Here is a 72,089-nt window from a genome sequence, read left to right as displayed (position 1 = left end):
AAATTATCTATATATACCAGCCCTAAATCTAACGGCTATCAGTAATCTACTACCCCTAAATCCTATGGTTAAAATTATTCAGTACTTTCGGCCCGGGACGGCACGGGACTAGGGCCGGACCGTGTACCTTCTTAGCCCCAGTTCCTAGTTTTTGGATCGGTACCTGTACCCCCTTCCTCGGTTCGGTTCAAAATCAGGTACGGTTCCACCGGTTCCTGGACGATCCGCCGGTCCGGTTCGGTTCCCGTGCACCCTTAAAAATAACTATTTCTAGAAGTTTTGTAAAGGTCTATATAAAGGATACATAACCATTATACCTGCAGAATCGATTTATTGGGTAGGAAGGAAAATCAAAAGAACGGTGGAGACCGATACCAAGTTATGCGCGAGAGACTGTACTCGAGAATGAGAGGTAAAATACATTGTATGTGTTTTCCTCTGAAATTTAGAGATTGTTCTGATTAGTATTATTGTGTGTTCCAAGGTAACTAGCATGAAGATAACATCATGGGTTGAATTAGTGATTATAGAGAACTCTGGGAACATACCGGAAGATCCCCTTGGTAATAGCTTTTTCTCTTTGGTGCTGATTCTGATTTTTATTTATGAGTGAAAAAATGGTGTAGTATAGCTATTTATTTTAACTTATTGTTACATTCACTTAGTTTTTGTTCTACAGGGTTGTCAATGGTATTCGCCAATCTGGATGTCCATTAAGTCGTCAATTTGGATGTCCAAGAAGTTCATAAATTCGTATAAAAAGACATATATAGAGATTATGTTTTATGTGAATGAGAAGAATTAAGTATATTACCTTATAGAATACCGAGCTAGCAAAAGAAAAATCGCACATTCAGTGGGTGGCGAGGAAAATCAGAGAACCGTGACCAAGGTTCAATGTTTTCCATTTTGTTCCACCCGTTTTTTAGCTACGGTATTTTAGATCCAGTTCCAGTTTTGTTGTATCTATGGTTATTGCTCGTGCCAAGTATCAAGAAGTTTTACTAATCAAGTTGCAGAGTTCTATATGAAGGAGGATACACGACATTGTATATAGCCATTTTGTTTTTGTTTTGATTTTCCTTGCTATTTAGGGTTCTTCGTTTGATCTACTTTCATTGTTCGTTTTGAAGGTCCAAATATTGTTTTGTGACGATGTCAAATAGTGAATATTTTCAGTTGATAATTATCATCATACCTACAACGTAATTTCCAACATCATATTATTTATTTCGATGCAGACGGTTAATATTATTGTTGGTTTTGATATTTTTTTGTAATCTTTTTAGTTTCTTGGTATTGCACGATAGGTTTTGTGTTTTGCAATTTTTGTGGAAGTAATACTCTAATATTAACACAGTTTCCATCATTTTCTTTAGTTTGAGTTGTCTCTAAGTAAGCTGACGGTATACTGAAATCACCACAGACTTGCCACCACCTCCACCAATCCTTTCTGATGTAGAACTACTACGTGCGGGTGGGGAGTCTGAACCCTTTAAGGATTATGGCTAGGAATGGCATTGACTCGAAGATTGGCATTTATCCACTACCAAATCCACCTGCAATACTATCACACATTAAGCCGAATGGCATATGTAAGACTCATCCTGATAAGAAGATGAGAGATGTTTTCTTAAATTGATTCCTTTTTCACTTATTATCCTTTCGTGTAATTAATTTACTTCTCCATCTTTTTGTACCAATGCATCCATGGACGAGCTTGAGGTTGTTAATGTCGGGAGTGAAGAATCTCCGCGACCCATCTCGATCAGCTCGACTATGTGCGCGGACGAACGCGTAAAGCTGGTATACCTTCTCAAGGAATATCAAGACGTATTCACATGGAAATATGAGGAAATGCCTGGCTTGGACGAGCAGCTGGTTACTCATCATTTACACGTGATACCCTGATCCAAACTGGTCAAGCAGACCCCGAGAAAATTCCGGCACGATGTGGAAGAACAGATTAAGTTAGATATTCAAAAGCTACTAGCGGCTGGTTTCATCAAACCGATTCACCACCCTACTTGGTTGTCCAACGTAGTTCCGGTAAAAAGAAGAATGGCCAGATCAGGTGATGTTCGATTTTAGAGATTTGAACAAATCTTTCCCTAAAGATGAATTTCCGCTCCCCAACATTGACATGCTAGTAGACGCCACCAGTGGACATGGTATGTTATCTTTCATGGATGGATACATCGGCTACAACCAAATAAATATGTACGAACACGACGCGAGTAAGACGGCTTTTGAACTCCTCTTGGAAACTTTTGCTACATTGTGATGCCCTTCGGTTTGAAAAACGCTGACGCCATATACCAACGCGCCATGACCATTATTTTCACGACATGATGCACAAGCAAATCGGAGGTTATGTAGATGACATAGTGGTCAAGTCAAAAACTCGGGCAGCCCATGCAAGAATTCTGCGGCAGGTGTTTGAAAGATGTCGCGAGCACAAACTGAAGATGAATCCATTGAAGTGTGATTTTGGTGTCTCTTCGAGAAAGTTCCTAGGTTTCCAGGTGACTTCCGAGGGAATTAAAGTTGACCCAGTCAAAACACAACCATCCTCACGATGCCACCACCGCGAACCGTGAAAGAACTCTAGAGTTTCATGGGTAAAATAAAACATTCGCCGCTTCATACCAGGATTGGCTCAACTTGTTTCTCGTTTACCCACTTACTGAAGAAAGGAGCAAGCTTCGTCTGGACCACACTACAACAGGAAGCGTTCCGGAAGATTCAGCAAACATTATCTTCCCCGCCGTCATGAAATCTCCCATACAAGGAAGACCGCTACACCTCTACACTGCTTTTAGTGACACTCTGCCGTCGGAGCTCTCCTCGCCCAAGAATATGACGAAGGGATTGAACATCCCATCTACTACTTCAATCGAACTTTAAGAGATGTCGAACTCAGATATCCCAAAGCAAAAAGGCATGCTGAGCTTTGATCCACTCCATCCAGAAATTCAGGCATTACCTAATTTCCAATAAAGTGGTGCTGATATCTAAGTCCGATACTGTGAAGTTCCTCCTCTCAAAACCGTCCCTGATAGGAAGACCGTCCAAATGGCTTCTCCAAATGTCAGAGTTAGACATAACATGCGCTTCCCCGAGAACAATCAAAGGGCAAGCAGTTACGGATTTCCTAGCGGCATTCCCGGGAGAGAATACCATGACACTACACGAGGACCTCCCTGGATACTTTCCGGAAATCTCTTTCATCCAAGAAGAAACATGGTTACTATTCTTCGACGGCTCCCCTACTCCTAACAACGGTACTGGAGGATCAGGCGTGGTTCTAATATCCCAGCCGGTAAGTATTCTCGCACTCCTTCAAGCTAGACTTCCCCTGCACCAACAATTCAGCGGAATATGAAGCCTTTCTCATCGGACTGTCCTTGGATAAACGAGCTGGAGCCACACGTCTGGAAATAAGAGGGTATTATAAATTACTTGTCAACCAGGTTAACATAGTATACGCACTGAAGGAAGTAACTTTTGCCCTATACAGAGCCGAGGCACAAAAACTTCTAAACTACTTCGCCGACGCGACCATAACGCATATTAGGCACAGTGGCAACCAACACGTTGATTTCCTAGCCACGCTAGCATCAAAACTGCAATTTGAAGGTTTTGAGGAAACCTGATAGTGAAGAGACGAACCGTGGCTTCAACATGGCTTTCACCATCCGAAGAAGATGAAGCTGGCAACCGGAGAACACCAATTATCCAAGAGCTTAACAACTCGATTTTCCAGGGAAAGGTCAGTCTCAAAACCTTACAAAATTTCTTCATGCTCCGAGGGGTGCTATATCATCGAAATCCAGACGGTTCCTTGTCAAGATGTCTTGGAGAGGGAGAAGCACAACAAAACTCAACCGCGTCCATGATGAAATATGCGGGTAAACAAGTGTTAAAATTGTATCGCCGTTTGCAACGCCTTGGCTATTACTGGCCAGAAATGGAGTCTCAATCCCGATTACTTCAAAAAACATGTTCCAACATTCAAGCGCCGTCGTACCAATTAGAAGTTTTCAATATTGGTCACTGGGGACTGGCAGGAACTATACATCAGTTACCTTCGCGATGGCATACTCCCCACCAATAAGAAGGATGCAGCCAAGATAAAACAAAGGTCCGAGAGATTCGTATTCCACGAAGGAATCTTATATCGTAAAATCTTTGGAGAAATTTGTTACGATGTTTGAACGAAGCAGAATTCCCGATCATGCTGAAAGAAATGCACGAAGGCGAACATCAAGGAAAACGGAAATTATTTCTTCAGATACACGAGAAATACTACTGGCCAACCATGGAGGATGATGCAGCTGTTTTCGTCCAGAGATGCAAAAAATGCCAAATTCACGGAAACCTTATCCATGTATAGTCGACTCCCCTGCATTCGATAAGCAGGCGGTGGCCCTTTCATAGCTGGGGACTCGACATCATTGGAAAGATCAATACACCGTCCTCAAAGCATCACGAGTACATAATAACAACAACTGAATATTTCACCAAATGGGTCGAATACATACCTTTACGAGGGACGAATGGAACTACAATCGTGGCATTCATTAAGAGTACATTATCTGCCGATTTGGCGTGCCTAAACACATCATCACCGAAACGGCACTTCTTTCGCAAACAAGCAAACGGGATCTCTTGAAGAATACGGACTAAGAAGCCTTCTCTACCGTGTACTACTCCCAAGGGAACAGGCAGGCTGAAATCACCAACAAAACTCTGGTCCGAATCCTCAGTCGGACAGTGCATGATAATACTCGGACATGGCATGAGCAATTACCAATGGCACTCTGGGTGTACTAGATATCACCAAGAAGTTCCACCTGCGCCTCTCCCTACTCCCTCGTTTACGGAGCAGACGCCATCCTCCCAGCAGAAGTTAAAATCCAGTCGGCTAGGATTGCCGAAGCAAGCGGAGTCGATGGAATGAAGCTGAAGCATTGAGCGCCAGTCGCAGAATTGGACACTGTAGATTCCAGAATATCCAAGGCGGAAGAACGCATACTAGCATACATAAATAGGGTTTCCAGAGCATATAACAAAACCGTGAAGCCTCGGGTTTTTTAAGTGGGAGATTTGTACTAAAGACTGCCAAACACATTCAGCAAGACGCGTCTGCACCAAAATTCTCCGTAAAGTGGGAAGGGCCTTATAGTCACGAAAGCGTACAACAGTGGGTACTACAAGGTCATTAAAGAAGACAGAGGAAAACTGGAGGCAGTCATCAACGGAAAGTGGCTTAAGGCATACTATGCCTGACCGCCACCTCGCGCCCCGCCATATCACAAACACGGATAGCCTGGCATCTCTCCACTTTTCTTCCACGTCTTAAATATTAAGTTTCTTTTCCTTTGTTTGATTGAAGAAATCAATAAAATCTCTTATTCTTTCAAAAAAAAAACGATAAAAAAAAGAAGGGGGCAAAACATGCTTAAAACCCAGAAAGAAACAAACATCTCGCAACTACATAACTCAGAAAATCCCATCCAACAGATTGTAATCCCTCGAAAGCATCATCTTTAACCGGATTTTATACCTTTCAGTCCTACTCTTCAAGTTCCGGATTGACTCTGCCACCTTCTGTGACTCCATGGTCAGACCTTTCTCCTCTTCCAGAATAACTTTCGTAGCAGGGACCACGCCAGTAAGAATGCCGGCTCTGTCGACTTTCACAATATCAAGACGGTGCGAAACCAACTAACGTTGAACTTCAGAGATTCACAGGTAGACACCATGTTCTCCCACTTTAGAATAGTTGAGTCCGCGGCAGCACGGATAGACATACTTTCCATTTCGGACCATCGGCAAGAGACAATTCACTATAGAAACTAAAGCAGACGAACAATACTGCACCACACTCTTGGTGGCGGTATGGCCATATATCCTCCATATCTTTGTGTAAAGAGTCACGAATTATTTCTGCACCATAAAACCACCAACGTTCTGGTAGTTAGAGGAAAAAATCTCATGCGGGTTCCGAACGACAAACCTGCATTGGGATACTCATGACAAGAAATTCCTAAGTCGGGGTTCTCCAGATCTGCAGCGGTTGGTAGGAGCGGGATCGAAGGAAAAGGGGTAACCAAATAATCCTCATCAATGATGGTGACGCATGCTCCGACAGGATATCTCTACAAAAAAGAGAACTTTTGTCATTCATCGGCAAACAATGAAACACCTGTTGATCAATAAAAATATACCGGTATAATCTTCTTGACTCGAATGACCCGGACGGGGGAATTGTTGCAAGAGTCAGGCCTCACACATTTAACTGAAGAGTCTAGATGGCTCAAGGATGATTCACTTCTGATCGACATGATGAAGAGAGACGGACTCAACAAGAAGAAATCTTTGTTGTAAAACGAGGAAGACGATGCAACTTCACCGGAATAAATACTGTGGAAACCCTAAAGGAAGAAATAGAAACAGAGACTGAGTAAACGGAACGTGATTACATCACGGCCGGGAAATCAGCCTCAAACGAAATCTCTCATCAAAACCGTAATGAAATCCAAAAGAGATAGGAGGGCGTGATACTTTTGCATTTGAATGAGGAAAGGACTTCATATTTGAGCTAAGTAAGGAAAAGAGGCAATCGGGCCTGCAAAGAAAAATCACAACCATGCCAAGCCGTCCGCGCATGCCTTGCCTAGCCAGAACCGCGCCATGCCTTGGCCCCACCACGCCGAGCCGTCCGCCATGCTTTCCTCACCAGGACCGCGCCATGCCTTGGCCCCACCACGCCAAGCCGTCCACGCATGCTTTGCCTCACCAAACCGCGTCATGCCTTGCACTACCGTGCCGCGCCAACACCAACAACTCGCCAAGCCAGCGTCATGATGTTCCCTAACCCAGCCAAGTTGATACATGGCCAGACAAATCCGACGATCTTCATCTCACCACTTCATGGTCTACACCACAAATAGAATCTATGCAAGGCCGCCAAACACGAGGATCATGAACTCTCCTTACCTCTCGAAAAAGGTTAGTCAGACCTTCCTGACCATTCTTTCATGACCTGTCGTTTCGATTTTGTCCTCGCCTGTCACCATCTTATGCTTACCTCGCAACAATGCTCCTGTTCCGAGCTAAGCAGGGGACTTAATGTTGATGGTGGTTTTTAGCTTAGGGTAAAAATCATAAAACTGTACATCTGACATGACTTCACTATGACCATTAGCGCATTTATTAAATCAATCAGCATGCCTATGTAAGAATTACCGGGGTACCTTTTTTTTACATGGGTCATGTTACACACGGTAGAACCCTTAACAATGACTGGCATCATCTATGCCAAACCCTAATTCTCATGCTACCGCGCCAAGGCATGGAAACCATGCCAGCAGCACCACTGTGCCAATGGAAGACCATTCCACCCACGTCTCCGCTCCAAGGCATGCCAACCATGCCAGCCGCACCACTGTACCAATGACACCATGCCAGCCACGTCTCCGCGCCAAGGCATGCAACCAATGACAGCCGCACCACTGTGTCAATGGCATACCATTCCATCCACATCTCCGCGCCAAGGCATGCCAACCATGCCAGCCGCACCACTGTGCCAATGACATATCATGCCAGCCACGTCCCAGCGCCACGGCATGCCAACCATGCCAGCCACACCACTGTGCCAATGGCATACCATGCCATCCACATCCCCGCGCCAAGGCATACCAACCATGCCAGCCACGTCTCCGCTCCAAGGCATGCCAACCATGCCAGCCGCACCAATGTCCCAATGGCTTACCATGCCAGCCATATCTCCGCACCAAGGCATGCCAGCCGCACCACTGCGCCAATGGCATACCATGCCAGACACATCTCCGCGCCAAGGCATGCCAACCATGCCAGCCGCACCACTGCGCCAATGGCATGCCATGCCAGCCGCACCTCCGCGCCAAGGCATGCCAACCATGCCAGCCGCACCACTGCGCCAATGGCATGCCATGCCAGCCGCACCTCCGCGCCAAATCATGCCATGCCACATGTGCCAATGGCATGCCAACCACATTGTCGCGCCATACCATGCCGGCCTTTCCTATGCGTCTACCAAAACGAAGGCGTGCGATGATCAACGACCACCTTTCCATCTTAGATACAAATCTTAGCCGTCCAAGGTCGCCAAAAAACTGATGGTAACCTTTGGCCCAAAATCCTAGTTTTGGCCACGCCAAACCACGCCAAGGCATGCCATGCCACATGTGCCAATGGCATGCCAACCAACTTGCCGCGCCATACCATGCCGGCCTTCCCTATGCGGCTACCAAAACGAAGGAGTGCGATGATAACGGCCACCCTTCCATCTTAGATGCAAATCTTAGCCGTCCAAGGTCGCCAAACAACGCATGGTAACCTTTGGCCCAAAACCCTAGTTTTGGCCACGCCAAACCGCGCCAAAGCTAGCCATGCCACATGTGCCAATGGCATGCCAACCACCTTGTCGCGCCATACCATGCCGACCTTCCCTGTGCGGCTACCAAAACGAAGGCGTGCGATGATCAACGGCTACTCTTCCATATTAGATGCAAATCTTAGCCGTCCAAGGTCGTCAAACAACGCATGGTAACCTTTGGCCCAAAAGCCTAATTTTGTCCACGCCAAGGCAGGCCATGCCACATGTGCCAATGGCATGCCAACCACCTTATCGCGCCATACCATGTCGGCATTCCCTATGCGGCTACCAAAACGAAGGCGTGCGATGATCAATGTCCACCCTTCCATCTTAGATGAAAATCTTAGCCGTCCAAGGTCGCCAGACAATGCATGGTAACCTTTGGCCCAAAACCCTAGTGTTGGCCACACCAAACCGCGCCAAGGCATTCCATGCCACATATGCGAATGGCATGCCAACCACCTTGCCGCGCCATACCATGCCTGCGTTCCCTTTGCGGCTACCAAACGAAGGCATGCGTTGATCAACGACCACCCTTCCATCTTAGATGTAAATCTTACCCGTCCAAGGTTGCCAACCAACGCATGGAAACCTTTGGCCCAACGCGAAAACCCTAATTTTTGCCACGCCAAACCGCGCCAAGGCATGCCGGCCATGCCACATGTGCCAATGGCATTCCAGCCACCTTGACGCGCCATGCCATGCCAGCCTTCCCCTTCAAGGCTGCTAAAACGATGGTGTGAAACAATCAACGACCACCCTTCCATATTAGATGCAAATCTTAGCCGTCCAAGGTCGCCAACCAACGCATGGTAACTTTTGGCCCAACGCCAAAACCCTAATTTTGGCCACGCCAAACAACACCAAGGCATGCCGTCCATGCCACATGTGCCAATGGCATGCCAGCCACCTTGTCGCGTCATACCATGTCGGCCTTCCATATGCGGCTACCAAAACGAAGTCCTGCAACATTCAACGACTACTCTTTGTCTAAGATGCAGATCTTAGCCGTCCAAGGTTACCAGCTAACGCATGGCAACATTTGGCCCTAATTTGGTCGCGCCTAAACAAAACCAAAACCCTAACTTTTGACCGCGCCTAAACTAGGCCATATTTAATCCATACTGATCATGCTTTCCCGCTACTGGATACTAAACGAAGGGTTACAATAATCAACGACTACCTTTCCTCTTAAGATGCAAAATCTCGACCGTCGAAGGTCACCATCGAGTCGGCAAGTCTCCGAAGCTCAACTTACCAGACAACAACAACATGCTACAAGTTTTCCACGAAAACGCTCGAGACATCAACACATGTCACAAACTGGGGGATGCTCATTGGGTATTGGTTTGACGTTTTACAGCGTGCGGCGTACTCTACGCCCGTTATAAGATAGTATCATAAGGATGATGCGGTTAGTAGATACAGGGAGTAATGGTGAAACGCTTTATTTTATGGAACATAAATTCCAGGCGTTATCGGTTACCACCTCCTCCCATTGACTCACCCGTTTCCCATTTCTTAATGAGACCAGAGTACGTTTCACTTCGACTGGTATAAATAGGCATTACCTATTTCCACCGAACAACAAGTTCAGGTCAGGAGGATACAACACTCAGAAAATATTTGCTAGCTTTCCATCTGTTAGCTTCCCACTTTCTGATACAAGTCGTGAAACAACTACTCTTCCAGAATCAACTATTCTGGTCTCAACACTCTCTTCACTTCCCTCCCCAAAACCAACCCTTCTCCTTCACTTTGTGACCGAAGCAAGTGTGGAATGGACATTCCTTGGTTTAGGCGGGATTTGTACAGATTGATCTCTCGAATCTAAAGTACTCCCTTGCCATAAATTATTTAGGGTTTAAACTCGTTTCTCACCTACACACCCAAATTTACCAAAATCAGCAAAAATCGTTTTCACCCTCAAACACTTTCATAAGCCAAACCTCCCTGGATTTATCTTTCCAATACAACTCCTCTAAGTTATAGAGGTACTCAAGTCTAGCTTTGAGTCTGGCAGTGGTATTGGTGTCTGTGGGATTGGAGACTTGGATCTCATCTAAGTCTTTTCTAATGGTAGATATATTAGTTTGGATACCAAAAGAAGTTTTATTCCAATCCCTTAGACCTTTCTTGTTACTTAACAACTTGGATTTAAGTTTATAAGCTGGGGAACCCACTACATTGACAGACCAAGAGTTGGCAATAATGTTTCTACAGGTGGGGTCCTCAATTCACATAGACATGAAGTGGAAAGGTCTAGGCATACAAATATCCTCATAATTAAATCCTATATGCATGGGGCAATGATCAGAAGAGTCCCTAGGGAGGTTATTAACACAAAATTTGGGACAAAGATCTTCAGCAATTTGGTTTATAAAGCATCTATCTAACCTTTCAAGAATTAAATCAGGACCTTGTTGCATATTTGACCAAGTGAATCTAGGGCCAGAAAAACCAGGATCATGCATATTAAAAACAGAACAGAAATTTCTAAGATGTTCAAAATCAGAATCATTAACTTCAAGGCCCCCATTTTTTTCTTCAGTTCCTAGAAGGGTGTTAAAATCTCCTATAAATAAAACAGGATCATCTATGGGAGCATTAGGTTATAAGCACCGTTGTTCCCAAAAATCAGGTCTTAAGCTACTATTAGGTTCCCCATACACAAAGTGAATGTTACAATTTTTTGAGTGTATGATGTCAGTTGAAGTAACACAGATGCCCCTCAAGCTGGAAGAGATAACATTCAGGTGAATTTCCTTTTTCCAAGCCAAAAAAAGACCTCCACTTCTACCCACACTAGGGATATTAAAAGTAGAAGGAAAACCCATGTTTTTAAGTTTCCTAGCCGCCATATCTTTACCCATTTTAGTCTCGGAGACAAAAATGATATCAGGGTTAACATTCCTACATAGCAAACTAAGTTATTTATTTGCAGATTTTTTTTCCAAAACCTCTAATGTTCCAAGAAACTATGTTGATGTTGTTAACATGAAATTGGTTAATATAAGTATTGATGTTATCATATAAGGGGTTTGAGGGGATTGAATTTACCTGAGTGGTAGAATCGGATCCACCACTAAGAGAAACACTGGTACCATCACCAGTCTGAGAAGTAAATTGGGAAGAATCGAGACTAGAACTAGCAGCATTGAGAGGAGAATTATTGTAGACACTGTTGTTGCTTGGGGAATTATCAGCAGCTACGTTATAGCTCCCAAAAGAATTAAAAAATGGTTGGGTATTGAGAGAACATGTAGAAAGGTCAATGGATGGTAAATCCCCCAATTTGGTAATTGGAGGACACAGTCGAGCATAATCAGGTTCAGTAGAGGTTTGTTCTTCAGGGATAACTACTATGCTTGCCAAACTAGAATTAGCTTTGGTACGTTTCCTTAAATCAGCCCTGGATTAATTTTTCTTTTGAGATTTACTAGAGCATCTTTTTCAGCTGAGTTAACTGTTCCTCTAGTGATGATAGGATTGGTATTTGGGATAGCAGCAGTTTTCAACCTTCTTGATGAATTAGTAGTACGAATCGGACCACTAGGAGTTCACTCGGAACCAGAAATAGAGGCTGCCACAGTAACATTTTGAGTGGTAATTTTTTTGAGAATAATTGGCAGGACATTCTCCAGTTAGGTCAAATGTTGCTGAATAAGACCAACATCAAAGATCTTCAGAGTAGTGGATCTGTTTTCAAAAGGACCCATCTGAAAAAGTGTTTGCTAAGCTCTTCTGAATAGTATTTTCCATTATTTGATCAATAGCTTCTGCTTTTCCTTTGTTGCACACTTCGATAACATGTGATTCAATCTGTGAATCTGGTACTGTCTCTGTTTGTTGCATGATAGTATCAGTAATTGCAGCATAGGAAGCGTCTACTTGCTTGATTGTAGGAGGCATCATTAGCTTAGAAACGGCTGGGAGAACATACTTACTGCATGAAGCATCAAGTTCTTTGATCTTTTTATGCTTCAACTTCCAAGCAGGACAGTTTTTATCTTTATGATCAAGGATGCGACATGAGGTACAAAAATACCTTGGAACTATGATGTGTCTACATTCAATCAGGAATGGTTCATTTCTATCACTTGTAAAGAGAGGAATGCTTGTTGGTAAAGCTTTCTGCACCGAGATTCGAATACACACTTCGACATTCTTCTTAAGAGGATGTTTACGAAAAGGATTTTGATATTCAATTAGTTTTCCTATACCGAGAGTGAGTTTCTGTAGATCCTATCTGTGCATTCAGTAGGTATATTGCACGAAATGAACCACATGATTTATTCATCGAACAAGAGTTGATGGTTTGTAGGCCATCCTTCAGCCAGTACCACTTTTAACACCATAAGATAACCGCAGACAAACCAAGGTTTTTAAGAATTGATTCTGTTAAAATCCTCTTCAGATAAATAACGGATAAGAACTTTGTTTCGCTGACCATTAAAGGTGGTAATGGTTGGATGTTGAGCTAAAGGCCAGTTATTGCGGATGTAAAATCTGATTGAAGAGGTTGGAATCAAAGTTTCACAGTAAACATATCCCGACATGCACCATTTCCAATTGCTATCAGCTTCATCTAGAATAACTTTTTTGTCAATGAAAACTGGTTTGGCAAGTGTAGATGGTAAAGTTAATTTATCAGCCATTTGAGCAGAAAGGGTTTGAATCTCTTGGTTTAAGTTTTGAGTGTTCTCTGATGAGTTCGGGAATTCAATCATGTAAGAGGATTGGATATATATGAATATGGATTGATGGATGGTCAGTCTTACAAGTAGATAATATAAAATGCAGTTGTAGAGAAAAGAATCTCTTGTTGGTACTGTCTTGATATTGATTACATACAATATGAATGAAGGAGAGACAGGGGGGTTTATTTGTTTATGGATTTGAACCTTAAAAAAGGAATGAGAAAATTGTTGACTATGAACTAGAAATATTTTAGGGGAAATTTGGTGTAAGGTAGTTGTTGTTGTACTGCAAAACTTTCTTTGGGGAAAAGAGTTAACATATGGAATGTCTCTTTCATATCCTTGCTTTATGGGCACTATTAGATTTGAAATATTCACGTGAGTATTATGGAAAGAAATTCATGTTGTTGGTTTTTCTGAGGTAGGTTAAGCTGGTAATGCATGACGTAGTTTGAGATTGTTGGATATTTATTGGGTTTGGCCTTTCCTATACTGATGTTTGTGTGATGATGCAAACATCCAAATGGAATAATGGTAGAAAAGTGGAGGGAAAGTTTATGTTGTGGTGGGTGGTTTTGAGATGGTTGTAGAAGGTCCATTGAGTACTTTGGCATAGTAGTGGAGCTAGTAACCCATCTGTAAGACATGTCCCAGACCGCAATGGTGCCTCTCAAGTGATGCTGCATTTTTCTAGTCTGCATAAAACATAAAATTTTAATTAGACCCCAAAGAGAAACTTCAATGTTTGATGACCTGCCAAAGCCTACCTTAATAGTAGTTCCGAGAGGAGTAATGGTAATAATGGAGATTAGGTGTTGAAAATAGGTCTTGATAGGGTAATGATGGTTATTAGGGAGAAAGGGGTACGCATAGATTTGAATGGGCGTAGAGAACAAAGCGACATGACAGTTAAATAAGCACCATAAATGGCAGTTAATGAACAAAATTGGCCTTTAAAAGGGGTGTTTTGGGAGATATTAACATCGCCATTAACAAATTTACTAGAAAAGGAAAGGTTAAGAAATATTTTAGTAGAGAATGGAAAGTTCCAGCGCGTCAAATCCGGCAATTCCTGCCAACTCCGATCAATACAATCAGGCAAAATACCATGCGTTTTCTTTGGATATGGATGAATTAATGATATTAATGGATAAGATTCAGGGGGAGATAAATAGAAGGGAAAGTGAGATTGCTGATCGTCAGAGAGAAGAGGAGGAAAAGAAGAGGAGAGAAGATGAAGAGACTGAATCGATGTTTGCTGCTTGGTTACCAAAACATTATGAGAGATCAGATCGGAAAACGGAGGAGAGGTCTGAAAGTCATCAGAAGGGTCCAAAATATGGTAGTGCAACTAAGAGTGACTACGAAGCAGATTCTGCAGCAGGGTATGAGTATTATGTGGAAGAGGTAAACACCAGTGAAGAAGGATCTGATGCTGCTGAGGACAGGCTAAGGATGGAGAAGTATCTTGATTGGAAGTTGCGAAGTCGGTTTGAGTTTGAGAGGGCCAATCCAAAGATATTTGTCAGAACCATGTAGGAAGAAAAACCCAAGGTTGAAGAGGAGAAGCTTGTTTTGATACATCCCCGAACTGCTCAAGTGGAAGATTCCAGTGACTCCGACAAGAATCTTCCTGATGCCTCCAGTGACGATGAAGAAGAAGATGAAAATGATGAGGAGGAGTACTCATCTTCTGGAGATGGTGATACTTTTCCAACTTCATCAGGCAGTAGTTACAGTGAACGTTATGCGAAAGATGAGGACTGGAGCTACGATGAAGAGGATTGGTAAGGTTCTCTTCGAGAGTTTCGAAAGCAGCCAAATTTTCAGACTTTGAGAAAAGTTCGAAGATGATCAACAAGTTTTTTACAAACTGGCTTTCTCGATGCTTGCTCATGGTCTTCTGAATTTTGCTGTTAATAGTAGTACACTTGCTCTTGGTTCTTTTCTATTTTCGGTCGGATGTTACAAAATGTTGTTTAGTTTCTTGTTTTTTTATAATGTTGTTGGTGGTGTTTGTGATAATGGTGGAAGATTGTTCTTGTAAGGTGACCTCAGTAGTAACTAAAGGGGGGATTTGCAGGTGGTGATGTTGATAATGGGTGTTGATGTTTTGATCTGTAAGAAAATTAGGCAGGGTGATATTATGTCTGAAACTTTCTTTGTTGCTTTGAATACTACTTTTAATGTTTTTTCTTTGAGTATTTTTCTTGGTGTTGAATGATATTGAATAACAGTAGAGATTGATGAAGATTTGAATGAAGTAAGTTAGTAGATTTACGATTGTAAAGGAGATATTTCTGAAATTGTTTGGATGAATCATAAGAACATCAATCTGAGAAACAAGGAATTTTAGAAATTGTTAGGTGACGTCACGATGACGAGTCAGAGCTCAACCACTGTTGTTATTTCCTAACATGTGTGTATCGATGTCAATCACCTCTCTGAATATTCTGGCAAGTACTATTAGGCTGGGTGTGGTAATGTTTTTATTTTTCCAAAAGCACTTTCAAAACTTATATATGTTAATAATTTTTGAAATCGGTGTTTGGTTAAAAAAATCAAAGTGTTTTTTACCCGAAGCACTTCCCAAATTCCTCAATTTTTAAAAGCTATGGAGGAGGAGCTTTTAAAAGCTACAAAAACATAAGTTTTGGTCCCACCAAAATTTAATGTTTAATTTATCCTTTTTTTCCCTATTTTATTTTGTAAATGACAAAAATTATCCTTAAAATATATATCTAATCAATTTTTATTTCTTATATTTTATTCTTTAAATACTATTATTATATTTTATTTTCAAACTATTTTATTTAATTTGAAAAATAAAAATATTAAATATTTGTTTATCAACAATAAAAACTAATATTAAATAATAAAATATTTGTTTAATAACACAGTTGATAATAATATTAAATAATTACTTAATTTTAGTTTGATTTTTCTTTTTGAAAATTATATATATTAAAAGGTGGTTAAGTAAATTTAATATTATATATGTTTACTAGGTACCACTCCGGTCTATGGCCGGGGCTCAACCTTTTTCGATTTTTTGTTGTTGTTTGGTCGTCAGGTCAGTATTCTCCTAAAATTTTTAATTAAGCCCCGGTCGTGGCCCCTTGAGCATCCCTAGTATTTCTTTGGTTGTGTCAAATTGGTCTGTCCCCATAAGTATGTCCTAACATTCCTTTGGTTGTGTCAAATTAGCCGGGGCCCCTTAAACATACCCTAATATTTTGTTGGTCATGTCAGATTAGCCAGGCCGTGACATTCACACTATTTTATTTATTTATTTTTAAAATAGCCTTAATGTTAACTTAAATTTATTACTTCTGTTACGGTTAAGGCCACATCCAAACATGGGCGAGCTTGGTCTCTAGCCAGATAGCCGAATCCAATTTTTTGAGAAAGTTATGATACAAATCAAGTTTTTAAAGGAACACTAATTATTGGCTGCACTTTATTATGTTTATTCGACGAGTGGGGGTCGAAATAACTTATTCGATGGAGTGGAAGTGTAGTCAATGTTCTGAAAACCGGTCGGACCATCGAATCGGCAAAGTCACTGGGTCAAGGGTCAACTGGTTCAACCTGTGAATCAACCCGGGTCACTGGGTTAAATATGCATAGTTTGTTTTAAGAAAAACACTAACACTACTGGGAATGGGGACGTGAGAAAGATTAATCTGATGGCCAAAGATTTTTTACCTTGCTTACTCCGAGAACATGCCCTTCTTATGTCCATTATTTACATTTTCCACCACTAAAGGCCTAACGTTAGGTTAAAGGCATCGTCTCTTCCCCTGCTACCCCACCGCACAAACCTCTCTCTAGCTATCAGCAACTCTCTGTGCTCTTATCACTCCCACCAAAGAAAACAAGAAGCTCCCAACGAAGGTTTTGTTGAAGTAAAAACAGATGAAAGAAGCATGGGTTATTTTGTGATAAAGAAACTTAGCACTCTATTTGATTGTTAAAGATGACTTTAGATTTGATTGAAGTAGTTGATTGAAGATGTAATACTGATGTTTGGGTATCGGATGTTTTAATTTCATTTGGGGTTTTTCTGATTTTTTAGGGATTTAATAGACTATAAAAAATTTTGGTATTTTGTCGATTTTGGTTACTGAGTTGGAAATCTAAGATGTTTTGACGCTTGAATCTGCTATATGTATGTTAATTCTTTCATGCGTGTTTATTTTGATTGTTTGGTTGATGTCTCTCTGATTTTCCCGATGTAGAATTCTTAACAGAGGAACTTTTCAACCCGTGCAAAACTCGTCTGGGTCACCTGGTTCACCGATCAGATCGGACGGGTCACCCGGTTTTTATAAAAGAGAACGGGTTTTCAATAAATTATTGGGTCAGTGATGAACCAGCCCAGAAAAATGACTGGGTCACCAGTTCACCGGTCCAACCGGCCGTTCCGGTCCGGGTTTCAGAACATTGAGTGTGGTATGTCTGGTCGAATAATCTTCATGGTGGGCTATGTTGCACGGACACGGAACACAATTACGACATGATTACGGGGACACGTCAAATCTCAAAAAAACGGGTTGCGGGGACACGTTATATATATTACTCACATCATTAAACTGAAATATTACTACAATCTACACAACAAAATAATTACTCTTCTTATTAAAATATTTGATTACTAATTATATAAAATTAATTAATAATGTAATAATTACTATTATTGGATAAAGAGTATTACATCAACTAGTTGGAAGCCTAACAAGCTAAGCTCCAACAACGCGCTACTACATGAATTGAACAGGTTGTCGTGCTAACCTACCAGCGAGCCTCATGAGCAATGTAGTCAATTTCGTCCATACCGGCCGAAATATCGGCGATATTACCGGTATCGGACACTGAGCGATACGGAAATCCCGATATCGCAAAACGATTTTTGTGCCGATAATACCGTCCGATACGGTAAATACAGTACACCGATAATATCGTATTATCGGCGATATTTGTCATTTGCCGTAATTTCTGAGGGCATTTTCGGGATTATAAGAGAAGGGAAGAGATTTAATCCCTAAATCCCATCGATACGCAAAGGGTAGAGAGTTGATTTTACAAATTTCGTTGCAGGTTCTTCTTCTCTATTTTAATGGCGAGATTCAGTTGATTCTATCTTAACAAGAGGTTAGTTTTGATCATTAATCGATTATGTCAATCTATGTCAACTATTTCAAATGGATTATGTCAATCTTTGTTCATATTTTGGTGTATTTTAGGGTTTTTAAGAAGACTATTGGAATGTAATTTGGTTTTGATCATTAACAAATACTGGTAGTCTGGTACCCAAAACTGATGCTAGATTTTTGCAATTTAGGTCCAAGGGAAGATACATCTTATATGCATATCCAGCAAAGGCAAAGTCGCTGAAGAAACATCAAAACAGTTCATCTAGCAACTGGGTATTAAAATAGATAGCTCCATGTCTTTACAGATTACAACGATTTTAATTTTTGTGTACTGATTTTCACTGCTTATATATTAATCCCAAAGAAGCTACAGTTGTGTGATAATATTCTTTCTATATTGTCTTTCTTGCTTGGTTCAGGTCTATTTACATACTTATTGCACTTTTGTTTTGTTTGTTTCTGTTTTAGGGATTTGGATTTGAATTTTCTGTTTTACTTATTGCTACTGATTTCCTTAAGATTGGTTGTTGATGGAAATGTTGAGGTTTAATCTATTGTGTTGTTGATGGAAATGTTGAGGTTTAATTTGTTGTGTTGTTGATGATAGTATTAGTATGTAGTTGCATACATTATCAGTCTGTTCCTGGGATTTAATTTGTTTTATTTCTGTTGTAGGTTGTGATTATGGATTCTTCTAATGCATCAAATTCAAATACGGCAAACACTACCTGTGATTTATTGCCCTCTTCTTCGGCTACTCAAACTAAAGATCCAGCATGGGAATGGGGTGAACGCCAAGACCTAGCAAATCAAAATATAATTACTTGTTTGTTATGTAAGAAATTAATTCGTGGTGGTGGAATTACTAGGCTTAAGGAGCATCTTTTACATATTAAAGGGAATGTTTCTTCATGTCCAAATGTGTCCATTGATATTATGAACAAAGTTGGTCTGGTGAATTCTGTAAAGAGGACCAAAAAAGCTCATAAGGATAACATTGATTTAGCGTATCGGCGTGCAAACAACTCAGATGAAGCCTCTGATGCTGATACCGATGTTGAAGAACAAGAAGTTGAAATTGATGGCAATATGGGCAGTCGTGGTGGTGGTGCTGGTGCTAGTGCTGGTGTGGGTGCTAGTCAACTAGTTTCTCAGAATCAGACAAAGAGAAAGAGGATAAGCCAAAGTAATAGTAGAGGTCCAATTGATTTATATATGAAGACAGACCACAAAAAAACTCAACAGGCCACTCTTGAAAGAGACTCAGCTGTGAAAGAGAAGTTAATGAAGACTGCATGGAAATGCATTTCAGCTTGGATGACTGAGAATTCAGTATCATTTAACACTGTTCGTTGCCCAAGTTTCAAAGAAATGATATATGCAATAGGCGACTATGGGAAAGGTAAGCAGTTGTGATATGCTCAGTTGATTTTAGCTATAATACGTGCTTTAATCTGTTCTTCTTATCGTATATTCATTTGGTTTACTTTTGCTTTTTATGTTGTTTTTTGTTAGCTATGCCCCCACCATCTTACCATCAGATTCGTACGAATCTTTTCAAGGACCGGTTAGTAGAAATGAAGAAATTTGTTGATACATTTAGGGAACATTGGAAGAGGTTTGGATGTTCTATCATGTCTGATGGCTGGACCAATGTAGTCAATATCGGATACCGGTTTGTCTCGGCTGAGGACCGGTACACTGGTACAACATTGTATCGGGGAGATCTCGGTTTCAAATATCGGGGAGATATCGGTTCTAAATTTATATCTATAATTTATATTGTTTCACACAAAATTATACAACATTAAAATGCATCAATTTTAGAAAAACAAACAAGTTCATTCAAAACATAAGAGTCGTCGTATGAAGTTCAAATTGGAAAAATGGGAGAATTCACAACTTTAAAGTTCACAATCTGGAAACATAATTAAACATGGACATTACAATTTTAATCAAAATCATTCGATTCATCATAGATATCATAATCTTCCGTAGCTCCATCATCTCCACCAAGTAGTCCATAATTAGAGTCCAACATCAAGTCATCAGTATCATATCCACTATATTCAGAGTCAGTTGGATAAGTAGATTTGCGTCGGGAGATACAAGCACTTTTACCAACAACTTGCATACCTTTTTCACCAACAATATCTTGCAAATCATCCAAAATAACATTATCTCCTTGTACAACCAAGTCATCCAAATTCTCTAAAGCCAACCATTCATCATTGTCATCATGCTCATCCAGAAAAATGGGATCATGAGCTTTCGGATCATCATTATATTGACTGATTTCTTTGTATCGACGTTCCAATTTCTTGTTGTATTGAATAAAGACGCTATCATTCAATTTTTGTTGCTTTATGCGATTTCGCTTCTTTGAATGCAACTGAAAGACGAAAGGATAATAAGTAAATGAAATGAAACACATCAAACAGATTTAATCTTGATGTTCATCATTATAAATTGAACCAAATAGAAAAGCCAAATATAAATCAAGTGTGTTGGAACATAACTTAGTATTTAGCGACCCTAAATGCAGGGAAAAGGAGAAGACAGGTTTAGATTGACTCACCACCGGTCCATCAAAGGTAGCGATGGCAGCACAGAGAACAATACCATGATCATTTTGATTTTGGGTCATAGACTGATTTGGATCATTAGCACATGACATCATATGGAACAATGAAAAATGCCCTACTCTTGCTCATATAGTGGTATACAATGTTAACACATTACACATTAACTACAACTTGGTGTGTCGCGGCACCTCAGGAAACTGAATTACAGGCATACATATGGTCTAAATACCCTTACAGGAAAATGGTAATACATGAAAAATAATCAGTGCAAGTAAGACTCAACAAGATTAGAATACTTACATTCTGAAATGTGCTCCAGTTTCGCTCACACGGGGAAGCAGAACAAGTAAGACTCAATACCCTTATTGCAAATTTTTGTAGGTTTGGGGTATCGATTCCTCCATATGTAATCCACCAATCATCTGTCATAAACACGGACAAAATAATTATACAAATGCATAGGTAACACAGATGTAATCAAACCTTCAACTTACATAACAAACAAACTTACGAGGTTGATCTTTATATCTTCTTTTTTTGCAAACCGGAGTTCCCAAGATCCCGTTAGCATCACTGTAGTCTCTCAATTCAGTTGTAGCTTTCTCAAGATCTTCTTCATTGGGAATAAGCCTTTGCATTGCTGTATGAAGTCCCCTTTTGATTTCTATGTACTTAAGATCATTATCCATTAGATGAGCAGGGACTTTGTAGAATATGGAAGGATTTAAATAATATGCAGCACAATGTAGAGCATGATTGAAGTTATTCTTCCATCTTTTATCAAAGATAGCCTTAATTACAGCCCAAGTACTATCATCTTGACTGAAATTCTCCTCGAGTTTCTCCCTTGCTATCCTCATTGCTTCATAAAAACAAGGCATTGTAGGTTTGCGCTCGATATCCACTAACCTTACAACCTTAACCAAAGGCTTTAGCACTCTACAAGAATAATCAACATCTTCCCAAAATGTACTGCTTGTGACAATTTTAAGTACATTAATTCCCATAGTTTCTTTTGCAAACCTCATTTTCAACCACTTATCATTCACAACATTATTTGCAAATGGGTTTTATACTTTGCAAGACTTTCTAGTGTGTAGTACTGAGTTGCAAATCTAGTCTTTGTAGACCTATGTAATTCACCACCGATCATCTCCCTCATTAAGCTTAATACTTGAAAATGAGCATAAATATATGTAACGAGTCTCTTACCTAGAATGACGGCTGTCTTGATTCGTGGAAGCTTGCCACCAAGTTCTTCTAGCATCAACTGAACACAATGAGCACCACAAGGAGTCCAAAACATATTTGGGTATTCAAGCATTAAATCTTTCCCTGCCTTTTTAAAATTTGAACCATTATCGGTAATGAACTGAACTATATTTCTTCCCCAACATCGTTAATTACCTCCTTTACAAGCCCACGTATAAAATCAGCATCATTGGTTCTGTTTGACGCATCCACAGACTTCAAAAAAACTGTCCCTTTCGGACAATTCACCAAAAAGTTAATAAGATGTCGCTTTTTCCCATCTGTCCAGCCATCAGACATGATAGAACATCCAAACCTCTTCCAATGTTCCCTAAATGTATCAACAAATTTCTTCATTTCTACTAACCGGTCCTTGAAAAGATTCGTACGAATCTGATGGTAAGATGGTGGGGGCATAGCTAACAAAAAACAACATAAAAAGCAAAAGTAAACCAAATGAATATACGATAAGAAGAACAGATTAAAGCACGTATTATAGCTAAAATCAACTGAGCATATCACAACTGCTTACCTTTCCCATAGTCGCCTATTGCATATATCATTTCTTTGAAACTTGGGCAACGAACAGTGTTAAATGATACTGAATTCTCAGTCATCCAAGCTGAAATGCATTTCCATGCAGTCTTCATTAACTTCTCTTTCACAGCTGAGTCTCTTTCAAGAGTGGCCTGTTGAGTTTTTTTGTGGTCTGTCTTCATATATAAATCAATTGGACCTCTACTATTACTTTGGCTTATCCTCTTTCTCTTTGTCTGATTCTGAGAAACTAGTTGACTAGCACCCACACCAGCACTAGCACCAGCACCAGCACCACGACTGCCCATATTGCCATCAATTTCAACTTCTTGTTCTTCAACATCGGTATCAGCATCAGAGGCTTCATCTGAGTTGTTTGCACGCCGATACGCTAAATCAATGTTATCCTTATGAGCTTTTTTGGTCCTCTTTACAGAATTCACCAGACCAACTTTGTTCATAATATCAATGGACACATTTGGACATGAAGAAACATTCCCTTTAATATGTAAAAGATGCTCCTTAAGCCTAGTAATTCCACCACCACGAATTAATTTCTTACATAACAAACAAGTAATTATATTTTGATTTGCTAGGTCTTGGCGTTCACCCCATTCCCATGCTGGATCTTTAGTTTGAGTAGCCGAAGAAGAGGGCAATAAATCACAGGTAGTGTTTGCCGTATTTGAATTTGATGCATTAGAAGAATCCATAATCACAACCTACAACAGAAATAAAACAAATTAAATCCCAGGAACAGACTGATAATGTATGCAACTACATACTAATACTATCATCAACAACACAACAAATTAAACCTCAACATTTCCATCAACAACACAATAGATTAAACCTCAACATTTCCATCAACAACCAATCTTAAGGAAATCAGTAGCAATAAGTAAAACAGAAAATTCAAATCCAAATCCCTAAAACAGAAACAAACAAAACAAAAGTGCAATAAGTATGTAAATAGACCTGAACCAAGCAAGAAAGACAATATAGAAAGAATATTATCACACAACTGTAGCTTCTTTGGGATTAATATATAAGCAGTGAAAATCAGTACACAAAAATTAAAATCGTTGTAATCTGTAAAGACATGGAGCTATCTATTTTAATACCCAGTTGCTAGATGAACTGTTTTGATGTTTCTTCAGCGACTTTGCCTTTGCTGGATATGCATATAAGATGTATCTTCCCTTGGACCTAAATTGCAAAAATCTAGCATCAGTTTTGGGTACCAGACTACCAGTATTTGTTAATGATCAAAACCAAATTACATTCCAATAGTCTTCTTAAAAACCCTAAAATACACCAAAATATGAACAAAGATTGACATAATCCATTTGAAATAGTTGACATAGATTGACATAATCGATTAATGATCAAAACTAACCTCTTGTTAAGATAGAATCAACTGAATCTCGCCATTAAAATAGAGAAGAAGAACCTGCAACGAAATTTGTAAAATCAACTCTCTACCCTTTGCGTATCGATGGGATTTAGGGATTAAATCTCTTCCCTTCTCTTATAATCCCGAAAATGCCCTCAGAAATTACAGCAAATGACAAATATCGCCGATAATACGATATTATCGGTGTACTGTATTTACCGTATCGGACGGTATTATCGGCACAAAAATCGTTTTGCGATATCGGGATTTCCGTATCGCTCAGTGTCCGATACCGGTAATATCGCCGATATTTCGGCCGGTATGGACGAAATTGACTACATTGGGCTGGACAGATGGGAAAAAGCGACATCTTATTAACTTTTTGGTGAATTGTCCGAAAGGGACAGTTTTTTTGAAGTCTGTGGATGCGTCAAACAGAACCAATGATGCTGATTTTATACGTGGGCTTGTAAAGGAGGTAATTAACGATGTTGGGGAAGAAAATATAGTTCAGTTCATTACCGATAATGGTTCAAATTTTAAAAAGGCAGGGAAAGATTTAATGCTTGAATACCCAAATATGTTTTGGACTCCTTGTGGTGCTCATTGTGTTCAGTTGATGCTAGAAGAACTTGGTGGCAAGCTTCCACGAATCAAGACAGCCGTCATTCTAGGTAAGAGACTCGTTACTTATATTTATGCTCATTTTCAAGTATTAAGCTTAATGAGGGAGATGATCGGTGGTGAATTACATAGGTCTACAAAGACTAGATTTGCAACTCAGTACTACACACTAGAAAGTCTTGCAAAGTATAAAACCCATTTGCAAATAATGTTTGTGAATGATAAGTGGTTGAAAATGAGGTTTGCAAAAGAAACTATGGGAATTAATGTACTTAAAATTGTCACAAGCAGTACATTTTGGGAAGATGTTGATTATTCTTGTAGAGTGCTAAAGCCTTTGGTTAAGGTTGTAAGGTTAGTGGATATCGAGCGCAAACCTACAATGCCTTGTTTTTATGAAGCAATGAGGATAGCAAGGGAGAAACTCGAGGAGAATTTCAGTCAAGATGATAGTACTTGGGCTGTAATTAAGGCTATCTTTGATAAAAGATGGAAGAATAACTTCAATCATGCTCTACATTGTGCTGCATATTATTTAAATCCTTCCATATTCTACAAAGTCCCTGCTCATCTAATGGATAATTATCTTAAGTACATAGAAATCAAAAGGGGACTTCATACAGCAATGCAAAGGCTTATTCCCAATGAAGAAGATCTTGAGAAAGCTACAACTGAATTGAGAGACTACAGTGATGCTAACGGGATCTTGGGAACTCCGGTTTGCAAAAAAAGAAGATATAAAGATCAACCTCGTAAGTTTGTTTGTTATGTAAGTTGAAGGTTTGATTACATCTGTGTTACCTATGCATTTGTATAATTATTTTGTCCGTGTTTATGACAGATGATTGGTGGATTACATATGGAGGAATCGATACCCCAAACCTACAAAAATTTGCAATAAGGGTATTGAGTCTTACTTGTTCTGCTTCCCCGTGTGAGCGAAACTGGAGCACATTTCAGAATGTAAGTATTCTAATCTTGTTGAGTCTTACTTGCACTGATTATTTTTCATGTATTACCATTTTCCTGTAAGGGTATTTAGACCATATGTATGCCTGTAATTCAGTTTCCTGAGGTGCCGCGACACACCAAGTTGTAGTTAATGTGTAATGTGTTAACATTGTATACCACTATATGAGCAAGAGTAGGGCATTTTTCATTGTTCCATATGATGTCATGTGCTAATGATCCAAATCAGTCTATGACCCAAAATCAAAATGATCATGGTATTGTTCTCTGTGCTGCCATCGCTACCTTTGATGGACCGGTGGTGAGTCAATCTAAACCTGTCTTCTCCTTTTCCCTGCATTTAGGGTCGCTAAATACTAAGTTATGTTCCAACACACTTGATTTATATTTGGCTTTTCTATTTGGTTCAATTTATAATGATGAACATCAAGATTAAATCTGTTTGATGTGTTTCATTTCATTTACTTATTATCCTTTCGTCTTTCAGTTGCATTCAAAGAAGCGAAATCGCATAAAGCAACAAAAATTGAATGATAGCGTCTTTATTCAATACAACAAGAAATTGGAACGTCGATACAAAGAAATAAGTCAATATAATGATGATCCGAAAGCTCATGATCCCATTTTTCTGGATGAGCATGATGACAATGATGAATGGTTGGCTTTAGAGAATTTGGATGACTTGGTTGTACAAGGAGATAATGTTATTTTGGATGATTTGCAAGATATTGTTGGTGAAAAAGGTATGCAAGTTGTTGGTAAAAGTGCTTGTATCTCCCGACGCAAATCTACTTATCCAACTGACTCTGAATATAGTGGATATGATACTGATGACTTGATGTTGGACTCTAATTATGGACTACTTGGTGGAGATGATGGAGCTACGGAAGATTATGATATCTATGATGAATCGAATGATTTTGATTAAAATTGTAATGTCCATGTTTAATTATGTTTCCAGATTGTGAACTTTAAAGTTGTGAATTCTCCCATTTTTCCAATTTGAACTTCATACGACGACTCTTATGTTTTGAATGAACTTGTTTGTTTTTCTAAAATTGATGCATTTTAATGTTGTATAATTTTGTGTGAAACAATATAAATTATAGATATAAATTTAGAACCGATATCTCCCCGATATTTGAAACCGAGATCTCCCCGATACAATGTTGTACCAGTGTACCGGTCCTCAGCCGAGACAAACCGGTATCCGATATTGACTACATTGCTCATGAGTAACCTAGCCAAGGGAGCCTCAAGTTATATGAATTAATTAATGATGTAATAATGGTAAAGTTTTTCATGAATTATGCTTGATTTGACTAAAACAGGAATAAATTAGCGTCACACTTAGTATCCAACTTCAATATTTACGCGAAACGTGATGTGGCGTGTCCATCGACCGTCGAGAAGTGTGGTAACTATGTCGTGTCCGTTCGTGCGTCCGACACGGTTACATCGTCTTTCTTGAAGTGTCCTTGCAACATAGATGGTGGGCCATCCACCAAGATCCGTTTCCATATAATAGTCCATATGCAATTTGGTCAGACTTTTTCCATGTAACTGAGATTGATTCATTGATCCAAACATAACCCGAACAGAGACAACTGAGCCATACTGTTTACATGAAGTTGTATTAGTAAGAAGAGTGGATTAAGAAAACACAAAACCTCAAAGTTGGTAAGTAATGGATCATATTTGGTTGCATTAAAACACAAAACCTCTTACCCAATTCACTCTTCTTCCTTTGTTAGGTTCCCTTTCTTCTTTTGAACATTTAAAAAAAAATCATCAGCTTTGTTTTCTTTATTTTATTACTGATTCCATCCATTAAATCATCCACAGTAATAACTTTGTATCATGCTATAGAGAGACGAACCTTAAGAATCAGAAGCCGTTAATGGAGGGGAAGAACTATCAGAGAGAACACCATCTGTTAGTGAAACCATGAACTATCACAAGAAAAAACTATGTTTAGGTGAATGATCCCCATATATTCGTTTTTAAGGTATTTTGATATTATATAGGGAATTTAACGTAAATAGAATCAGTCTTTCCTAACAATATTTACGTCCTTTTTCTATCTTACCGGTAAAATATCTTCTTCATATTTTCATTTTCGTATCCATCCGTATATACCGTGTATAGAAATTTAAGACACTTAATACTTACCATTCCTGTTGATATTAAAAAAAACTTTACCATTCCTTTTGAATTTACTTTGGGAAGCAAAACTTAGATTCCGATGCTAATGCGAATTATTTTCATTTTAATATTATCCTACGCAAAATTTAGGGGACACAAAATGGTATTTTCAAAAAGAACTAAGGGTGCACATGGTACGGTTCGGCTCGGTTCTTGCCAAGACCGAGTATCTGTAGCTCCCTAGACTCGGTTCCAAAATTTCAAACACAATAATGAATACAACTTTATTAAAATTGAAGAAGAAAAAAAGGAAAAAAACTTATGAGGGAAACGATTTAATCACTAATTTCTTCTTCTTCTTCTTCTGGATCGAGAGTGAAATATGGAGTTCGTGGAGTTGAAGTATGGAGAAGAGAAGAAATCTTCCCTGTAAGGCTGGCTGTAACTCTAATGGAGTTCCTGTTCTTTTTCTCTTTCTCAGATAGTGAGACGGGAAAAAAAAGAGACCAAATGAGAAACCCTAGCCAAAATTATCTATATATGCCAGCCCTAGATCTAACGGCTATCAGTAATCTACTACCCCTAAATCCTATGGTTAAAATTATGCGGTACTTTCGGTCCGGGACGACACGGTACTAGGGCCGGACCGTGTACCTGCTTAGCCCCGGTTCCTAGTTTTTGGACCGGTACCTGTACCCTCTTCCTCGGTTCGGTCCAAAATTAGGTACGGTTCCACCGGTTCCGGGACGGTCCGCCGGTCTGGTTCGGTTCCTGTGCACCCTTAAAAATAACTATTTTTAGAAGTTTTGTAAAGGTCTATATAAAGGATACATAAACACTATAGCTGCAGAATCGTTTTATTGGGTAGGAAGGAAAATCCAAAAAAACGGTGGAGACCGATACCAAGTTATGCACGAGAGACTGTACTCGAGAATGAGAGGTAAGATACACTGTATGTGTTTTCCTCTGAAATTTATAGATTGTTCTGATTAGTATTATTGTGTGTTCCAAGGAAACTAGCATGAAGATAACATCATGGGTTGAATTAGTGATTATAGAGAACTCTGGGAACATACTGGAAGATCCCCTTGATAATAGCTTTTTCTCTTTGGTGCTGATTCTGATTTTTATTTATGAGTGAAAAAATGGTGTAGTATAGCTATTTATTTTAACTTATTGTTACATTCACTTAGTTTTTGTTCTACAGAGTTGTCAATGGTATTCGCCAATCTGGATGTCCAGCAAGTCGTCAATTTGGATGTCCAAGAAGTTCATAAATTCGTATAAAAAGACATATATAGAGATTATGTTTTATGTGAATGAGAAGCATTAAGTATATTGCCTTATAGAATACCGAGCTAGCAAAAGAAAATTCGCACGTTCATTGGGTGGCGAGGAAAATCAGAGAACCGTGACCAAGGTTCAGTGTTTTTCCATTTTGTGCCACCCATTTTTTAGCTACGGTATTTTAGATCCAGTTCCAGTTTTGTTGTATCTATGGTTATTGGTCGTGCCAAGTATCAAGAAGTTTTACTAATAATCAAGTTGCAGAGTTCTATATGAAGGAGGATACACGACATTGTATATAGCCATTTTGTTTTTGTTTTGATTTTACTTGCTATTTAGAGTTCTTCGTTTGATCTACTTTTATTGTTCGTTTTGAAGGTCCAAATATTGTTTTGTGACGATGTCCAATAGTGAATATTTTCAGTTGATAATTATCATCATACCTACAACGTAATTTCCAACACCAGATTTTTTATTTCGATGCAGACGGTTAATATTATTGTTGGTTTTGATATTTTTGTTGTACTATTTTTAATTTCTTGGTATTGCACGATAGGTTTTGTGTTTTGCAATTTTTATGGAAGTAATACTCTAATATTAACACAGTTTCTATCATTTTCTTTAGTTTGAGTTGTGTCTAAGTAAGCTGACGGTATACTGAAATCACCACAGACTTGCCACCACCTCCACCAATCCTTTCTGATGTAGAACTACTACGTGCGGGGTGGGGAGTCTGAACCCTTTAAGGATTATGGCTAGGAATGGCATTGACTCGAAGATTGGCATTTATCCACTACCAAATCCACCTGCAATACTATCACACTGAGCCAAATGGCATATGTAAGACTCATCCTGATAAGAATATGAGAGATGTTTTCTTAAATTAATTCTTTTTTCACGTACTATCCTTTCGTGTAATTAATTTAATTCTCCATCTTTTTGTACCAATGCATCCATGGACGAGCTTGAGGTTGTTAATGTCGGGAGTGAAGAATCTCCGCGACCCATCTCGATCAGCTCGACTATGTACGCGGACGAACGCGTAAATATGGTATACCATCTCAAGGAATATCAAGACGTATTCGCATGGACATATGAGGAAATGCGTGGCATGGACGATAAGCTGGTCACTCATCATTTACACGTGATACCCGGATCCAAACTGGTCAAGCACACCCCGAGAAAATTCCGGCACGATGTGGAAGAACAAATTAAGTTAGATATTCAAAAGCTACTAGCGGCTGGTTTCATCAAACCGATTCACCACCCTACTTGGTTGGCCAACGTAGTTCCGGTAAAAAAGAAGAATGGCCAGATCAGGTGATGTTCGATTTTAGAGATTTGAACAAATGTTTCCCTAAAGATGAATTTTCGCTCCCCAACATTGACATGCTAGTAGACGCCACTAGTGAACATGGTATGTTCTCTTTCATGGATGGATACAGCGACTACAACCAAATAAAGATGTACAAACACGACGCGAGTAAGACGGCTTTTTGAACTCCTCTTGGAAACTTTTGCTACATTGTGATGCCCTTCGGTTTGAAAAACGCTGACGCCATATACCAACGCGCCATGACCATTATTTTCACGACATGATGCACAAGCAAGTCGGAGGTTATGTAGATGACATAGTGGTCAATTCAAAAACTCGGGCAGCCCATGCAGGAATTCTGCGGCAGGTGTTTGAAAGATGTCGCGAGAACAAACTGAAGATGAATCCATTGAAGTGTGCTTTTGGTGTCTCTTCGGGCAAGTTCCTAGGTTTCCAGGTGACTTCCGAGGGAATTAAAGTTGACCCAGTCAAAACACAAGCCATCCTCACGATGCCACCACCACGAACCGTGAAAGAACTCTAGAGTTTCATAGGTAAAATAAACTACATTCGCCACTCCATACCAGGATTGGCTCAACTTGTTTCTTCGTTTACCCCCTTACTGAAGAAAGGAGCAAGCTTCGTCTGGACCACACTACAACAGGAAGCGTTCCGGAAGATTCAGCAAACATTATCTTCCCCAGCCGTCATGAAATCTCCCATACAAGGAAGACCGCTACACCTCTACACTGCTTTTAGTGACACTGCCGTCAGAGCTCTCCTCGCCCAAGAAGATGACGAAGGGATTTAACATCCCATCTACTACTTTAATCGAAATTTAAGAGATGTCGAACTCAGATATCCCAAAGCAAAAAAGGCATGCTGAGCTTTGATCCACTCCATCCAAAAATTCTGGCATTACCTACTTTCCAATAAAGTGGTGATGATATCTAAGTCTGATCCTGTGAAGTTCCTCCTCTCAAAACCGACCCTGATAGAAAGACCTTCCAAATGGCTCCTCCAAATGTCAGAGTTACATATAACATGCGCTTCCCCGAGAGCCATCAAAGGGCAAGCAGTTGCGGATTTGATGGCGGCATTCCCCGGAGAGAATACCATGACACTACACGAGGACCTCCCTGGAGACTTTCCGGAAATCTCTTTCATCCAAGAAGAAATATGGATACTATTCTTCGACGCCTCCCCTACTCCTAACAACGGTACTGGAGGATCAGGCGTGGTTCTAGTATCCCCAGCCGTGAAGTATTCTCGCACTCCTTCAAGCTAGACTTCCCCTGCACCAATAATCCAGCGGAATATGAAGCCTTTCTCATCGGGCTGTCCTTGGATAAACGAGCTGGATCCACACGTCTGGAAATAAGAGGGGATTCTAAATTACTTGTCAACCAGGTGAACAGAGTATATGCACTGAAGGAAGTAACTTTTGCCCCATACAGAGCCGAGGCACAAAAACTTCTAAACTACTTCGCCGACGTGACCATAATGCATATTGGGCGCAGCGGCAACCAACACGCTGATTGCCTAGCCACGCTAGCATCAAAACTGCAATTTGAAGGTTTTGAGAAAACCCTGACAGTGAAGAGACGAACCGTGGCTTCAACATGGCTTTCACAACCCGAAGAAGATGAAGCTGACAACTGGAGAACACCAATTATCCAAAAGCTTAACAACTCACTTTTCCAGGGAAAGGTCAGTCTCAAAATCTTACAAAATTTCTTCATGCTCTGAGGGGTGCTATATCATCGAAATCCAGACGGTTCCTTTTCAAGATGTCTTGGAGAGGGAGAAGCACAACAACAACTCAACCGCGTCCATGATGAAATCTGCGGGTAAACATTAGTGGTAAAACTCTATCGCCGTTTGCAACGCCTTGGCTATTACTGGCCAGAAATGGAGGCTCAATCCCGGTTACTTCAAAAAACATGTTCCAAATGTCAAGCGCCGCAGCACCAATTAGAAGTTTTCAATATTGGTCATGCTGGGGACTGGAAGGAACCATACATCAGTTACCTTCGCGATGGCATACTCCCCACCAATAAGAAGGATGCAGCCAAGATAAAACAAAGGTCCGAGAGATTCGTATTCCACGAAGGAATTTTATATCGTAAAAGCTTTGGAGGAAGTTTGTTACAATGTTTGAACGAAGAAGAAATCCCGATCATGCTGAAAGAAATGCACGAAGGCGAACATCAAGGAAAACGAAAATTATTTCTTCAGATACACGAGAAATACTACTGGCCAACCATGGAGGATGATACAGTTGTTTTCGTCCAGATATGCAAAAAATGCCAAATTCACGGAAACCTTAACCATGTACAGTCGACTCCCCTGCATTCGATAAGCAGTCCATAGCCCTTTCACAGCTGGGGACTCGACATCATTGGAAAGATCAATACACCGTCCTCAAAGCATCACGAGTACATAATAACAACTAAATATTTCACCAAATGGGTCTAATACATACCTTTAAGAGGGACGAATGGAACTACAATCGCGACATTCATTAAGGAGTACATTATCTGCCGATTTGGCGTTCCTAAACACATCATCACCGACAACCGCACTCCTTTCGCAAACAAGAAAGTACGGGACATCATTGGAAAGATCAATACACCGTCCTCTCCCTTCTCCCTCGTTTACGGCGCAGATGTCATCCTCCCAGCAGAAGTTAAAATCCCGTCGGCTAGGATTTCCGAAGCAAGCGGAGTTCGATGGAATGAAGCTGAAGCATTTAGCGCCAGAGTCGCAGAATTGGACACTGTAGATTCCAGAAGATCCAAGGCGGAAGAACACGCACGAGCATACATAAATAGGGTTTCCAGTGCATATAACAAAACCGTGAAGCCTCGGGTTTTTTAAGTGGGAGATTTGGTACTAAAGACTGCCAAACACATTCAGCAAGACGCGTCTGCACCAAAATTCTCCGTAAAGTGGGAAGGGACTTATATAGTCACGAAAGCGTACAACAGTGGGTACTACAAGGTCATTAAAGAAGACGGAGGAAAACTGGAGGCAGTCATCAACGGAAAGTGGCTTAAGGCATACTACGCCTGACCGCCACCTCGCGCCCCGCCATATCACAAACACGGATAGCCAGGCATCTCTCCACTTTTCTTCCACATCTCAAATATTAAGTTTCTTTTCCTTTGTTTGATTGAAGCAAATCAATAAAATTCTCTTATTCTTTCAAAAAAAAAACGATACAAAAAAAGGAAGGGGGCAAAACATGCTTAAAACCCAGAAAGAAACCAAACATCTCGCAACTACATAACTCAGAAAATCCCATCCAACATATTGTAATCCCTCGAAACCATCATCTTTAACCGGATTTGATACCTTTCAGTCATACTCTTCAAGTTCCGGATTGACTCTGCCACCTTCTCTGACTCCATGGTCAGACCTTTCTCCTCTTCCAGAATAGCTTTCGTAGAAGGGACCACGCCAGTAAGAATGCCGGCTCTGTCGACTTTCACAATATCAAGACGGTGCCACAACCAACTAACGTTGAACTTCAGAGATTCACAGGTAGACACCATGTTCTCCCACTTTTGAATAGTTGAGTTCGCGACAGCACGGATAGACATACTTTCCATTTCGGCGACCATCGGCAAGAGAAAATTCACTATAGAAACTAAAGCAGACGAACAATACTGCACCACACTCCTGGTGGCGATATGGCCATATATCCTCCATATCTTTGTGTAAAGAGCCAGGAATTCTTTCCGCACCATAAAACCACCAAAGTTCCGGTAGTTAGAGGAAAAAAACCTCATGTGGGTTCCGAACGACAAACCTGCATTGGGATACTCATGACAAGAAATTCCTAAGTCGGCGTTCTCCAGATCTGCAGCGGTTGGTAGGAGCGGGCTCGAAGGAAAAGGGTTAACCAAATAATCCTCATCAATGATGGTGACGCATGCTCCGACAGGATATCTCTACACAGAAGAGAACTTTTGTCATTCATCGGCAAACAATGAAACACCTGTTGATCAATAAAAACATACCGGTATAATCTTCTTGACTCGAATGACCCGGACGGGGGAATTGTTGCAAGAGTCAGGCCTCACGCATTTGAATGAAGAATCTAGATGGCTCGAGGATGATTCACTTCTGATCGACATGATGAAGAGAGACAGACTCAACAAGAGGAAATCTTTGTTGTAAAACGGGGAAGACGATGCAACTTCACCGGAATAAATACTGTGGAAACCCTAAAGGAAAAAAGAGAAACAATGACTGAGTAAACGGAACGTGATTACATCACGGCCGGGAAATCAGCCTCAAACGAAACCCCTCATCAAAACCGTAATGAAAGCCGAACGAGACAGGAGGGCACGATACTTTGGCATTTGAATGAGGAAATGACTTCATATTTGATCCAAGTAAGGAAAAGAGGCAATCGGGATCGCAAAGACAAATCACCACCATGCCAAGCCGTCTGCGCATGCCTTGCCTAGCCAGAACCGCGCCATGCCTTGGCCCCACCACGCCAAGCCGTCAACACATGCTTTGCCTCACCAAACCGCATCATGCCTTGCACCACCATGCCGCGCCATGACTCGCCGCGCCAACATCAAAAACTCGCCAACCCAGCGTCATGATGTTCCCTAACCCAGCCAAGGTGATGCATGGCCAGACTAAGCCGACGATCTTCATCTCACCACTTCACGGTCTACACCACAAGTAGAATCTATGCAAGGCCGCCAAACACGAGGATCATGAACTCTCCTTACCTCTCGAAAAAGGTTAGTCAGACCTTCCTGACCATCTTTTCAAGACCTGTCGTTTCGATTTTTTTCCTCGCCTGTCACCATCTTATGCTTACCTCGCAACAATGCTCCTGTTTCGAGCTAAGCAGGGGACTTAATGTTGATGGTGGTTTTTATCTTAGGGTCAAAATCGTAAAACTGTACATCTGACATAACTTCACTATGTCCATTAGCGCATTTATTGAATCAATCAGCATGCTGATGTGTTTTGTAGATAGTGGTAAAAGTGGTTCGATTCTCAGGCTTGCGAAGGATATTAATTAGACTTAAATTCAATATTAAAATAGAAAACTCACTAAAAATTATGACAAACTCAATCAAAGTTGATATAAATATTAAAAGAACACTGAGGCTAAGATTCCACTATTTTCCAAGTTCAAAGTGATTTAATCCAATATTTATATTCATGCAATTTTTTCGTTCAATTTGATTCTAAACTATTGCAACAAGTAGATTCTCAAAATAACAAGTGTAAATCCGAAACATTGAACATCAAAAACCTAGGTCCAAGCATGCTCTATCAAAAGAAATAACAATTGCTTAACAAGAATCATTCAAACAATTTTCACTCAAGGAAAAACAATCATAAAAATAATTGCGATAAATAAATAAGAATATTCCACTTTTTGTTGAAAAAATAGCTTCCTCTAACGCCTCAGAAATGGGGTTTAGCTCCTCATATTAATCACTTGCTCAAAATACATGTTTGTTGCTCAAAAGTTGATTAAAAAGAAGAGAAGGTATAAAACAACGTGTTTGTAACGGATATAATTGTTACGAACCACTGTTATGAAGTACCCTAACACAAAACTGTTGCGAACTCTGGATAATTGTTACAGAAATTGTGACAAACTGATTGAATTTGAAAGAAAAGGCCACGGATTCTGCGACTATCTCTTATTGCTGTTCTGAGTTCTTCTTCTTCCTCTCGCCTGTATCTCTGCAACTTGGTGTTTTTGTGCACTGTTATGTTCTAAACTTCCCCAAAGTGTACGTAAGTCTACTATGAGCTATCCTAACTCCTTTTATATCCCACAGGTCGATTCCACTTCAAGAAATCTTCGGCTCTTCTTATCTTCCCTCCACCTCAAGTCTCGGGATTTCTTTCCCTGCCAAGCTTCTCTATGTCTTCTGTTTTGTTGAAACTTCTTCTAAAGATAGCAGTAAATCTTGCAGAGTGCATATCCTTCCAATCTCACTACGTACCTTCCACAAATACAACCAAAAATTCTCGTAATATTAATCCTCCCATGTTTTGGCTAAAGTCCGTGTAAATTTATTTTTACTCGAGCCTCAAACACGTACGAACCCTGTTTTGAAATATCCAGCCCAAACCAATCGAAATCCATGAGAAAGCCCGAGTAAAACTCTCCTTGTTTTCGTAAAATAGAAACCCATGATATTTGCCTCCCTGTTTCGACTAACACCGAGTTAACATCCCAAGTTTCTTGATTTAAACAAACATACCATGCCTGTTTACTCCATTCAAGTACGTACCAATGAATTTCTCCGATTGAATCTATTCGGAAGTTTCCCAGAGATTGAACCCTAAAATCTCCCGTAACTGGTTTTGTTTCCCGCCAATTCTTGTTTTTCAAATGAAGAAGATGGTCTCCCCCTATCCAGAGTAGGGGTGCGATTAGCAGCTGCCTGGAAATGGGATGCCCCTTAGTAATTAGGTTACCGCTTATCCAAAGTGAGGGTCCTAATAGCAAATTTCCTCCCATGAACGCAAAAAAACACTTTTCGAGCCAATTTTGCCGCAAAATCTTATTTTTCCAAAAACACCTACAAAGACATAAAAAGCCAAAATAAATACAAAATCGAGCACTAACAATATACATAATTGAGAAAAAAATAGACACATAAATGCGTCTATCACATGCCTACGTAAGAATTACCGGGGTACCTTTCTTTTACATGGGTCATGTTACACGGCAGAACCCTTAACACTGACTTACATCATCTATGCCAACCCTAATTCTCATGCTACCGCGCCAAGGCATGCCAACCATGCCAGCCACACCACTGTGCCAATGGCAGACCATGATATCCACGTCTTTGCGCCAAGGCATGCCAACCATGCCAGCCACACCACTGTGCCAATGGCATACCATGCCAGCCACGTCTCCGCGCCAAGGCATGCCAACCATGCCCGCCGTACCACTGTGCCAATGGCATACCATGCCATCCGCGTCTCCGCGCCAAGTCATGCCAACCATGCCAGGCGCACCACTGTGCCAATGGCATACCATGACAGCCACGTCCCCGCGCCAAGGCATGCCAACCATGCCAACCACACCACTGTGCCAATGGCATACCATGCCAGCCACGTCCCCGCGCCAAGGCATGCCAATCATGCCAGCCGCACCACTGTGCCAATGGCATACCGTGCCAGCCACGTCTCCGATCCAAGGTATCCCAACCATGCCAGTCACACCACTGTGACAATGGCATACCATGCCATCCACATCTCTGCGCCAAGGAATGCCAGCCGCACCACTGTGCCAACGGCATACCATGCCAGCCACATCTCCGCGCCAAGGCATGCCAGCCGCACCTCCGCGCCAAGGCATACCAACCATGCCAGCCGCACCACTGTGCCAATGGCATTCCATGCCATTTGCACCTCCGCGCCAAAGCATGCCATGCCACATGTGCCAATGGCATGCCAACCACCTTGTCGCGCCATACCATGCCGGCCTTCCCTATGCGGCTACCAAAACGAAGGCATGCGATGATTAACGACCACCCTTCCATCTTAGATGCAAATCTTAGCCGTCCAAGGTCGCCAAACAGCGGATGGTAACCTTTGGCCCAAAATCCTAGTTTTGGCCACGCCAAACCGCGCCAAGGCATGCCATGCCACATGTGCCAATGGCATGCCAACCACCTTGCCGCGACATACCATGCCGACCTTCCCTATGCGACTACCAAAACGAAGGAGTGCGATGATTAACGGCCACCCTTCCATCTTAGATGCAGTTCTTAGCCGTCCAAGGTCGCCAAACAACGCATGGTAACCTTTGGCACAAAACCCTAGTTTTGGCCACGCCAAACCGCGCCAAGGCAGGCCATTCCACATTTGCCAATGGCATGCCAACCACTTTGCCGCGCCCTACCATGCCGGCCTTCCCTACGCGGCTAACAAAACGAAGGCGTGCGATGATCAACGGCCACCCTTCCATCTTAGATGCAAATCTTAGCCGTCCAAGGTCGTCAAACAACGCATGGTAACCTTTGGCCCAAAATCCTAGTTTTGGCCACGCCAAACCGCGCCAAGGCAGGCCATGCCACATGTGCCAATGGCATGCCAACCACCTTGTCGCGCCATACCATGCCGGGCTTCCCTATGTGGCTACCAAAACGAAGGCGTGCGATGATCGATGGCCACCCTTCCTTCTTAGATGAAAATCTTAGCCGTCTAAGGTCGCCAAACAACGCATGGTAACCTTTGGCCCAAAACCCTAGTTTTGGCCACGCCAAACCACGCCAAGGCATGCCATGCCACATATGCCAATGGCATGCCAACCACCGTCCCACGCCATACCATGCCGGCGTTCCCTATGCGGTTACCAAAACGAAGGCGTGCGATGATCAACGGCCACCCTTCCATCTTAGATGCAATTCTTAGCCGTCCAAGGTCGCCAACCAACGCATGGCAACCTTTGGCCCAACGCCAAAACCCTAATTTTGGCCACGCCAAGGCATGCCGGCCATGGCACATGTGCCAATGGCATGCCAGCCACCTTGCCGCGCCATGTGATGTGGTTTCAAAGTTGTTGTAGTAAAAAGGTTCGTTGAGACTTGTGAAGGAAGATTTTTTTAGACTTAATTTTTATAAGTAAAAAAAAATATAACAAACTCGAATAAAAAGTGTTGTGAAAATTATGGAGATACTGGGGCTAGGATTCCGCTATTTACCAATTCCAAAGTGATACTAATTATAATCATGCAATTTCACACGTTCAAATTGATTCTCAACTATTGCAAAAGTAGATTTTTAGAAACAACAAATTTTTATCCAAAGCATGAGACATCAAAACCCTAGGCTAAGCATGTTCCATCAAAAGAAAATACAATTGTTTAACAAAAACCATAAAATCTATTTTCAATCTAGGAAAATAATCATAAATAAAAATTGCACAAATTAAATAATTAAGAATTACCACTTTTTCATTTGAAAGATGGCATCCTTCGTCGCCCCAAGGATTGGGTTTAGCTCATCATTGTGGAAACACGCTCAAAAGTTGATTTCATTGCTCAAAGTGTTTACAAATGATGAATTGGAGAAAAACTATTAAAAATCGGGTGTTTGCAACGTTTTTAATTGTTGCAAAACACTGTTACATAAAACGATAAAAGCCAATTGTCGCTGTTCAGCTTCTACGACCCCCGCCTCTGTGTCGTTATCACTGTTGATAAATGACTATCTTCGTGAGTCTGTCCTTCGTGTTCTTCAGTTCTGCAGCAGCAGAAATGGTGTTCTCTGCAACTCAATTTTTCGTCTCTGTGATGCTCTGTAACTCTCCCAAACTCTCTATCCCCCTTCTATGTGATACCATAAGCCTATATATACCCACAGAGGCCTTCGAATATCACCCCATTACTCCAAATAATCCTCATAACTCCGGCAGCAAAGAAAATATTCTCGGGAATATTTTCTTCCCTTTTTCTTCTCCTGCACGCGTCTGGATACGTGTATAGAATCTTTGTTTAACTCCTTCACGTTTCTGAAGCAACCAACGCGTGCGGTACACGTCCAAACTCGCTGTAATCCCGTGACTGTCTCCCTTGTGAACACGGTTGCCCTGTTTAGCTTCAATCCGACGATGCAGCCAATTCCAATCAAAATAATCAACCATACCACGCCTGTTACGCTCCGTAAAGTCATCCCGTGCAAATTCAGCCATTGAGTCTCACTGCAGCTCCTCCAAATCCGAAGAAGAATATGTTGCAGGTGAAAAAAAATATTTCCCGCCAAAAAAAATTAATTCAAACGAGGGAGGAGGGTGCTGTGGACAAAAATGGGTGCTGTGGAAAAAAATGGGCTACATATAGCCGTTGGTGACACTTAGAAAAAATGGGGGTCCGTATAACAATTTTCCTCCGGGGTGCTCCGAGTAACTTTTCGAGTCGAATTTTCCAACAATATTTATTTCCCAAAAAATACCTACAAACACACAAAACACCATAATAAGTACGAAATCGAGTACTAATAATATGGAACATTGAGGACAAATTAGACACATAAATGCGTCTATCAAATATCCCCAAACTTATTATTTGCTAGTCCTCGAGCTAATCTAATCTAGAAAATAAAAATGACTACACTTAGCACGTGCAACAAGCCGTTAAACCGCTAGGTGGCCCTAGCGGCGGAGTGTTGTCTCCGGAGGGTTTACCAGAGGTGTACCCAAAAAACCATTACTCCAGACCCTAGCTATCTACGCAGAACCTTGGAAGGCACTAAAGAATCTCCTTGTTTGGCATACAAACATTGACTATAGGAGGAAGTACCCTGATGTGAATTTCCAATTGTTGTACACGAATTTGCACTCAGCATACTAAAATTCATATATAAGTGACAGAGCTCTACTCAGATAGTTTCTGTACATCATAACCGGAGTCAACCAATCACATGGAAAGATTAAGAAGATGGATAAAGAGATGGTTAAAAGTGAACGGTGTTTCCCATATATGTATGAAGGCCTCTGCCAAGGTGAACCTATCCTAATGGACTGAGATACCGGTCTGACTAATATCAACACATCTGGCATATACAAGGGCACCAGTGGTCGACTTTATTGAATTTATTCTGGTTGGTCTAATGGTCTGGTCTCTCTTTTTTTTTTTTTTTTTTTTTTATGTAGCTCAATCACTCTATTCCACCCTAGCAAAGGTAACAACTTGAATCGTGTGCCCCACCAAATCACTTAAAAAATAAAAACAGAAGGATTAGGATTCAACGAGATATGGCGAAACTACCATGTTTTTTTTAATTCTAACACCTGAGCTCTGTGCTTTTATGAATAGACTCTTTAGATGTTTCCATCTAATCAGATTGGTTCCTCAACTCCTACAACCAAGATGTTCCCATCCACTTAGATTGGTTAGTGCCAACCTTAATAAGCATAAATTTCTAGGCTCTGGAGTTTATTTGTTGCAGCTAAGAGCTAACAAAAAGTTTCTTCCCCACCCCCAAACTTAAATCTAACATTGTCCTCAATGTTCTAAAGATGAAATTAAAAGCATGAACAATAAGAAACTGTTACCACTTGATGGATGGAAAAAAATAAGGAAGGATATTACCGTAAGCATGAGTACCTCCCAGGAAATGCTAAATTTAAAGTCTTTAGCTAGACATCAAATACCTCAAAAAGGATTGTCACCTTCCAAAGTCATATATCAATAGTCGAAAAATTGTCCATAAGACCAAATAGAGCTGACACCAGTATGAGACAACTGCACTGATTCAGAAAAAGGTTCATCTTTCAAGACAACTGGGTTTATCTGCGCGCGTAATTGAACTTCATATGTGTGTCTCGATAAATAGATTCATCCGAAAAAAGGGTCTCTAATACCTGGGTTACCTCCTGGACAGTATCAGGAGGATCGGGTTGCGGAGTCTGAAAAGACTCAAGTAATATCTCAGATGTACAAGGCTCGAGTCCCAAGTTAGGGACTCTAATTAGGGATACGATACAATCACAAGAACCATCACTACCCCCGAACTTAGGGTTCACAGACAAACCTCTAACTATTTTTGAATTTCCGGATCTTCAGAGTCCTTAAAATACTCAAGAGATTCTTCTAGTTCTCTACCCCCAAACTTAGGGTCATCATTATTCTCAGAAAAACCTAAAACTATTGCCTGAATTTCTGGGTCCATAGAATCTTTAAAATACTCAAGAGCTTCTTCTAAAGATTGATCACATATCTGATCTAAGAGAATGGTTTCCTCAAAATCATCTAAAGAATCTACCAGTAAAGTGTCAAGCCAATTATCCTGAACCAAATCCTGAACTAAAGTGCTAATCATATTCACTTCTTCTAAATCATCGTTCTCAGAAGGTTGTCTAGTAACATTAAAGACATTTAGTTCAGTGGTCATATTACCAAAGGATATGTTCATAAGCCCAGTCCTACAGTTGATGACAGCGTTAGCTGTGGCTAAAAATGGGCGACCTAAAATCACTGGGATTTGACGACTTGGGTCCTGAACAGGCTGGGTGTCTAGAACAACGAAATCCACAGGATAAATAAACTTATCAACCTCAATCAGAACATCCTCTATGACACCACGAGGGACTTTGACAGACCTATCAGCTAATTGTAGTGTCATTTTAGTCGGTTTCAACTTACCAAGACCTAGCTGGGTGTATACATGATACGGGAGTAAGTTAACACTAGCTCCTAAGTCAAGTAAAGCTTTATCGACCATGTGATTACCAATCGCACAAGATATGGTGGGGCATCCAGGATCCTTATACTTAGGGGTGTTTGGTTCAGAAGAATGGAACTTACCTGACCAGCTAAAAAAGCTTTCTTATGGACATTAAGCTTACGCTTTCGTGTACAAAGATCTTTAAGGAACTTGGCATAAGCAGGCATGCCTGCCTAATTGCTTCTAATAGCGGAATGTTGATGTTCACCTGCTTAAATGTTTCCATTATCTCGTTGAAAGTCGACTCCTTCTTTGTTGGGGCTAACAAATGTGGATATGGGGCTCTAGGCACAAAGGTAGACCTATCAGGAATTTCTTGGGAATCCTTAGAGACTGTTTCAGTTTCCTCGTCTACGGGCTCCTCTTGGGAAGTAGAAGGTGGAACTACAGTATGTCCACTAGGCATGGCTACCTTATTGTCTACCGTTTTACCACTCCTAAGGGTTGTTATCGAGTTCACATGGTTTGATGATTTCTCACCAGCTAAAGATATTTGATGGACTCCCCTAGGGTTGGGTTGTGGTTGACTAGGAAACTTTCCTTTTTCTCTCAATGTCTCATTTATCTGACTAACCTGGGTTTTCAACTCGGAAATAGCCTGAGAGTTAGCCTGACCTATTCTCTTATTTTCTTCTAAACCTTGAGCAACAGATTGCTGAAACTGCACAGTGTTACGAGTTAACAAAGCAAGAGACTCTTCTAAACTCATAATCTTCTTATCCGAAGGGTTCTGAAACTGTGCCGGAGCTGAAGGATTCTTAGTATAGCCAAAACCTGGGGGAACCTGAGCATTACTAGACTGACCTTGATTCTGGCCCTTGGACCAAGAAAGGTTTGGATGGTTTCTCCATCCAGGGTTATAGGTTTCTGAATATGGGTCAAACTTCTGTTGGTTATCAAACCTAGTGTTGTTATAAAGAGCATTGGCTTGCTCTTCAACAGCATGGCCTTCCCAAAAAGGCTCATTTCTTCCACTACTACCACTAGAATGACCTAATTCTAAGGCTTCTAACCTTTTGGCTATAGCTGCTATTTTGGCATCTGACTCATAAGATCCTTCTACCCTATTAACATTTCCTCTACTTAGAAGAATTGTTTTCTGGGGTTCCCTACTATTTTCCCATTGTTGGGTCTTATCGGCGATTTCATTCAAAAATGTCATCGCTTCATCAACAGTTTTATTCTCAAACCCACCTGTGCATAAGGACTCAACCATGGTTGTTGTTGAATAATCTAAACCCTCGTAGAGGATCTGAACTAACCTAACCTTCTCCAAACCATGATGAGGACATTGAGATATCAAGTCATTGAACCTTTCTAAGTACCTATATAAAGATTCTCCCTCTTGTTGGGCAAAAGTACATATTTGTGTCCTAATAGACGATGTTTTATGCCTTGGGAAAAACTTATGTATAAAGGCAGAAGTAAGTTGGTCATAGGTTTCAATTGACTCAGAGTCCAAACTATACATCCAAGATTTGGCTTTATCTTTTAAGGAAAAGGGGAATAACCTAAGTTTCAACGCATCATCACTTAGGTTTTTAATTTTCAGAGTACTACAAACTTCCTCAAATTCCCTAACATGAAAATAGGGGTTCTCATTCTCCTTACCTAAAAAAATTGGGGGCATCTGTAAAGTCCCAGGTTTCAGTTCATAATTTTCCTCGGTTTCAGCTAACTTGATACAAGACGGACGAGAGGTCCTAGTTGGGTTTAGCAAAGCTTTCAAAGTTGTCATTTCTGGCACTACCAAAGGACTAGGAGTATTAGGTGTACTTTTCTCACAAAGAGACCGATTCTCAAAACCGAAGGTTCCAAAAACGGGGCTCTCAAAAGAAGAGTCTCCGAGCTCCCCGCCTTCACAAGAAGAACTACTAGGTTTTTCACTAATCAAACGACCTAGAGTGTTTCTTTTCCAAGCCCGTTTAAAAACTTCGGGCATACACTAGAAAAACAAAATCAAAAAGAAAAGCCCTAAAACGGAAAGGATGTTCTATGCAAACACAAACAAGGCTGACTCCACCACAGCAAACCTACTGATTTCTAGCAAACAAAAAGCATGATGGCTCCACTTAGATTGTTTCTAGAACAACTTCCAATCCTTCGAACGGGAATTCGTTACAATTTAAGCAAAACCCTCTGGAATCAATCCGAGTTAAAGTAAGTTGAATAGAGGTGAGGGAAGCTCGGTGGAGCTTTGATACCCAGGGCCTCACCGGTATTACAAGGCGGCGCAGTCACGCATTCAACTTACAGAAACCATCAAGAACTTCAAAGTATGCTTAAAAGAGTAACCAATATTTTTCGAGTGACTTTCCTGTTAAGCTCGTTACCCTATCGGTCTCGTTCTAGTCAAAGTTTTAGGCTTAGGTTCGCGTTTGGTGTCGTTTTCCTAAGGCGGGCAAGAAGAGAACGCTGATGAAACCCGAACCCTTATCTTGTATGGAAAGTCCTTGCCCTTTACTAGGAAATTAAAGCAGCCGTTTTCAATTCCTCAACATATATGCATACGAAGGAAGACAATAACTCGCTGACAGGGGATTCGCGAGTGTTTCGACAAACTTACCTCCCGTACCAGACGGGGGATGACACTTTGTAGTCGACTCGGGCCACGACTCCTATGTCATGTACGAACCCGAGGGGCCGAGGTGATATCGTAGTCACCGTCCTTCTCTGCAAACAGTTTATATTTAAACTACCCTTCCGTAGGGTTTAAAAAATAATGTCCCAAAATTTAAAGTCCAAAGTCCAAAAATATAAAGTGCAAAAGAAAAAGAAAGTCTAAAAAAAAATAAAAATCTACAAAAATAAAAATGTCTCTCTTTTTTTATATAAAAAAAATCTTCTTCTTTCGCTCCTTTCGCTTTGCCTTTTACTCCAGTCTTTAAGTATTCACCAAAAGCTTTGGAAAAATTTTCTTTCGCTCCAAATTCCAAAATCTGAAAGATAAAGAAAAAAACCCAAAAACGTAAAGAAGAACAAATAAAAATAAAAACCTAAAAAAAATTCAAAAACTCTAGCCTAAAGACAAAGCCGCGTCGGCGGCGCCAAAAATTTGATGTGGTTTCAAAGTTGTTGTAGTAACAAATTCGAATAAAAAGTGTTGTGAAAATTATGGAGAGACTGGGGCTAGGATTCCGCTATTTACCAATTCCAAAGTGATACTAATTATAATCATGCAATTTCACACGTTCAAATTGATTCTCAACTATTACAAAAGTAGATTTTTAGAAACAACAAATGTTAATCCAAAGCATGAGACATCAAAACCCTAGGCTAAGCATGTTCCATCAAAAGAAAATACAATTGTTTAACAAAAACCATAAAATCTATTTTCAATCTAGGCAAATAATCATAAATAAAAATTTCACAAATTAAATAATTAAGAATTACCACTTTTTCATTGGAAAGATAGCATCCTCCGTCGCCCCAAGGATTGGGTTTAGCTCATCATTGTGGAAACACGCTCAAAAGTTGATTTCTTTGCTCAAAGTGTTTACAAATGATGAATGGGAGAAAAACTATTAAAAATCGGGTGTTTGCAACGTTTTTAATTGTTGCAAAACACTGTTACATAAAACGATAAAAGCCAACTATCGATCTTCAGCTTCTACGACCCCCGCCTCTGTGTCGTTATCACTGTTTATAAACGACTGTCTTCGTGAGTCTGTTCTTCGTGTTCTTCAGTTCTGCAGCAGCAGAAATGGTGTTCTCTGCAACTCAATTTTTCGGCTCTGTGATGCTCTGTAACTCTCCCAAACTCTCTATCCCCCTTCTATGTGATACCATAAGCCTATATATACCCACAGAGGCCTTCGAATATCACCCCATTACTCCAAATAATCCTCATAACTATCGGGAATATTTTCTTCCCTTTTTCTTCTCCTGCACGCGTCTGGATACGTGTATAGAATCTTTATTTAACTCCTTCACGTTTCTGAAGAAACCAACGCGTGCGGTACACGTCCAAACTCGCTGTAATCCCGTGACTGTCTCCCTTGTGAACACGGTTGCCCTGTTTAGCTTCAATCCGACGATGCATCCAATTCCAATCGAAATAATCAACCATACCACGCCTGTTACGCTCCGTAAAGTCATCCCGTGCAAATTCAGCCATCGAGTCTCACTGCAGCTCCTCCAAATTCGAAGAAGAATATGTTGCAGGTGAAAAAAAATATTTCCCGCCAAAAAAATTTAATTCAAACGAGGGATAAGGGTGTTGTGTACAAAAATGGGTGTTGTGGACAAAAATGGGCTACATATAGTCGTGGGTGACACTTAGCAAAAATGGGGGTCCGTATAGCAATTGTCCTCCGGGGTGCTCCGAGCAACTTTTCGAGCCGAATTTTCCAACAATATTTATTTCCCAAAAAATACCTACAAACACACAAAACACCATAATAAGTACGAAATCGAGTACTAATAATACGGAACATTGAGGACAAGTTAGACACATAAATGCGACTATCATCATGCCATGCCAGCTTCCCCTTCACGGCTGCTAAAACGAAGGCGTGCACAATCAACGGTCACCCTTCCATCTTAGATGCAAATCTTATCCGTCCAAGGTCGCAAACCAACGCATGGTAACCTTTGTCCCAACGCCAAAACCCTAATTTTGGCCACGCCAAATCGCACCAAGGTATGCCGGCCATGCCACATGTGCCAATGGCATGCCAGCCACCTTGCCGCGCCATACCATGCCGGCCTTCCCTATGTGGCTACCAAAACGAAGGCCCGCAACATTCAACGACCACTTTTCATCTAAGATGCGGATCTTAGCCGTCCAAGGTTACCAACTAACGCATGGCAACCCTTTTCCCTAGTTTGGTCGCGCCTTAACAAAGCCAAAACCCTAACTTTTGGCCGCGCCTAAACCAAGGCCATATTAAAGCCATACTGATCATGCTTTCACGCCACTGGATACCAAACGAAGTGTTATAATAATCAACGACTACCTTTCCTCTCAAGATGCAAAATATCGACCGTCGAAGGTCACCACCGAGTCGGCAAGTCTCCCAAGCTCAACTTACCAGACAACAACAACATGCTACATGTTTTCCACGAAAACGCTCGAGACATCAACATATGTCACAAACTGGGGGATGCTTATTGGGTATTGGTTTGGCGGTTTACAACGTGCGACGTACACTACGCCCGTTATAAGATAGTATCATAAGGATGAGGCGGTTAGTAAATACAGGGAGTAATGGTGAAACGCTTTCTTTTATGGAATATCAATTCCAGGCGTTATCGGTTACCACCTCCTCCCATTTACTCACTCGTTTCCCATTTCTTAATGAGACCAGAGTACGTTTCATTTTGACTGGTATAAATAGGCATTACCTATTTCCACCGAACAACAAGTTCAGGTCAGGAGGATACAACACTCAGAAAATATTTGCTAGCTTTCCATCTGTTAGCTTCCCACTTTGTGATACAAGTCGTGAAACAACTACTCTTCCAGAATCAACTATTCTGGACTCAACACTCTCTTCGCTTCCCTCTCCAAAACCAACCCTTCGCCTTCACTTTGTGACCGAAGCAAGTCTGGAACGGACAATTCTTGGTTTAGGCCGGATTTGTACAGATTGATCTCTCGAAGCTAAAGTACTCCCTTGCAGTATATTGTTTAGGGTTTAAACTCGTTTCTCACCCACTCACCCGAAATTACCAAAATCAGCAAAAATCGTTTTCACCCTCAAACACTTCCATAAGCCAAACCTCCATGGATTTATCTTTCCAATATAGCTCCTCTAAGTTATAGAGGTACTCAAATCTAGATTTGAGTCTGGCAGTGGTATTGGTGTCTGTGGGATTGGAGACTTGGATCTCAGCTAAGTCTTTTCTAATGGTAGATATATTATTTTGGATATTACCAAAAGAAGTTTTATTCCAATCCCTTAGACCTTTCTTGGTACCTAACAACTTGGCTTTAAGTTTATAAGCTGGGGAACACACTACATTGACAGACCAAGAGTTGGCAATAATGTTTCTACAGGTGGGGTCCTCAATCCACATAGCCATGAAGTGGAAAGGTCTAGGCATACAAATATCCTCATAGTTAAATCCTATATGCATGAGGAAATGATCAGAAGAGTTCCTAGGGAGGTTATTAACACAAAATTTGGGGAAAAGATCTTCAACAATTTGGTTTATAAAGCATCTATCTAACCTTTCAAGAATTAAACCAGGACCTTGTTGCATATTTGGCCAAGTGAATCTAGGTCCAAAAAAACCAGGATTATGCAGATTAAAAACAGAACAGAAATTTCAAAGATGTTCAAAATCAGAATCATTAACTTCAAGGCCCTCATTTTTATTCAGTTCCTAGAAGGGTGTTAAAATCTCCTATGAATAAAACAAGATCATCTATGGGAGCATTAGGTTGTAAGCACTGTTGTTCCCAAAAATTAGGTCTTGAGTTATTATTAGGTTCCCCATACACAAAGTGAATGTGACAATTTTTTGAGTGTATGTTGTCAGTTGAAGTAACATAGATGCCTCTCAAGCTGGAGGAGATAATATTCAAGTGAATTTCCTTTTTCCAATCCAAAACAAGACCTCCACTTCTACCCACACTAGGGACATTAAAATTACAAGGAAAACCCATGTTTTTAAGTTTCCTAACTGCCATATCTTTACCCATTTTAGTCTCAGAGACAAAAATGATATCAGGGTTAACATTCCTACATAGCAAACTAAGTTATTTATTTGCAGATTTTTCCAAAACCTCTAATGTTCCAAGCAACTATGTTGATGTTGTTAACATGAAATTGGTTAATAGAAGTATTGATATTATCAGATAAGGGGTTTGAGGGGATTGAATTTACCTGAGTAGTAGAATCGAATCCACCACCAAGAGAAGCACTGGTACCATCACCACTCTGAGAAGTAAATTTGGAAAAATCGAGACTAGAACTAGCAGCATTGAGAGGAGAATTATTGCAGACACCATTGTTGCTTGGGGAATTATCAACAGCTAGATTATAGCTCCCAAAAGAGTTAAAAATTGGTTGGGTATTAAGAGAACATGTAGAAAGGTCAATGGTTGGTAAATCCCCCAATTTGGTAATTGGAGGACACAGTTGAGCATAATCAGGTTTAGTAGAGGTTTGTTCTTCAGGGATAACTACCATGCTTGCCAAACTAGAATTAGCTTTGGTACGTTACCTTAAATCAGCCCTGGGGTTAATTTTTCTTTTGAGATTTGGTAGAGCATGTTGTTCAGCTGAGTTAACTGTTCCTCTAGTGATGGTAGGATTGGTATTTGGGATAACAACATTTTTCAACCTTCTAGATGAATTAGTAGTACGAATCGGACCACTAGGAGTTGACTCGGAACCAGAAATAAAGGCTGCCACAGTAACATTTTGAATGGTAATTTGTTTGAGAATAATTGGCAGGCCATTCTCCAGTTGGGTCAAATGTTGCTGAACAGGACCAACATCAAAGATCTTCAGAGTAGTGGATCTGTTTTCAAAAGGACCCATCTGAAAAAGTGTTTGCTAAGCTCTTCTGAATAGTATTTTCCATTCTTTGATCAATAGATTCTGCTTTTCCTTTGTTGCACACTTCGATAACAGGTGATTCAATATGTGAATCTGGTACTGTCTCTGTTTGTTGCATGATAGTATCAGTAATTGCAGCAGAGGACGCGTCTACTTGCTTGATTGTAGGAGGCATCATTAGCTTAGAAACGGCTGGGAGAACATACTTACTGCGTGAAGCATCAAGTTCTTTGATCTTTTTCTGCTTCAACTTCCAAGCAGGACAGTTTTGATCTTTATGATCAAGGATGCGATATGAGGTACAAAAATACCTTGGAACTATGATGTGTCTACATTCAATCAGGAATGGTTCATTTCTACCGCTTTTAAAGATAGGAATGCTTGTTGGTAAAGCTTTCTGCACCGCGATTCGATACACACTTTGACATTCTTCTTAAGAGGATGTTTACCAAAAGGATTTTGAGCTTCAATTAGTTCCCCTATACCGAGAGTGAGTTTCTGTAGATCCTCAAATTCTGTGCATTCAGTTGGTATGTTGCACAAAATGAACCACATGATTTCTTCATCGAACAAGAGTTGATGGTTTGCAGGCCATCCTTCAGCCGGTACAACTTTTAACACCATAAGATAACCGCAGACAAACCAAGGTTTTTGAGAATTGATTATGTTAAAATCCTCTTCAGATAAATAACAGATAAGAACTTTGTTTCACTGACCATTAAAGGTGGTAATGGTTGGATGTTGATCTAAAGGCCAGTTATTGCGGATGTAAATCTGATTGAAGAGGTTGGAATCAAAGTTTCATAACAAACATATCCCGCCATGCACCATTTCCAATTGCTATCAGCTTCATCTAGAATAACTTTTTTGTCAATGAAAACTGGTTTGGCAAGTGTAGATGGTAAAGTTAATTTATCATCCATTTGAGCATAAAGGTTTAGAATCTCTTGGTTTAAGTTTTGAGTGTTCTCCGATGAGTTCGAGAATTCCATCATGTAAGAGGATTGGATATATATGAATACGGATTGATGGAGGTCAGTCTTACAAGTAACTAATATAAAATGCAGTTGTAGAGAAAATAATCTCTTGTTGGTACTGTCTTGATATTGATTACATATAATATGAATGAAAGAGAGACAGGGGGGTTTATTTGTTTATGGATTTGAACTTTAAAAAAGGAATGAGAAAATTATTGACTATGAACTGGAAATATTTCAGGGGAAATTTGGTGTAAGGTAGTTGTTGTTGTACTGCAAAACTTGCTTTGGGGAAGAGAGTTAACATATGGAATGTCTCTTTCATATGCTTGCTTTATGGGCACTATTAGATTTGAAATATTCACGTGAGTATTATGGAAAGAAATCCATGTTGTTGGTTTTTCTGAGGTAGGTTAAGCTGGTAATGCATGACGAAGTTTGAGATTGTTGGATATTTAATGGGTTTGGCCTTTCTTAGACTGATGTTTGTGTGATGATGCAAACATCCAAATGGAATAATGGTAGAAAAGTGGAGGGAAAGTTTTTGTTGTGGTGGGTGGTTTTGAGATGGTTGTAGAAGGTCCATTGAGTACTTTGGCATATTAGTGGAGCTAGTAACACATCTGTTAGGCATGTCCCAGACCGCAATGGTGCCTCTCAACTGATGTTGCATTCTTCTAGTCTGCATAAAACATAAAATTTTAATTAGACCCCAAAGAGAAACTTCAATGTTTGTTGACCTGCCAAAGCCTCCCTTAATAGCAGTTCCGAGAGGAGTAATGGTAATAATGGAGATTAGGTGTTGAAAATAGGTCTTGATAGGGTAATGATGGTTATTAGGGTGAAGGGGGTACGCATAGCTTTGAATGGGCGTAGAGAATAAAGCGACATGACGGTTAACTAAGCACCATAAATGGTAGTTAATGAACAAAATTGTGCCTTTAAAAGGGGTGTTTTGGGAGAGATTAACATCGCCATTAACAAATTTACTAGAAAAGGAAAGGTTAAGAGAGATTTTAGTAGAGAATGGAAAGTTCCAGCGCCTCAAATCCGACAATTCCTGCCAACTCCGATCAATACAATCAGGCAAAATACCATGCGTTTTCTTTGGATATGGATGAATTAATGAAATTAAGGGATGAGGTTCAGGGGGAGATAAATAGACGGACAAGTGAGATTGCTGATCGTCAGAGAGAAAATGAGGAAAAGAAGAGGAGAGAAGATGAAGAGATTGAATCGTTGTTTGCTGCTTGGTTACCGAAGCATTATGAGAGATCAGATCGGAAAACGGAGGAAAGGTCTGAAAGACATCAGAAGGGTCCAAAATATGGTAGTGAGAGTGACTCCGAAGCAGATTCTGCAGCAGGGTATGAGTATCATGTGGAAGAGGTAAACACCAGTGAAGAAGGATCTGATGCTGCTGAGGACAGGCTAAGGATGGAGAAGTATCTTCATTGGAAGTTGCAAAGTCGGTTTGAGTTTGAGAGGGCCAATCCAAAGATATTTGTCAAAACCATGTAGGAATAAGAACCCAAGGTTGAAGAGGAGAAGCTTGTTTTCATACATCCCCGAACTGCTCAAGTGAAAGATTCCAGTGACTCCGACAAGAATCTTTCTGATGCCTCCACTGACGATGAAGAAGAAGATGAAAGTGATGAGGAGGACTCGTCTTCTGGAGATGGTGATACTTCTCCAGCTTCAGCAGGCAGCAGTTGCAGTGAACGTTATGTGAAAGATGATGACTGGAGCTACGATGAAGAGGATCGGTAAGGTTCTCTTCGAGAGTATCGAAAGCATCCAAATTTTCAGACTTTGAGAAAAGTTTGAAGATGATCAACAAGTGTTTTACAAACTGGATTTCTCGATGCTTGCTCCCGGTCTTCTGAATTTTGCTGTTAATAGTAGTACGCTTGCTCTTGGTTCTTTTCTATTTTCGGTCGGATGTTACAGAATGTTGTTTAGTTTCTTGTTTTTTTTATAATGCTGTTGGTGGTGTTTGTGATAATGGTGGAAGAAGGTTCTTGTAAGGTGACCTCAGTAGTAACTAAAGGGGGGATTTGCAGGTGGTGATGTTGATAATGGGTGTTGATGTTTTGATCTGTAAGAAAATTAGGCAGGGCGATATTATGTCTGAAACTTTCTTTGTTGCTTTAAATACTACTTTTAATGTTTGTTCTTTGAGTATTTTTCTTGGTGTTGAATGATATTGAATAACAGTAGAGATTGATGAAGATTTGAATGAAGTAGGTTAGTAAATTAATGATTGTAAAGGAGATATTTCTGAAATTGTTTGGATGAATCATAAGAATATCAATCTGAGAAACAAGGAATTTTAGAAATTGTTAGGTGACGTCACGATGACGGGTCAGAGCTCAAACACTGTTGTTATTTCCTAACATGTGTGTATCAATGTCAATCACCTCTCTGAATATTCTGGCAAGCACTATTAGGCTAGGTGTGGTAATGTTTTCATTTTTCCAAAAGCACTTTCAAAACTTATATATGTTAATAATTTTTGAAATCGGTGTTTGGTTAAAAAAAATCAAAGTGCTTTTTACCCGAAACACTTCCCAAATTCCTCAATTTTTAAAAGCTATGGAGGAGGAGCTTTTAAACGCTACAAAAGCATAAGTTTTGGTCCCACCAAAATTTAATGTTTAATTTATCCTTTTTGTTCCTATTTTATTTTGTAAATGACAAAAATTACCCTTAAATATATATATATACATATATAATCTATTTTTATTTCTTATATTTTATTCTTTAAATACTCTTATTATATTTTATTTTCAAACTATTTTATTTAGTTTGAAAAATAAAAATATTAAATATTTGTTTATCAACAATAAAAACAAATATTAAATAATAAAATATTTGTTTAATAACACAGTTGATAATAATATTAAATAATTACTTAATTTTAGTTTGATTTTTCTTTTTAAAAATTATATATATATATTAAAAAGTGGTTAAGTAAATTTAATATTATATATGTTTACTAGGTATCACCCCGGCCTATGGCCGGGGCTCAACCTTTTTCGATTTTTTTGTTGTTGTTTGGTCGTCTGGTCAGTATTCTCCCAAAATTTTTAATTAAACCCCGGTCGTGGCCCCTTGAGCATCCCTAGTATTTCTTTGGTTGTGTCAAATTGGTCTGTCCCCATAAGTATGCCCTAACATTCCTTTGGTTGTGTCAAATTAGTCGGGGCTTGCAGCCCCGGCCGTGGCCCCTTAAACATACCCTAATATTTTATTGGTCATGTCAGATTATCCAGGCCGTGACATTCAAACAATTTTTTTTTTATTTTTAAAATAGCCTTAATGCTAACTTAAATTTATTACTTCTGTTACGGTTAAGACCACGTTTAAACATGGGCGAGCTTGGTCTCTAGCCAGATAGCCGAATCCAATTTTTTGAGAAAGTTATGATACAAATCAAGTTTTTAAAGGAACACTAATTATTGGCTGCACTTTATTATGTTTATTCGACGAGTGGGGGTTCAAATAACTTATTCGACGGAGTGGAAGTGTAGTCAAATTTCTGAAAACCGGTCCGGCCATCGAATCGGCAAAGTCACTGGGTCAAGGGTCAACTGGTTCAACCTGTGAATCAACCCGAATCACTGGGTCAAATATGCATAGAATGCTTTAAGAAAAACACTAACACTACTGGGAATGGGGACGTGAGAAAGATTAATTAGTATAGTTTGGTAAATATGTCCTGGAGATTTAATCTGATGGCCAAAGATTGTTTACCTTGCTTACTCCGAGAACATGCCCTTCTTATGTCCATTATTTACATTTTCCACCACTAAAGGCCTAACGTTCGGTCAAAGGCATCGTCTCTTCCCCTGCTACCCCGCCGCACAAACCTCTCTCTAGCTATCAGCAACTCTCTGTGCTCTTATCACTCCCACAAAAGAAAACAAGAAGCTCCCAACGAAGGTTTTGTTGAAGTAAAAACAGATGAAAGAAGCATGGGTTATTTTGTGATAAAGAAACTTAGCACTCTATTTGATTGTTAAAGATGACTTTAGATTTGATTGAAGTAGTTGATTGAAGATGTAATACTGATGTTTGGGTATCCAATGTTTTAATTTCATTTGGGGTTTTTCTGATTTTTTAGGGATTTAATAGACTATAAAAAATTTTGGTATTTTGTCGATTTTGGTTACTGAGTTGGAAATCTAAGATGTTTTGACGCTTGAATCTGCTATATGTATGTTAATTCTTTCATGCGTGTTTATTTTGATTGTTTGGTTGATGTCTCTCTGATTTTCCCGATGTAGAATTCTTAACAGAGGAACTTTTCAACCCGTGCAAAACTCGTCTGGGTCACCTGGTTCACCGATCAGATCGGACGGGCCACCCGGTTTTAATAAAAGAGAACGGTTTTTCAATACTAGGAATTACCAATAGGTACCATTATAGTGTTCTTAGTTAGTGACAGGTCCACCCATTAAAGCCCACTAATCAGAGGTCCATAATTAAAAGAAAACATGAAAATAGACCAAATTTTTTAAGCCCAGGTCCTGTACACGTGCGGGACCAAAGATGTGTATTTCAAAAATTCCTAAAATAACCTTCACCTAACAAATAACATTTTAAGTTTTCTATATTCTCGATCAAAAAAATTCAGATCGATTTTCTTCTCTCCTTTCTCTTTCTTCTGCTGTTGTTGGTGCTGGTGAATTTAGACGTAGGGTTTCTGAAGGTCGCCTTCTTTTTGCAGGTATGTTATCTAATCTTTTCTATAATGTTTGTTTTTGTTTTCTGTTATGCTTTCAACTGAATCATAAAGATTAGATCGATTTCATGATTTTCGTAACTCGATTATAATGATGTTCTCTATGTTAGTGATTTCTGTGATTTACATTGTTTATATTTCTATTTGTGAATTGCTTTTTTTGTTTTTGTTTTTATAAATCTTCTTTGTGATTGTTCGATTCTGTTGTTTCTCATAGATTCTTAAAAAAGTGAGAGATCTATGCTTTCGATTTCATTATGTTTCTGTTTTCGCTTCAAAATCAGGCTTGTTTATACTTTCAGATCGTATTATCCAACAGTACATATACGGAATACTCATAGAGCTCGGTCGTTTTTGTTCTTTTTTTATGAATCTTGTTCATATTTATTCTGTTATTTGGTTAGATTATCATGTTTTTAATGATTTTAGCTATCGATTTTATTATTTTTCTGTTTTCGATTTGTTTGTACTTTCAGATCGTATTATCCATCAGTACATATATGAAATACTCATAGAAACTGCTCTTAGATTCTGGTTCTTTCATAGATCTCTCATTTTTTTAGTTTGATCCATCAGTACGTATGTGAAATACCGTATTATGTGCTTCGATTCTGTTTTTTCTCATAGATTCTTTATTATTCTTGTCATGAAGTTGATTTGTAGTTCATGAAACTGCAGTACATATATGACATATTCATAGAAACTTCTCTTAGATTTTGTTTCTTTCATAGATCTCTCACTTTTTTAGTTTGATCCATCAGTACATATGTGAAATACCGCATTATGTGCTTCGATTTTGTTGTTTCTCATAGATCCTTAATTATTCTTTTTTTATCAACTCTATATACAACTAAATGGTTAACCGTTTCTTTATTTTTCCTTTGTAGGAAAAGTCGACCAAAGATGAGAAAAATGCTATTGAAAAATTGCCACAATAATAAGGATTTTCCGGTGTAGAGTGATTGCTCTCACAGGTTTGGTTCAGTTAATATGTTAACTTAACTTTCTTATTTATCATCTGGACAGTTGTTAATGCTGACTAAGTTGAACACATCAGATGAAACAATGGTTTTGATAAAGCTTAGGAAATAAGCATAAATTGGAGACATGGCGTAAAACTCAGGAATTGATTTAGATGTCTTTGAAAAGAATTCTTCTTCAGTGGAACATTAATTGATTTTTTCCATGACCATTGTCTTCTATATTGATATTAGCTGATTCAGGAGTTTGGGTTTTGCTATTTTATTATCCTATCGAGTATATATTTCCATGACAATAATAGAGCCTTGCAAGCAGATTAAATTTATTAATATGTGCGCATATCTGAGTTGCATAACAAATGTGACATAGAGAACTTCGTTGTTGGAACAGATGTGTACTTTTCTCAGTAACACTCAAGGTTGGGGTTCCTTCATTGATCCACCGAATTGCAATCCCTGTGCTTGCTTAGAACCATTTTTATTTTAGATGTTAAATTAATGTCTCCTGCGTTTCAGATTCGGCTCTTCTTAGATTTGATTAAGCTATTGTTGATAAAAAAATTCTCATTATGTGGTAACAATCGACAGGTAAAATCATTGATAACCTCCCATGGTAATTTGAATTTAATTACACCCCTTTTAGATTCTTTATGGCGATGATTGAGGAAAACTACTAATGTTAGCTTCGGGGTAAAGCGCAGCTTATGCTGTAAATGTCTTCTCATTGTTGATACTAATGTTTTTTTCTTTTTCTTAATGTATTAACTGTTTGTGTATTAGATGCTTTGGATTAATGGCAGGGGCATCAAGAATGCCAATTATGTGCTTCCAGTTTAGTTTTTTGGTTGTCGATTAACTGTAAGAAACTAGCAAAAACAAAAAACATAGTTGCACGACTTATTTCAGCAGAAGTAATATAGTTTTTCAGTTATATTATGACTGGATTTCTATGAGATTGCTGCTTTTGTTGACCAGACATCGATGTATTTCTGCAGGATTTATTGGTGGAGACCGCGAAAGAGCAGGATGGCTCGGTCAGTAATATCACCGTGCAGCCCACAGTTTTACAGGTTCATTAAATTCTGGATTTATTGGTGTAGACCATTTGTCGTGCATTATGAGTTTTATTTGCATTGGTTTTTATGGTTCCTCAAATTAGACTCTGTGTGTTTGGGCACAAGTTATGGCCCCTATGATGAACATTTTAATTTTTGTGTGTCTGCAGGCATTGACACTAGTAGTACGTAAAGCGAGTCAATCTATATGCAGTTAAGAAGAAAACGATAATAGAATATCCTTGCTTTGCCCCCAGAAGCATGGCAATATAGTCGAAGAAAAATTATAATCATCACAATGTATGTGATGTAACACGTTTTCTAATTTATTTATCATTGATTCCTACAGATTTGTACTCTACCTGGAAGCAGTGCAGCAAATATGTACTCGAATTTGTAAGCATTCAGATATATAATCGGATTTGTAAGCAGTACGACAGATATGTACTCAGACTTCAAAGCAGTGCGACAGATATGTAATCAAATTTGTAAGCAGTGTAGCAAATATGTACTCGAATTTTTAAGCAGTGTACCAGATATGTACTCAAATTTGTAAGCAGTGTAGACACACACGTTTGGTAGTAATGGGCATTATGGACATTTCCATGTTTTAGTTAATTTTGGACCTCCGGATAAAAAAAAATCCGGTTGGACCCTACTATAGATAACTATATGGGCCTAGGACCAAACAAGAAATTTTCCTTTTCAATAAATTACTGGGTCAGTGATGAACCAGCCCAGAAAAATGACTGGGTCACCAGTTCACCGGTCCAACTGGCCGGTCCAGTCCGGGTTTCAGAACATTGAGTGTAGTATGTCTGGTCGAATAATCTTCATGGTGGGATATGTTGCACGGACACGGGACACAATTACGACACGATTACGGGGACACGTCAAATCTCAAAAAAACGGGTTGCGGGGACACGTTATATATATTACTCACATCATTAAACTGAAATATTACTACAATCTACACAACAAAATAATTACTCTTCTTATTAAAATATTTGATTACTAATTATATAAAATTAATTAATAATGTAATAATTATTATTACTGGATAAAGAGTATTACATCAACTAGTTGGAAGCCTAACAAGCTAAGCTCCAACAACGCACTACTACATGAATTGAACAGGTTGTCGTGCTAACCTACCAGCGAGCCTCATGGGTAACCTAGCCAAGGGAGCCCCAGGTTACATGAATTAATTAATAATGTAATAATGATAAAGTTTTTCATGAATTATGCTTGATTTGACTAAAACAGGAATAAATTAGCGTCACATTTAGTGTCCAACTTCAATTTTTACGCGACACGTGATGTGGCGTGTCCATCGACTGTCGGGAAATGTGGTAATTGTGTCGTGTCCATTCGTGCGTCCGACAAGGTTACATCATCTTTCTTGAAGTGTCGTTGCAACATAGATGGTGGGCCATCCACCAAGATCCGTTTCCATATAATAGTCCATATGCAATTTGGTCAGACTTTTACCATGTAACTGAGATTGATTCATTGATCTAAACATAACCCGAACAGAGACAACTGAGCCATACTGTTTACATGAAGTTGTATTAGTAAGAAGAGTGGATTAAGAAAACACAAAACCTCGAAGTTGGTAAGTAATGGATCATATTTGGTTGCATCAAAACACAAAACCTCTTACCCAATTCACTCCTCTTCCTTCTTTCTTCTCCTTTTTTCTTTAGAACATTTAAAAAAAAATCATCAGCTTTGTTTTCTTTATTTTATTACTGATTACATCCGTTAAATCATCCACAGTAATAACTTTGTATCATGATATAGAGAGACGAACCTTAAGAATCAGAAATCGTTAATGGAGGGGAAGAACTATCAAAGAAAATACCATCTGTTAGTGAAATCATGAACTATCACAAGAAAAAACTATGTTTAGGTGAATGATCCCCATATATTCGTTTTTTAAGGTATTTTGATATTATATAGGGAATTTAACGTAAATAGAATCAGTCTTTCCTAACCATATTTACGTCCTGATTTTATCTTACCGGTAAAATATCTTCTCCATATTTTCATTTTTGTATCCATCCATATATACCGTGTATAGAAAATTAAGACACTTAATACTTACCATTCCTGTTGATATTAAAAAAATTTACCATTCATGTTGAATTTACTTTGGGAAGCAAAACTTAGATTCCGATGCTAATGCGGATTATTTTCATTTTTCCTACGCAAAATTTAGGGGACACAAAATGGTATTTTCAAAAAGAACTAAGGGTGCACATGGTACGGTTCGGCTCGGTTCTTGCCAAGACCGAGTATCTGTACCTCCCTAGACTCGGTTCCAAAATTTTGGACCGGTACCTTGTACCTCGGTTCCGGTACTATTCCGGACCAGTACGGTACCAGGTACGGTTCCGGTACTATACTCGGTTCCAGACACAATTTTTCCTGTTAATAAGGACCTGTTTTACTAAGCATGTATTTTTAACAATTAACAACTAACAAGAAGTAACAATACTATTAATACTAGCAAAGAAAACTGTCAAATACCAAGTCTTAAAAAACTGAAAAAGTAACAAGTACCATAAGAGTCAAAGACTGACCGACAGTCACTCACACATTCACACACACAATTAAACATAATAAGAACTAAGAAGTAGTAAAAGAGTCCAAGTAACAAGTAGCAGACTAGCAGTAGCACTGACTGGACATTGGTGGTAAAAATGTAACAAGTAGCACTGGTGGAAATGGCAAATACAAAGCCTTAAATATCTATTCCATGGCAGCATCACTGGTGGTGGAATTATTGTTGATAGGACCAATTAACGCTGCAAAAACAAGTAATAGAAGTTAGTAACTATTAGTCTATGTATATTTCAAGTGGCTTCTTCAACATTTCTCCTAGTGAAATGGGGCCATATTATGTTCCGAACCCTAGATGGAATTGATGCATCCATCACTAACAAACAATTTCATATAACCTCAGTAAACTACATAGTGCCAAACTAGTAAACTACACACATGTGACATGACACAACACAACACAACAAAAAAATAAAATGCTAACCTCAGTAAGAGCAACTAGCTGTCCTGTCTCTAGTCCAATAACAGGCTTCAGCAACTAATCAAGATAACCTGCAACAATACACTTGATCAAGTCAGATAAACAAAGCAATCAAAATGAAAATTTAAAAACAAGACAAGAGACTTTTATAAACATTGATCACAATTCAATCTTAGAGTCAATTTCAGTGTCCCAACATGTTTAACAATCAAAATAGATGGCTAAGGGTTCTTAATGCTGAGTCCAGTATCACTCAAGAATCTTTGTACAATTATATGCCCACACAATCAAAAGAAATTGAAGAACACTATGCAATTCTACTTCTACATGATTCAATCACATATACTAGTAACCTTCAGCATAATTAGATGCTCAATAGGAAAAAAAATCTAAAGAACACTACAATTGTGAAAGATTCAAATTATTCAATCACATAATCTAGTAAATTTCAGCACAATTAGATGTCCCCAATATGGATAAATCGAAAAAACACTACAATTATACATGATTCCATCACTAACAATCTACTAAAATTTCAGCATAATTCAACAAATTGACATAACTCCATTACTCCAGTCCAGAACTCAAAATAAGTAAATCCCATAAGAATTCATAACAATCCCAAATCTCAATTAATCCAATCCCAGATTTCATTAAAAGCAAAGATTTTGATGAACTTACCCTTCGTTAACAATTCCTGAGTTGGATTGATTGTTCCTTGAATCTTTTCCCTTCAAAAATCAAAATAAAGCTCAAATTAACAAAATCAAGTAACCCAGTAGTCCAAATCAAATGATTTGAACACAATAATGAATACAACTTGATTAAAATTGAAGAAGAAAAAAAGGAAAAAAACTTATGAGGGAAACGATTTAATCACTAATTTTTTCTTCTTGTTCTTCTGGATCGAGAGTAAAATATGAAGTTCGTGGAGTTGAAGTATGGAGAAGAGAAAAAATCTTCCCTGTAAGGCTGCCTGTAACTCTAATGGAGTTCCTGTTCTTCTTCTCTTTCTCATAGAGAGAAGACGGGAAAAAAAAACCAAATGAGAAACTCTAGCCAAAATTATCTATATATACCAGCCATAGATCTAACGGCTATCAGTAATCTACTACCCCTAAATCCTATGGTTAAAATTATTCGGTACTTTCGGTCCGGGACAGCACGAGACTAGGGCAGGACCGTGTACCTGCTTAGCCTCGGTTCCTAGTTTTTGGACCGGTACCTGTACCCACTTCCTCGGTTCGGTCCCAAATCAGGTACGGTTCCACCGGTTCCGGGACGGTCCGGCTCGGTTCCTGTGCACCCTTAAAAAGAACTATTTATAGAAGTTTTGTAAAGGTCTATATAAAGGATACATAACCACTATACATGCACAATCAATTTATTGGGTAGGAAGGAAAACCAGGAAAACGGTGGAGACCGATACCAAGTTATGCGCGAGAGACTGTACTCGAGAATGAGAGGTAAGATACACTGTATGTGTTTTTCTCTGAAATTTAGAGATTGTTCCGATTAGTATTATTGTGTGTTCCAAGGGAACTAGCATGAAGATAACATCATGGGTTGAATTAGTGATTGTAGAGAACTCTGGGAACATACCAGAAGATCCCCTTGGTAATAGTTTTTTCTCTTTGGTGCTGATTCTGATTTTTATTTATGAGTGAAAAAATGGTGTAGTATAGCTATTTATTTTAACTTATTGTTACATTCACTTAGTTTTTGTTCTACAGATTCGTCAATGGTATTCGCCAATCTGGATGTCCAGCAAGTTCATAAATTCGTATAAAAAGACATATATAGAGATTATGTTTGATGTGAATGAGAAGCATTAAGTATATTACCTTATAGAATACCGAGCTAGCAAAATAAAATTCGCACGTTCAGTGGGTGGCGAGGAAAATCCGAGAACTGTGACCAAGGTTCAGTGTTTTTCCATTTTGTGCCACCCAATTTTTAGCTACGGTATTTTAGATCCAGTTCCAGTTTTGTTGTATCTATGGTTATTAGTCGTGCCAAGTATCAAGAAGTTTTACTAATAATCAAGTTGCAGAGTTCTATATGAAGGAGGATATACGACATTGTATATAGCCATTTTGTTTTAGTTTTGATTTTCCTTGCTATTTAGGGTTCTTCGTTTGATCTACTTTCATTGCTTGTTTTGAAGGTCCAAATATTGTTTTGTGACGATATCAAATAGTGAATATTTTCAGTTGATAATTATCATCATACCTACAACGTAATTTCCAACACCAGATTTTTTATTTCGATGCAGACGGTTAATATTATTGTTGGTTTTGATATTTTTGTTGTACTCTTTTTAGTTTCTTGGTATTGCACGATAGGTTTTGTGTTTTGCAATTTTGGTGGAAGTAATACTCTAATATTAACACAGTTTCTATCATTTTATTTAGTTTGAGTTGTGTCTAAGTAAGCCAACGGTATACTGAAATCACCATAGACTTGCCACCACCTCCACCAATCCTTTATGATGTAGAACTACTACATGCGGGTGGGGGTTCTGAACCTTTTAAGGATTATGGCTAGGAATGGCATTGACTCGAAGATTGGCATTTATCCGCTACCTAATCCATCTGCAATACTATCACATTAAGCTGAATGGCATATATAAGATTCATCCTGATAAGAAGATGAGAGATATTTTCTTAAATTGATTCCTTTTTCACGTACTATCCTTTCGTGTAATTAATTTACTTCTCCATATTTTTGTACCAATGCATCCATAATATACTCCTCTTTTTCTTTCTGAAAACGCCATATAGCCTTGACGATGTGTACTGTATACTATTCCATGAATTTGGATTCTCCACTTTTTATTTGATATTGATAATTTGTATAATTGTTATCAGATTTTCGAGTTCATTGCGGAGTTCATTGCGGTATTGTTGATGAGTGGTAATGAAATTGCAGAGTAGTTGGTTTTCTCAGTGCTATATGAACAATATCCTTGATCTCTTTTATTTTTTATATATGATGAAAATTTGTCAAATTGTAATGTTGTGTTGGGTTTTGTTTGTTGTTAAAATTAGGAAGATGGTATGGTACAAAGACTTTGGATGACAAAACTTTTTTAAAGATTGTGATGTATCTATGGATTTTCAGAAGCTGAAACTTACAACTACCATGTGGCAAGTATTAAAGTTTTTGGACATATATTTTCTTATTCATCTGTAAAAAATTAGTTTCTTGTTTGAAAGCATCATATACGTGTAAAATGATCGTTGATAGAAAGAGTTGGATTTTCTTACGTGTTACTGATGTACTTAGGAAATTCCAGTGTTAGGCTTAACCAAGAAATTTTAATGCGTTCAGGCACTTTCTAACTGATTATGTTACTCATATGGATATATAGTTCCAAGATAGATAAGATTGGAATTTCTATGAAGAAAGCACGCGGCTTGAATTTCCTAACATTACTTTTAATTACAGAATTGTGGTTTTTTCTTTGGGAGTATGGCGTACATTAAGTTTTTCGTACATGAAGAGTGCCCCAACGTCGTGAGGCTTGCAGTAAAAGACTCATGTACATTACATCCGGTAGATGGCAGAAAGGAACCAGGCATGTCCTATTCTGAATTCTATACAATGCATCTGAATGCTCTGGCATACACCTACCAGGAATTCCCACAACACTGCCGCTGGCGACCTGCACGAATGGTGTAACGACTGCCCCGCTGTCTCCGATATGGACTCAGTGAAATTGAATTTGGGTGTTTATGTTGTTGATGAAGTGATCGACATAAATCGCTCTATATTATGGGTAGACTTGATTTGTTAATGGTGGTACTGCAAGTACATTCTTTAGATTTAACTTTGGTAAAATCTTATCTTGGTTCTTTATAAATTGTTAATTAATGTCAAAGAAAATTCAATAAATTATGTGTTAGAATTGTGGCCCATGAACCATGATAGCTAAATGCATTATTGACTTAGTCATCTGTTTGCGACTTAAGCTTTGATGACACTTGGTAATAGAGTTGCATGAGAAGATATTAAGCGGCATATTCTCAAGCTAGTATTAGACACATGTAGCAACTACATGAAGATTATGAGCTACTTAAAATTTGATGGAAGTTAAAGTTTACTATGAATACAAGTAGAAATGCATCCTTATTTCTTGCCCATTAGAGAGGTTATGCTACTATTTCATCGTTTTAGAATAGCAACCTAGAACAGAAGGATGGAGGAATATGTGCTCTACTATTTTGTTATACAAAGAAATCATTTTGGTTCAGGCTTATTGAGCATAACAGGATATTAGTGGGTCTAAGTTAACTCATAATCATAGCCGAATTCATGGACCAATTTTTGCTGGTCCTTATCAGCGGTTCCAGCGGTTCTATTTGGCTTGTCTCTTATGTGAAAGTGGATACACACTAAATTTTTCGTTTATGACTTCATTATAGTTTTTGTTTTGGCCAATCAAGTCTCGAACTGACAGTAACTAAAGTTTCAGAAATCAAACTTTGCAATATTGGTTAAATACATCTTTCATAGTATTTTGTTTTCTTTCGATGAACGTTTGTATGGATTATTATTGAATGATTATAGCAATAATTATGTGAGTGTTCAACTTCTATTTTTGGATTGACCCATTAAAGTTGAATATCATCGAGTATAACAAGTAACTTAGGTTGTCGAAGTAACCAATGGAGAATATTAAACTCGATGAAAATTATTGATCAATTGCGTATCTTAATTATGATACTAATAATTTGTCCAAAGATATTATTAGGTAAAGTAATTAGGATTGGTATCCCCATGTAATGGTTGTTTTGATATTGATGCTCAAAGGTGTCGAACCACGTAGTTTTGAGGATGTATCACATACTGACGCTAAAAAGTTACAAGGGTCATCTGAAATGTAAGACGTTATTGAAGTTGAACTGATTTGAGTTTAACCTGTAAGTATGGGTTGCCAAAGCAGTTTAACTCAAATCAGTGTGATATTGATTGGGGTTCAACTACAGTCCAGACCGGAGTTAGTTTGTAATAGGATAGTGTTTGTAGCGGCTTAATACATTGTGTGTTCAATCCCGGGGTTTTTCTGCATTTGCGGTTTCCTCGTTAACAAAATTTTGGTGTCTGTGTTATTTCTATTCCGCATTATATTTTGTTATATAATTGAAATATCGGTTGTGCGTTGTTCAATCAATTAGAATATCCGACATTTTTGTTGTTGATTTAAATTGATTGACACTTGGATATTGATTTTTGGTACCATCCAAGTTATCTCTTTAGTATTTGATAAAGACTCGCAGATTCTTATTTGCAGATTCCTATTTGCTTGAGTACATATCAAATCGAGAGATTGAGATATAAACTCTTTGATATACTTTTCTCTAGATTGAGTCTGATTGTCCAATTGATTCTCTAGAAAGTATATTGGAGTTTGTCCATACAGATTGCTAAGCGAAATATTGGGTGTGATAGTTGTATCCCGCTTTTTAAACTTATACATATATGTGTTTCCACAACAATGCTTATATCCATCATTGGTTATGTAATCTAAACTCTCATTTCAATCATTGAAATATTCTTAGAGGACGTTATATATAATTGTTATTCACAAACCATTTTTCGTCAAAGAAATTTTCAAAGTGATTTAAACATAACATGACTTTAGTCACTAGGTAAAGATGAACTTGGTCAAAGCAAAAGATTACCCACACATATTTCGAGAAATACATAGGGTAGATAAACTCGGCTCGAAATAACAAATGTGTATAATCAAAGTCTATATAGCAAAACGACTTTTGTCTCAAGATAGGAGATAGAGTAGATAGACTTTTGAGTGATAAATAACAAGTCTCCACATACCTTTTTATCGATGAAGTTCCACCAGTTCCTTGAGTAGTTCTTCGTCTTGTATGATGATCTTCCATGGAGTTCTTGAGCTCAACTATACTTTCTATCCTAGTACGAGACTTAGATATAGTAGACTAGAAATCAAGACTTATAATTTTGATCACTAACATTGAAAAACATGCTTGAGATAGCAACGCATGCGATCTCGACCGAGCAATGCTCTAACAACATTTTGTAATAGAGTTGCATGAGAAGATATTAAGTGTCATCTTCTCAAGCTAGTGTCAGACACATGTAGCAATCATATGAAGATTATGAGCTACTTACAACAACTATAGTGACACTTGTTTAATAATTAGCTTTGATGGGAAGCTAAAGTTTACTATAAATACAAGTATAAATGCATCCTTATTTCTTGTCCATTAGAGAGGTTATGCTACTATTTCATCGTTTTAGAATAGCAACCTAGAACAGAAGGGTAGACAAATATGTGCTCTACTATTTTGTCATACAAAGAAATCATTTTGGTTCAGGATTATTGAGCATAACAAGCAGACAAGGGCAGTATAGCTATGCCGGTATGAAACATAAATTTATCTAAGTAATTCTATATATATGGTTATTGTGGTAAGCATGAATATCCTAGATCCTTTTCCAATGCATAGAATTATTTTCATGTTGCATGACTTAAGCCGTATAATCTAACATTATGCTGATCTTGCAACTTTTTGTCCCCCCCCCCCAACTTTTGTAGTATTCGAGTTATAGGAGAACTAGCAGAACTTTTTCGTCACTTACATTCTCCATCAGAAAATTCTCCATCAAAAAATTGGAATAATATTCAAAAGCAAAAGTTTATTAAGGAAAACCTTCTTAGCTAAGTTGAGAATTTAAGTCTGGTACCTTTTTTAGTTTGAGAAAATTTTGATGAATTAGATGTAATTTTTTTCTCCCTTTGACCCTCTTTCATAATCTACACTTTTTGCTAATTTGGTTGAACATATAAATCTGGTTGCTCACCATAGAATTTAAGGCTTTTGCGGTAAGCATCGTGTTTTTTCCGTTTTCACTTATAGATATCAATTGTTGTTTACGTGAGGCTTCTTTAATTCATACTTTCAATTTTTATTTTGTTGAATTTTATATGAAGAAGAAGCCTGCTCTTTTGGAATTGTTGTTTGGCGAAAGATGAGGTAAGAATGAAACTGGACTTTAAGTGATTATATTTATTAACGACTAATGGATTCAATTGTTTCGAAACACTGAAAGATAAATAATTGAAGTGAAGTTGTTGTACTTATGTCTTAAGATGTAGTAAATACGTACAAGGAAAGAGAGGTAGGTTTTTTTTTTTATAGCAGGGACCTAGCATAGTTAAATTGTTAAAATATAATAATGAGCCTAACAAATTAAGACTATCAATTGCTGTTAATGATGAAATATTAATATTAATCACATTCGAAAAGACTATCACGTAGTTAATGATGAAATGTTAATTGTTTTGGGTTTTATGCAATTTGTTCAACTTTAACTTCCATTCAAAGGAAAATTTATTTGTTTTTGATAATTGTTTTAATTGTTGGTATTTGATTTCATCTTGATATTATCACTGATTTCACTAATTGGTAAATTTTTATCTGAACGTTTTTCTTACCTTGGAACCAGTTTCTCCATCAATAAAAAAAACCACAGGGGGAAATTTCGTAGTCACAAAATTACAGGGTTATATAAAAACAACTCAAGTCTGCTAAGTTTCCACATAGAGAGTATCAAGATATCGAACTCACACATAGAGAGGTAGGGTTACAAGGCTAACCAAATTATCGATTGTTTACCGCTATATTACTGTTTGTTTTTTATGATTCACCGTTGGTTTTTGTTTAAATATTAAAATGATATCACTTCCTAGTGTTGATGGTGGTTTTTAGCTTAGGGTTAAAATCATAAAATCTTAGTCAAACAGTGACATCACACTTGAGTAATAATGTCGCCACTAGCACATTTATTGAAACATTCAACATGTCTGCGTAAAATTATCTGGGTACCTTTTTTTTATATGCCATGCTCCACGGCAGAGCCCTCGGCACTGACTGGTGTCATCTCTACACGTGTCAGTCACGCATGCCAGCCGCACCACCGTGCCAATGGCATGCCATGCCAGCCACATCCCACGCCAAAGGCATGCCGACCGTGCCAGCCGCACCACCGTGCCGATGACATGCCATGCCAGCCACATCTTCGCGCCAAAGGCATGCCAACCATGCCAGCCGCACCACCGTACCAATGACATGCCATGCCAGCCACATCTCCGCGCCAAAGGCATGCCGAACATGCCAGCCGCACCACCGTGCCGATAGCATGCCATGCCAGCCACATCTCCGCGCCAAAGGCATGCCGACCATGCCAGCCGCACCACTGTGCCAATATCCTGCCATGCCAGCCACATCTCCGCGCCAAAGGCATGCCAACCATGCCAGCCGCACCACCGTGCCAATGTCATGCCATGCCAGCCACATCTCCGCATCAAAGCCATGTCGTTGGCTGCCAAAACGAAGGGTTGAAACAATCAACAGACACCCTTCCCTCCGAAATGCAAATCTCATCCGTCCAAGTTCGCCACCAAACGCATGGCAACTTTTGTCCCAATGCCAAGCCCTAACTTTGGCCGCACTTGAACTATGCCAAAACCCTAATTTTGGCCGCGCCTAAAACTATCCTAGCTTGGCCGCGCCTAAACCATGCCAAAGCCATGACGGTCATGCCTCCATGCCGCTGGATGCCAAAACGAAGGGTTGCAACAATCAACGGCCATCCTTCTCTCCGAGATGCAAATCTCAGCCGTCCAAGTTCGCCACCAAATGCGAGGAAACTTTTGGCCCAATACCAAGCCCTAATTTTGGCAGCGCCTGAACTATGCCAAAACCCTAATTTTGGCCGCGCCTAAAACTATCCTAGATTGGACGCGCCTAATTTGTCCACGCCAAAGACATGCCGGCCATGCCTCCATGCCGCTGGCTGCCAAACGGAAGGTTGCAACAATCAACGGTTGTCCTTCCCCCTGAGATGCATATCTCAGCCGTACAAATTTCCACCAAACGACTTGTGGCGACCTCTTGGATACGATGCCAACTCTTGAACATGGTTCCAAAGCCCTAATTTGGCAAAGACAAAGCCATGCCGGCCATGCCTCCATGCCGCTGGCTGCCAAACGGAAGTTTGCAACGATCAACGACTATCCTTCCTCCTGAGATGCAGATGTCAGCCGTACAAACTTGCCACCAAACGACTTGTGTCAATCTCTTGGCTATGGTTCCAACTCTTGGCCACGGTGCCAAATCCATGCCGGCCATGCCTCCCTGCCACTGGCTACCAAACGGAAGGTTGCAACAATCAACGACTGTCCTTCCTCTTGAGATGCAGATCTTAGCCGTACAAACTTGCTACCAAACGCCTTATGGAAATCTCTTGTCTACACTGCCAACTCTTGGCCACGATGCCAATGCCCTAATTTGGCCACACCAAAGCCATGTCGGCCATGCCTCCATGCCGCTGGCTGCCAAACGGAAGGTTGTAATGATCAACGGCTATCATTCCTCCTGAGATGCAGATCTTAGTCGTACAAACTTTCCACCAAACGACTTGTGGCAACCTTTGGCTACGCTGCCAATTCTTTGGCCACGACACATACTTAGCTATGCCAATTCTTTGGTCACGACACCAAAACCTAATTAGCCATGCCAAGAGCATGCGCAAGCCATGCCAGCACCGTGGCCACGCCACTGGATACCAACATAAGGTAACCACAATCAACGGCTAACATTCCTCTCAAGATGCGAAATCTTTGCCGTCGAAGATCACCACCGAACCGGCAAGCCTCTCAATCTTAACTTGCCAAACAATAGCAACATACTACACGTTTTCCACGAAAACACTCGAGACATCAAAACATGTTACAAAACTGGGGGATGCTCATCAGGGTATTGGTCTGGCAGTTTACAGTGTGCGGCGTACACTACGCCCGTTACAAGAAAGTGTCATAAGAGTGAGGCGGTTAGTAAATACAGGAAGTAATGGTGAAACATTTTCTTCATTATGGAAACATCAATTCCAGGCGTTACCCGTTACCGCTTTCTTACATTTACTCAACCGTTTCCACCTCTTACGAGACCAGGATACGTTTTTGTTGCGACTTGTATAAATAGGTATCACGTATTTCCACCAAAAAAAAGTTTTTTGTCAGAAGAATACAACACTTAGAAATCACTTGTTAGCTTTCTCATCTGTTAGCTTTCCACTTTCTGATACAAGTCGTCAAACAACTATTCTTCCCGAATCAACTATTCTGGTCTCAACACTCGCTTCGCTTCCCTCCCTAGACCAAACCTTCTCATCCACTTTGTGAACGAAACAAGTCTGGAATGGCCATTTCTTGTTTTAGGCCGGATTTGTACAGATTGATCTCTCGAATCAAAGTACTCCCTTGCAGTACATTGTTTAGGGTTTAGACTCTTTTCTCACCCACACACTCGAAATTACTAAAATCAGCAGAAATTGTTTTCACCCTCAAACAATTGGCGACCACAGTGGGAGATTAATCTATCGGTCACAATATCAATTCTCGATTTCGGATTCCATCTTTTCAACCCAGATATCGAGATGATGGAAGCAGACTAGCCGCCGCCTCGTTATCAAAAGACCCTGGAACGACTGGGGACTTAGGAACGATTGGGGAATTTTAATAGTCACGGCGCCGCCGCCCACAAAACTCGGATTTACATCAGGGAGATCCATTTTGTTGGGAGACTCTAAAAAGCAAGTAAGTCTCGTCAGAGGAGTTGCATGTTCTATTACCTAGGATTTTCACATAGATAGTAGAAACCGACAGCCATGCTATCCCCATGTTTCATCACATACTTTATACTGACAACACAACATTCACAAACCCATGACTCTCCTGGGGTATTTACGCCACATATAGTCATAACCAAAACAACATTATTCTAAAAAAAAAAATCATTCCAAAAGAATAATCCAAAACCCTCATAGGTAACAATTATCTATCAACCCAAGAATCCAGAAAACCAAACCATAAGCTAGGCGCTCTGTTCGCCTTCAAAAAAAAAAACCTAAATAAAGAAGTTCAAAAGACAGGAGTACATTCAAGGAAAACCATCTAGTAATGGCTTGCTCTTCTTGGTGAAAGCCTCCTTCGTGCTTTCGAGAGCCGTCCGTTTCAGCTTCAGCTCCGTGGACAACCTTTCAATTTCCGCCTCATGCTGTGTGACCTCATCCATAGAAGGGCCTTCAGCCGCCGTAG

At 39.4% G+C, this 72,089-nt stretch overlaps 5 protein-coding genes across 5 annotated transcripts; 3 read left to right on the top strand and 2 right to left on the bottom strand.

The window, feature by feature from the left end:
* Window positions 1-17,952: 17,952 nt before the first annotated feature.
* Window positions 17,953-20,189, top strand: LOC113338438. Its single transcript, XM_026583864.1, has 5 exons — window positions 17,953-18,279; window positions 18,470-18,554; window positions 18,957-19,683; window positions 19,797-19,936; window positions 20,109-20,189. Exons 3-5 carry the CDS (start codon window positions 18,966-18,968, stop codon window positions 20,187-20,189), a joined length of 939 nt encoding a protein of 312 aa, XP_026439649.1. The 5' UTR covers window positions 17,953-18,279; window positions 18,470-18,554; window positions 18,957-18,965.
* LOC113338676 lies at window positions 20,103-21,907 on the bottom strand. Its single transcript, XM_026584046.1, has 3 exons — window positions 21,378-21,907; window positions 21,167-21,288; window positions 20,103-20,673 (listed from the first exon to the last, which is right to left on the bottom strand). The coding sequence occupies exons 1-3, from the start codon at window positions 21,892-21,894 to the stop codon at window positions 20,233-20,235; spliced, it is 1,080 nt and encodes a 359-aa protein (XP_026439831.1). The 5' UTR covers window positions 21,895-21,907; the 3' UTR covers window positions 20,103-20,232.
* Window positions 21,908-22,243: 336 nt separating this feature from the next.
* On the bottom strand, window positions 22,244-24,380 carry LOC113338437. The gene is made up of 4 exons (XM_026583863.1): window positions 24,054-24,380; window positions 23,779-23,863; window positions 22,650-23,376; window positions 22,244-22,536 (listed from the first exon to the last, which is right to left on the bottom strand). Exons 3-4 carry the CDS (start codon window positions 23,365-23,367, stop codon window positions 22,244-22,246), a joined length of 1,011 nt encoding a protein of 336 aa, XP_026439648.1. The 5' UTR covers window positions 23,368-23,376; window positions 23,779-23,863; window positions 24,054-24,380.
* LOC113338436 lies at window positions 24,222-26,571 on the top strand. The gene is made up of 4 exons (XM_026583862.1): window positions 24,222-24,345; window positions 24,452-25,426; window positions 25,516-25,637; window positions 26,131-26,571. Exons 1-4 carry the CDS (start codon window positions 24,222-24,224, stop codon window positions 26,569-26,571), a joined length of 1,662 nt encoding a protein of 553 aa, XP_026439647.1.
* A 25,570-nt stretch (window positions 26,572-52,141) lies between these two features.
* On the top strand, window positions 52,142-58,115 carry LOC113338435 (protein starmaker-like). Its single transcript, XM_026583861.1, has 5 exons — window positions 52,142-52,583; window positions 52,698-52,881; window positions 57,623-57,686; window positions 57,838-57,912; window positions 58,068-58,115. The coding sequence occupies exons 1-5, from the start codon at window positions 52,142-52,144 to the stop codon at window positions 58,113-58,115; spliced, it is 813 nt and encodes a 270-aa protein (XP_026439646.1).
* Window positions 58,116-72,089: the final 13,974 nt, after the last annotated feature.

The sequence above is a fragment of the Papaver somniferum genome, unplaced genomic scaffold (genome assembly GCF_003573695.1).
Source record: "Papaver somniferum cultivar HN1 unplaced genomic scaffold, ASM357369v1 unplaced-scaffold_19, whole genome shotgun sequence".
Classification (NCBI taxonomy): domain Eukaryota; kingdom Viridiplantae; phylum Streptophyta; class Magnoliopsida; order Ranunculales; family Papaveraceae; genus Papaver; species Papaver somniferum.
The sequence above is the reverse complement of the archived record's forward strand: the minus strand, read 5'-3'. Positions and strand labels throughout refer to the sequence as shown.

Excerpts from the sequence above, each read along its gene's own strand:
- LOC113338436 (XM_026583862.1), top strand. The coding sequence starts at position 24,222 with ATGACAAATATCGCCGATAATACGATATTATCGGTGTACTGTATTTAC. Across the intron at positions 24,346-24,451 it reads TCGCTCAGTGTCCGATACCG|GGACAGTTTTTTTGAAGTCT; the intron begins GTAATATCGCCG and ends ATTGTCCGAAAG. Across the intron at positions 25,427-25,515 it reads AAGATATAAAGATCAACCTC|ATGATTGGTGGATTACATAT; the intron begins GTAAGTTTGTTT and ends TGTTTATGACAG.
- LOC113338676 (XM_026584046.1), bottom strand. The coding sequence starts at position 21,894 with ATGAGGTTTGCAAAAGAAACTATGGGAATTAATGTACTTAAAATTGTC. Across the intron at positions 21,289-21,377 it reads AAGATATAAAGATCAACCTC|ATGATTGGTGGATTACATAT; the intron begins GTAAGTTTGTTT and ends TGTTTATGACAG. Across the intron at positions 20,674-21,166 it reads ACTGGAGCACATTTCAGAAT|TTGCATTCAAAGAAGCGAAA; the intron begins GTAAGTATTCTA and ends TTCGTCTTTCAG.
- LOC113338437 (XM_026583863.1), bottom strand. The coding sequence starts at position 23,367 with ATGGATTCTTCTAATGCATCAAATTCAAATACGGCAAACACTACCTGT. Across the intron at positions 22,537-22,649 it reads AATAGGCGACTATGGGAAAG|CTATGCCCCCACCATCTTAC; the intron begins GTAAGCAGTTGT and ends GTTTTTTGTTAG.
- LOC113338438 (XM_026583864.1), top strand. The coding sequence starts at position 18,966 with ATGGATTCTTCTAATGCATCAAATTCAAATACGGCAAACACTACCTGT. Across the intron at positions 19,684-19,796 it reads AATAGGCGACTATGGGAAAG|CTATGCCCCCACCATCTTAC; the intron begins GTAAGCAGTTGT and ends GTTTTTTGTTAG. Across the intron at positions 19,937-20,108 it reads TGTCTGATGGCTGGACCAAT|AAAAACAAACAAGTTCATTC; the intron begins GTAGTCAATATC and ends CATCAATTTTAG.
- LOC113338435 (XM_026583861.1), top strand. The coding sequence starts at position 52,142 with ATGGAAAGTTCCAGCGCCTCAAATCCGACAATTCCTGCCAACTCCGAT. Across the intron at positions 57,687-57,837 it reads GCTTCCAGTTTAGTTTTTTG|GATTTATTGGTGGAGACCGC; the intron begins GTTGTCGATTAA and ends GTATTTCTGCAG. Across the intron at positions 57,913-58,067 it reads TGCAGCCCACAGTTTTACAG|GCATTGACACTAGTAGTACG; the intron begins GTTCATTAAATT and ends GTGTGTCTGCAG.